The following is a 67,596-nucleotide window of genomic DNA, read 5'->3' as shown; positions in this document are numbered from 1 at the left end:
ATCCGAAAAAGAAAAAAAAAATTATTCATACTCCAAAGAAAATAAAACCTCTCTTGAACGAGCAATCCCCCAATTATATTTTTTTGACCAATTTCTCTCCCTCTCACCATCAAACCTCTCTTGAACGAGCAATCCCCCAATTATATTTTTTTGACCAATTTCTCTCCCTCTCACCATCAAACAGAATGAAGTTGGAGAATACCAATTGTGATAGTTGTTGCAAAAATGGTTTAATAGGGAAGAAGAGGAAAAGGATGGAGAAGGGAAAGATCGGCGAATTAGCGGATTCAATATTACCATGTTCACTTCGATATTCAACCAACCCAAAACTATGGCAAGATTTTATTTTTGGCTGTTAATGTCTTGAGGTTTCTTGTACCTTTTTAATTATTGGTTTCTTTTTTGTGTGCTTGTGCTCCGAACAGAGCTAATTCTCATTTGATGTGAAAAGGAAGGTGTGGGAGCAAGGAACAACACCTCTGTCCGATACTTTATTATGCTGGTTTATAAGAGGTACCATTTTAGATGATATTCTCTTCATGTTTACCCACGGTACTCTGATTGTAGTTCGTTTAGAAGTCAAACATTTGCCTGAATGAGGTCTTGGCTAACATTTAGTATTTTTTCTGTGAACTTCCCCCATGTTCCATCTGGAAATACTTTGGTCATTAATTTGTTGATCTCAGTTACAAGTTCTCTATTGTGCTTAGTTCTATATTTCCATGATAGTAATACTGAAGCCCCATATTTCTTAAATTTGCATAGTTATTTCACTGGCCTGATGCATCTTGTTACCCATATAGGGTCCTGACTACTAAAACTTGGAGCAACTTTGTGATATAGTGCGTGATTAGCAACTAGTAAAAGAGTGGCATTCTCCTCTATGAGACAAAATACAGGAAATGCCGCAGTAGCGTTACAATTATGTAATTAACAACTATGTGTAATGGATCTTTAGCTTAAATGGAAAAAGTGCTTGAGAATTGGACCATGTCTCCAATGTATCTCAAGAGATGGTGGTTCAAGTCTACCAAGATCCTTCAATGATTTGTAGAAAGATTGTCTAACTAGCAAAGGCGTGGAGCTAGGGACTGTGCTTCTTGATAGCTCGCGTTGAATTGTTAGTGGTTCTGTGTTGCTTTGGGGTCCTCGCAGTGAATCTCGGCGATTTTTGTAAAGTAGGAGTTGGTCCTTTACAGGGGGTTATGTCTGTTGGTTTGGGTTTATGAAAATCTCCCTCACTTGGCCTTTCTGTCAGACTCTGGTATAGGTAAGTTATCTTTGTCCTTCCTGGTTTAAACACTTTTATATTAGTTGATTATAGCTTATATATATGGTTCTTATCAATAAATTTTTTTTCATCAAATAAATAAAAATAAATAAAAATAGGTGTTGAGATGTGTCTGACGGAGAGCCTTGACAGAATTAAAGTGGAAATTTAATTCTTTGAGAGTTGTTCAGTAAGTTAGGGGGTGCTGAATTAAAGTGGAAATTTAATTCTTTGGAGCTTGTGCTTGCACAGTTGGACAACTGCTGCTACTCATGCCTATAAGGAAGTTAACAGGGATGTCTATGGAACTTTCTGATATGTCAATTGAGGACAAATTAGAAACTATGCAGTCCAAATAATGATGCAAACCTTTCTGAAATTCCAATTTTGGTTTTCAGTTGTAGCTGTGGGCCTGTGGCTGCCTTCTTATTTGTGTTGTAATTTTTTTAATGATGAAAACCTGCATTGCTCTTGGAATTTTCGATACTGCAATTGGAAAGCTATATGGGATTGCAGACCCTGGATTTTTTATGTGTAGCATTAGTTGTGTGCATAGATAGTGAATGAGCTAAGCTATAACTTGAAATGATTTCCTCCATAGGAGTCGTGCATTATGATAGGATTCCAAAATGTCAAATCATTAATTAGTAGTCCTTTTACTGTAGATATTCTAGTTATGTATAAGCTGCTAACCGTATAGACTTGAGGTTCATTGTAAGAAATTCGCTTCTGGTAGGTATTTAGATGAACAAGTACATATAGTGCTCTTCAACAAGGCAAATGTAATGATAATAATCATATCATTATCGAAAAAAAATGATATCTTCACAGCATTCAGTGAAGAACACTGATGGGTCATAAGCAGACTGAAAACAAAACAAAAAAAATGAAGCTCTGAAAGTTGATCGCAGATGGTAAACGCTACAAAACCCTAAGAATGTAAGAATTAACTTGAAAAAAGCTCTCAGGTGCGAACTCAGGCAGGAGTTATAAAGAAACTGAGATTATTGTCCACCAATAAGAACACTTAATAGTGAAAGTAGGGGATTACAAAGCATTTGAGAATCTGAAATACTGCCATACCGCATTCTTCTAGAAAAATTGCAACAAGTTGGATTAGTCTACTCTTCATGTAAACGTTGATCTGATATGTTTACAATTTTCCCACTCTTCACTTGGAAGAGGACACGATTGGGAAGATGCTTTCGAGAAAACCGGGCCGGCACGCTTCCTTGCGCTTCTTTGCCATCTTAAGTCTCTCACTCATCGGCAACCCTACCGCAACCTCGGTTGGAGGATGGCATCGGCATACTCATCGACATCTGAAGCAAGGAAACCCGTCTGCAGCCCATCTTCTTCCAAAGCAATGTCCATTTTAGGGCCTGCAGACTTATGAGCTGGAGAAAACACCAAATAGATACTATAAGTGGAAAAGTACGTTTGCATTTGATACTTTCGAGTTGTCCCCGCCTCCACTTTTAGGTAAAAACACTAATTAGCTAGTAGCATCCCAAGCCCGATTATAATAACATCATCGGCAAGTCATATTTGTCCAAAATACCATTGTTATAATTCAAGAACACAAGAGTTAGAGTGAAAACACTTTCGGTTTACAAGTTCATTGAATTTTAAACAAACAACAAATAAAAACAAAATGTAAGTCACGTAAGTTTTCTCATTTAACTACAAATCAAGACTTCCTACATATAAATGAAATATAAAGCAAGCACTATTTTTTTTTTTTTCCAACAACTAAAACTAATCTAGATAAACATATTGTAGCTTATGCATATTGGTGGGCCCGATCCAAATTTACCACCTTGTCCAACTTTCCTTTTAGAACAGTTTCCCACATTGTTGCTTCTGGCCATCTAACAGACTGCCAACCTGGGCAAATCGGAGGTAGAGGAGCATTATCCTTTAGCACAATTGGCACAAAATGTGTTCCTTCATTTATGTGGCAAACAACGATTATCCGGAACATTTCTTCTGGACCTGTCCTCAACGGGAAGTACGTAACACATAATTTTGGTGGCGCTATAGTGACAAAAACAACATTAAAAGCACTTGCAACTAAGGAACCCATGTCCGGAAGATCAAGCCATTCTTTCTCATTCATTGTAGAAGACTTGATACACTCTAAGTTTCTTTTGTGGTTTTCAAACCCGTCATTACCGTACAACTCTGTATAGTAATCTGCATACTGCATCAACTCTTCCAACATAAGACCCCTTATTGTCCGCCATGCTAAATCATCTGTATATCCTAACAGTGTAGCTATGGATCTATAACCACAATACCCATCTGGGGTTACCTCAGCCAAATCTTTAATCATATCGCAGATCAAAGGATTAAAGTCACGCAAAATATTTTCCCACTTATGCTCGAGGTCTTCATTTTTTAGAATTATCTCCGACCCAATATTTTTTTTTTTTTTTGTTTCTCTTCAATTTTCTTTTGGCCTCTTCTCTTTTCTTGTCGTCATTATTGCTGACAATTTGAGAGTCTTCCAAATCAAATTTTTCGTCAAGGAGTTCTTGAAAGCTAAATGAGTCAAGGTCATCAGGCGATCCACTCAACCCCAGTAATACAGATTCATTATTGTTGAAGTCCAACCTTCTACGTGGCGGTAATTGATATTCCTCAAATTTGAAAGCCTATATTAGTAAAGAGATTGATATAAGCTACATTGCTACAAAATGAAAATCTAAATATTGGCACGTAAAAGAGATATCCCAACAACAAATAAAATGATATCGGGATAAACATACCTGACTGTATTGAGTTCCAATAGTATTATCTTCAGGATGAACACATTCATTTAAATCAGGTAGTCCCCACATATTGGTTGATTGTGATTGCCCTCCAATTTGGTATAAACTACATTGCTACAAAACCAAAATATAAGTATTGGCACGTAAAACATTTCAGCAACAATAAATAAAATGATATAAAGATAACATACTTGACTGTATTGAGTTCCAATAGTATTCTCTTCAGGATGAACACTTTCATTTAAATCAGGTAGTCCTTGAGCAATATTTATATCACCTTGTTCTTAAAAAAAAAAAAAGATGAGACAAGTTAAAATGTTAGGCAAATGTTAGATAAGAAATAGATGAGACAATATATGCAATCACATGGGCAAAATAAAAATGTACGTGAATTATGACAAACCTTTCTTGTTTCTCTTTATCTTTTTTGAAGGCACTTGTGTTGTGTTCATTTGTTTCTTTTTCTTTTTAAGCTCCAATACGCCTTTCGGTCGAGTCCCGTTCATTGGTCTCCCTTTTTCAGATCCGGATGCAACAACCAATACTTCGTCATCATTTTCTTCAACATTTGTGGCAACACCAGATCTTTTGGACTTCGAACATTGTCTTGGATATATTTCTTTCGTTGGTACAACCTGCTCAACTTCTTCCAATCCCTTTTGGAGTGCATCTTTAGCTTTTAGATATCCATTTTCATTGACTGCGCCCTTTGTCACAAGCTTCATTGCCAAATGACATAACTCATTGTACCACAAAGATTGAACTGCATTGCAATTTGACAAATTTGGTTTGCTACCATTGTCTCTTACAACTCCGACTTTCACTGCTTTAGTCCACCTCTGTAGTATATATTGATTAGGAATCGTATGTATATTATTATGATAAAATACCTTCAATATGTGACGACAAATAAGGCCAAGGGACTCAAATTTTTTGCAGCTACACTCAGTCTGAAAGTTAGACATATCAATTGCGACCTTTCTCACAGACCCTTCTCTAGTAACTTCATATGTGTATGTTGTACCATCAACACTGCATTCCTTGATGATGTTATACATAAGATGTTCCTTATACTCAACTTCAAATATTTCAAAAACAGCATGTGTGTACATATCAGACGCTTGCTTTAGCATGGGTGTAGAGACAAATAACCTTTGAAATCCGCTTGGGACATCTGAGATGAATTGAAATCAGCTTCAATTTCTGCCTGTCGTCGAGACTGAAGTAGACACTCAAAACGATGAACAAACTTAGTCAAACTATACTTTCTCTTCACATAATTTTTCAAGAGACTATTGGTACTTTCTCCACGCTGAGTAGTGGTCATGTCTGAACAAAAAATGTCTTGCCTATACACTAATGCCCATTTCTTCTTTATTTTGATCAATTCAACCAACCACTTATTTTCCAAAAGATCATAATCACGCAGCATCTTGTCCCATCTTGATAAAAAAATATCCTCTGTCTCACAATTGTATACACACTTATTGAAGTCGTTTAGAAACCCAGGAACTCTGTATACATGGTGGAGGTGCTTTCCGGCATTTAGATATATATGCCACAAACAAACACGATGCTGTGTTTCGGGAAAAACAATTGGGATAGCCTTCGCCATTGCTGGACACTGGTCGGTAAGAATAGTCTTTGGTGGTTTTCCTGACATTGCTTTTAAAAAGGTTTCAAACAACCATTTAAAAGACTCGGCACTTTCATCTATCAAAAGCGCACCCCCAAATATAATAGACTGCATATGATGATTGACACCAACAAATGGCGCAAACGGTCGTCCATACTTGTTTGTTTTGTAAGTCGTATAAAAAACAACATCTCCAAAGTAATTATAATCCATCACTGACGTTGCATCTGTCCAGAACATATTTGATAGTTGATTTTCATCATCACGCAACTCATCGTAAAAGAAAGATGGATTCTCGGCTTTCTTCCTTTTAAAATATTCTATAATTGCATTCCCATCTCCGTGCTTGCCAAGTTCTTGCTCACGCTTCTTACGGAGATAATTTTTATAATCGATGATGTAAAACCAACATTTTCTAGTCCTCCAGCTTGATGCGTCATATATTTATAACCATCAATAGGCGCAATTCTGCAGCATCTAAACTACTAATTTCTGCTCCTTGTTGGCTCTTTAACACGCCTTTGAGACCTCAACAGATACGTCTTGGATGGGGTTGCCAACTCGTGGTTATGTTCATGTACCACACTACAACAAATGGCACTTTCAGCGACGAATCTTTTAGTGACGATAGAAAAACGTAGGCAATAATTACTATCAGCGACACTGTTTATCGTCAGTAATAATTTTCTGTCTAAAGGTGAACTAATGACTTTGGCCACAATTTTATCGTCGTAAATAGTACCGTGAGACATATAAAAATTGCAGCTAACTTTTCAGCGACAATAAGAGTGTAGTTAAATACTTTGTAAGCTTCCGCGTTGATAAAATCGTTGGTATTTGTCATAGCATTTTCGACGCTTGTAGAGACTGTAGCTAATTGGGTATTTTAGTGACACTTGTTTCGTCGAAAATATTCTTCCCAATTTTCTAGCGCCAATGATTTCGGTATTCCCGCAATCCCACTTATTGTTTTAACTTTTGAGTCAAAAATTCAAAACAACAATCCGTAAAATCAATAAAGAGAGAAAAAAAAAATCAAACAATATAAAAATTAGAAAAAGAAAGAAAAGAAACTCTCGTCGCCTCTTCCTCCCAACCCCCAACCTCAAAGTCTCTGAATATCCCTCCATCTCTTACCCCTCTCCCCACCTCAAAGGTAACCTTTTCAATTCCGTTTAATTTATCCTTGAAGTTTGCTTCAATTTTTTTTTTTGTCAAATTGCAAGAGATCCACTCGCCTCTAAATAGGATTGGAACAAAATGAGAGCGAAGAGGTTTTTTTCGATTTGTTCTCCCTTCAGAATTGTTCAACCAAAGCTTGGTAAGCTCCATCATTAAACTTGTTTGTAGATAGTTCAGATTGGAAAGTTGTGATTTTTTTGTTCAATTCCAGTTCATTCACGCCCAATGGCAAAAAATATAATTGTATGATATGATTTGAATCACGGGTTCGCGATTGAAGTAGAAGAAAGGCCTTAATTTTGTATGGGTTATAATTGCTTTTTAAAGGAATTCAGTGGTTTTATTCTACTTAACGAGGAGAAGAGCTTGAAGGAGGAAGATCGAATCAGTAAAACCCACTTTCAAGGTGATTTTTCTCCCCTCTAAAATTTCTAATTATTTTTTTTTTTTGGGTTTTTCAATTTGGGGCGAGGAACTTAATCTACTCCTTAAAATTACTTGGGAACTTATTCTAAATGATATATGCCTTCTAAATATTAATCCTTTTTCTGTTGTTGGCGAAGGAATTTTTAGAAGTGATATTCAAGTGTTGGTACTTGGTACTTAACTTGTTTTATGGTTAAAATTCATTTTTTACGAGTAACACTACCTGATTTAGATGTTCTGATAGGAAATCGCTCTACTGAGTTGCTTGAGGCATCAGAAATAGTAATAACCCTCCGAACTCGGCGAAGTTGTAAGTATTACTTTCCTTTAAAACTATTTTCTTTATTTATTTTTCGTTATAAATGAAAAGCTCAAGTATTTATTATTTTATATTATTAGACTACGGAGAAAGTGGTAATTAGAAAGGAGAAACACTTGGGAAATGATGACGTGGAAGGTGAAGAAGAAGAAATTATTTACAAAATTGAGATTGGTGCAAATAGGTACTATCATTTTTCCTATTTAAAAAAATCTCATTTATTTCATTAATTAATTAATTTGGGTTTTTGGTAATAGGTATGATTTGCTTTGTTTCGAAGGGTTAGTACTAGCGCTTAGAATATTCAAAGGACTTGATGAGATTTTTAATTATAGAGTTTCGAATATACCAAGAGATTCGATGCTTAAAATGCATGTCAAGCCTGAGGTATTATTTCGATTATTTGTGCATTGTCTTAATTATGTTTTTAGATGTTATTTATGAAAAGTGGGGATATCTGCAGACTTGTGAGATTCGATTTGTATGTTGTTTGTGCTGTTTTGAGAGACATTACTTTTGTTGAGGCAAGCTTCAAAAGTTTCATTGACCTTCAAGATAAGCTCCATCATAACATATGTCGGTAATGCTTGCTTTGCTTTATTAATGATACCGTATATATTAAAATCATGACCTATATAATCTTAAATTGTTCGTTAGTTGTTTAGTAAATGTTTGTCTCTATATTATATTCACAATACTAAACTTACCTCTTTATGAATGAACAACAAAGATCTACTCGAACTAATGTGGAACAGTATTGTATATTTTAGATTGGGACCCTTTCTTATTTATTTACTCACATCAAAGCTAATTATTTTATTAGCTATCTTTTGTCTGAACAACACTTGTAATATGTATGTATTATTTACCACACTGATGAAATTGACACTTATCTTAAGTACGATGCTAGTGGAATGTTGTACTCAGGTCATGAGAACTTTCAACTCTTTTTATTTATAAAATCCTGGTGGCAGGTCTGCTCTAATTCTAGCTTGGGAATTAGAAAAAAAAAAGCTAGCCTATGTACTAACCAATTATTGTTGGAATTACACCATTGTGTGCATATATTGAAGTAAATTAAATCATGAAATTTGCTTACAACATTTGCTTTTATATAAGATGATATAAATGATATCTCCAATTTCCATCAAGAGAGCGGTTGTAGGAGGAGTGGGGTTACTCGGTTTGTGACGTCCCTATATTCCAAAGATGCTATAGCAGGCCGGTCTACCTTCTAGGAAGTTATGGGCGTCACATGTTGAAGACTAGGTAGCTTGGGATTTGTTTCCTATGCTGCATTCAAATTGCAAAAAGCCGTAGAAGGTTTCCATTGTGTTTTTGATATGCATAATTCATCTTTTTTCTCTCGGATAATGTCTTGAAAAAGGGTATCATGTCAACTTTGTTGTCAAAATGGTTCTTTCTTTTGTTTTAGGCGGAGAACCCTTGTTGCTATTGGGACTCATGATAGAGGGCCCTTTCACTTATGAGGTAGATTATAATTCTTTTGTCTTATATTTTTTTTGTTCAGAACTCTCAGTTTTAGTTTGTATTTGGATGAGTATTGTTTGTTATTTTCTTCTCATTTGTATATATAGAGATCCTCAAAGTTACTCATTCAAATTATTTCCGGGATAACAATCATATATTAAAACTGGAATTATATATTTATTTCTTATCACCGGTCACAAACAAGTATAGAAACAATCGTTGCAAAAAGTGAATATGGGACTTGAGGAGACTTCTCTGCAAATCATGGCCCACACAATCTGTGGTTGATGAGTGACTATAAGCTGAAATCATTGGATGCTCTAGGTTCTTCCAAGTGGTCTTGATTTCAAGCTCTTACATGGGGGGTTCCTGGGTTAGAAATTAAGGGGAAGATCACTGAATCCATATACTAACAGTAACACGTGAACTGATAATTAGCTTATTGGTGGCTTTAAGTTCCAAGGATGCCAGATAGCTGCTTAGTCATACATGCATAAAGGGAATTTCCTTCCGCAAAGATAAATGCCTTTATACTTCTCTGACTAGATTTTATGATTAGTGGTATATGTTTGTAAGAGTATCATATTGCTTAGCACATGTCTTGATGGCTATAATTCTTCTGCATTCTACTTAAATGTTGTGTTTATTTATTTACAGGCCCTTCCACCCACAGAGATAAATTTTGTGCCAATCAAAACAGTACACATTTTGATAATATTATGAGCCCTTTCTCTTTCTTTAGAAATGATAGTTTTCAGGCCCTAAAAATGATTATTGTTTCTCGATTGCTCAAAGGTTAAACTAAGTCTCTTATCTAGCTCATGCAACTATTCTCCTAGTAATAGTTGATTTGTCTAGAACAGATTTCACAAATTTTTTAGATTTGGCGGTCTTAATCTCATTAAGAGTATGGGCTTCCATGCTTTATTGTCATTTTCCTATATGCTTACTGAAAAAGTTCAGGATTCCGTGTTTTAAATATAATAGTCTGGGATGGGAAGACAAAACAATATATGGAAACATTGTTATGTAACAGGGACTAATCATGTAAAATTCTTACCTAAAAGAAACTTGAGTACCCTTTTGGCATTCTTCTCTTTATTCATCTATATTTTACTAGGTCATGATATTGAGGAAACTGCAATTGGAAGGGGAAGGATGCATAAAAAATGACAATGGTAGTCAAAGTTTTCAAAATCGCAGTAGACGGTATGTATCCATGGGACTACCAATTATTCTTATACAATCCTTTCTTTGTTATCTGATCGAATAATGTGTTATTGTTGTGTGTGTGTGATTATTTTTGACTTCGCTCCTAATGTTTACCTGTCAAGCTTGCATGATTCATTTTTTATCTTAGACATCTAGGATATGTCATTCCGACATGAATCTGTTAAGTGCTCGGTTGGTATCATAAAGTCAATGGGAGCATGGATGGACCAACAGTTGCGAATCGGTGATTTGTATCCGCCTAAGAGTCCTGAGGATGACGTGTCAATGGATAATCAAAGTACGCCTCGTGGAGAAGGAGCCATCTTTGACTATGAGCTACATTCTGAAGCAAATTCTGAACAATCAGAAGCTGCTACTCTAGAGCAACGTCGTGCTTTCAAAATAGAATTTCAGGTATGGAATTTGTAAAAGTTTGGATGTAAAATAGAATTTGTAAAAGTTTGGACTAACAGGATTGTGATGTTATGCTATACTGACTTTCCAGTTCTAAGTATGTGATATGCTCAGTAATAGGATACTGCTGCATGAATGTCCACATTTAATGAGAAGCTTTCCTGCTACTCCACAGTTGTGATCATAGCAATTGTACAATAGTAGGACGGGAGAGAGAGAGGACCTTCCAAATAATACTTTAGTTGATTGCTTATGTGAGGTGTTGGTTCTTAATTTATGGTGGTTATTTTTTGACGTCTTTAGCACCAAACTATATTCAAGTCTGAAGGAATTTATTTTTTATTTATTTTTTTGTTTTTTTGCAGATGGACTTGTAAAAATGCTAAAGGTTGGTTCTATTACAAGAGATCGGCAATTGTTCAGTCTGGCCAGTGACATGACGTTCTTCCGTTTGATAGAAACGATTTAGACTTAACAAAAGTACTTGTAGAGGATGGTAGACTATTTTTCTATATTTTGACCATGTTAAAACTTATGTACAAAAGGATGTAAAATTTTCTTTTTATATTTAATGAATATTTTTGTCTTGTTTGATATTTGATGTTTTTTTGTGTTTTAATTGAATGTTAGCAAAAAATAAAAATGATACGTGGAAGTGGCAAAATATTTGTACAAATGGTTTACATTTGGCGACGATATTAGGGCTGAAAAAATAAAAAATTCAAATAGTTTAGACTTTTATCGACGAATTATTTTTATTTTTAGTGATACTAAAAATGTTGCTAATAACACCAATTTCAAATTATTTTTATCTTTAGTGACACTAAAATTGTTGCTAATTTTAAAAAATTGGGACTTGTAGCGATGATTATAACGTCGCTAATAACGCTAATTTTTTTTAAATTTCTTTGACCTTTAGTGACGATATAAACGTTGCTAATAAAGTCTTGATGGCGACGATTTTGAAGATGTCGCCAAAAAAACATCTTTTGCAACGTTATTGTATAGAGAATTAGAAAAATATTTAGCGACGCAATTGAAGCAATGGCGACAATTATTATCGTCGGTGAAGATATCATATTTGGCGACATTGTAAAATCGTCGCTTTGTATCTTTGCCGACTATAGCTTTAGCGACGATTAGGTGACGCTCCAAAAAACGTCGCGAAAATCTAATTAGTGACGTTTTTGTAATATTCAACGACGTTGTTTTTTGTCGCTAAAAACCCTATTTCTTGTAGTGTGGCCACCTTAATAACAACCCATTCATTTTTTACATTCGAAACAGCCATGTGAGCTTTGCAACCAATTCTTGTTTCGTTACGATCATTTTTCACATTTTCATTCCACTTATCCTTTTTACGCACACCTTCCTTGAAACATACAAAGAACCGCCTCCTCACTGTTCTATCTGCTCTATAATATATTTTGTCCTTCCTAATACTAAAACCGATTTTACGAGCGTAGGAATTATAACTTGCATATGCCTCTTCCTCAGATTGAAAAACCAATCCCTCAAATAACAAATCTTCCATTGTTAGTTAAAAAGATTTTCTTTTATTTGGAGGGAGTATGAATAAAACCTTTTTTTTTTTTTTTTTTTTTTTTTTTTTTTCGGATAGAGAGTTGAAGAAGAGGGTGAGATTGTGGAGATTTCCCTCCCCCCATTTTCCACATACAGAATCTTGCCTTATTCTTCCTTATTTGTAGAGATTTTGTTTTGATTTTTTTGGTATCTTCTATCTAACACCGTTAGACCTCTTTGTTATGGGTGTTAAACAGGTGAACAGGTGTCACTATATTTTTGTAAGGTGTAAAAGGGTCACTTTTACACCCGGGCGGAGAAGATCTGGCCTCTAAAAAAAATATTATATTCTCTTACACAAAAGCCAAGAAAAATTATTTGTTCCATGGAAGCATCAAGACAAGCACATCAAGAGCTAAAATTTCAAAGTCTATTCAAAACACAAGAAAATTCTTTTGTTGACGGCATGGTGGTTTCTCTGAATTCTAATTATTGAAGTTGCAAGATTTCTAACTTTGAGTGCATGGTCAAACATGGAAATTTGCTTTAGATCAGTTTTTATATTCTTCTTATTTGAACGTAACTGAGCACATAAAATTATGGCAAGCCAAGATTCTTCTTGTTTGTTTTAGATTGACGGTTGACGTGGACCATACCCATTATTCTGCAAACTTCATCTCTTTCATTATCTCTCTTTTTTTATTTAACTTTGATTTTGTTAAAACCGACGAAACCGAACCGAAATATCGGATCGGATAGGTTTCTAACATTTCAAAACCAAGCATGTTGGTTCGGTGGTCGGATTCCAGTCAAAATCGATCGGTAACCAAGCATGTCGGTTCGGTGGTCGGATTCCAGTCAAAATCGATTAGAACCGACCCGTGCACACCCTTACCACACATCAACCACTGCACCAATCATCACCATGCCATTAACAAAGCTATGTGTATAACCTTAATCAATTATCACCATGGATTTTCTCTCATTTTGTATGCTATATTCCATTGAAGAAGTGGTTTAAATGGGGAATCTAATGGATTTTGTTAGTAGTTTTAGTGCGCAGTTTCATATGATTTTTAACTTTTGTTGCAGGGGTTTTTTTTTACCACATTTGATATCGGATTGGTTGCGAAAATATATTGGTTTGGTTCGGATGACAATTTTTGCGAACCGAATAGGTTGGTTTAGTTGTCGGTTTGAGCCCAAATCTGACCCAAACCGACCCGTGCTAGCTAATCCATTCTATTGATTTTTCATGGTGCAACATTGATATTGCAGTGGTTTTCATAATGCAACATTGATATATCTCTAATGATATAATATAATTCTCAAACTGATCTACTAATTCTATTTTATCTATCTCTGAAAAATCGTTGGGATAAAGTCGAGCAAAATAGATCAACTTTTGTTTAGCAAAAGTAGCAAACCACTCACAAGGATCAAGACATGCCATGTAAAGAATTAATTAATTCTAGGTCAAGTTTGTTAGCTATTCATTGTGGTCGTTCACTTCACCATTCTTAAGTTAGTATTATAGCTGTCAGGAAGGAAGTAGTTTTTGTAGGAGTGAGTTACTTTTGATTGTTTTACTTTTGACTTGTTGTAAAATTAGTGAATACTTCAGAAGATTTTTTCTTCTAATGATGATAAGGGTACAGTTTAAATGTGTATGTTGCTAGAGTCCAATTTGTTTGCATGTTACTTAATTTATAGTCTAAATAATTTGCTTAGTCATACAAGTGTTTTGTCTTCTCATAGTTTTGTCGATGCGTGTTCTCTAATGGATTCATAAGCTCTAAATGGTAAGAGCACTCTTAATTGAGAGGTTGGTGGTTTGAATCCATCTAAATCCGATTTTAAGCTAAAAAAAACAAAAAAAAAAAATCGAGGCCCCATAGTGTTTTTTTCTCAAAAACTCTATAAAAATCACAATAGCATTTATGAAAATTGCTATTGAATTTCATAGCATCTATTTAGCAGCGTTATTGATTCTATAGCGTTTTATTCACAAATGCTATCGTAAAAAGGATAGCATGCTGATTAATAGTGGATGCAGAAATGCTATCAACTTGATTTCATAGCGTTTTTTTAGTGCTATCTATTGATTTTTTTTTCCAGTAGTATAATTATGTGTTTGCTTCATTAAACTTGTCATTTAACTCTTCAAATTGCAAATCAATACAGTGATAGAATAATCCAACACGATAGTAATATAAATTGGTGCTTCCTTCCGCTCTTCGTCGAGACCTCCCTCGAACCACAAACCTCTCTTCCATATTTGGAACAACCATAATAAATACCCAAAAGTGTAGTTTAAACCCCTTAATATATAGTATTACATTTAGGCCAATTATGTTTATAATAAATAAGAGTTAGTATTGTTTACATGTTTTTATGTATTTCAGGTCTTGAAGCTGATTATGTGCTTAAATATGTCATTTTGCGTGGAAAACGAATCAAGATGATTTCTAGAAGAGTTCTATGTTTAAAGCCCATGAATAAAGAAGAAAAAGCTTTTTCAAGCCCAGTCAAAGCTGAGAAGTCAAAATCAATTCGGGTAGAAAAAGAAAAGAAAAGTCAACAGAACTTTAAATAGGCATATCTTTGGACTCGGAACTCAGAATTGGGCCTATATTATGTCAAAGTGACCAGATCGGAATAAGCTTTCTAATGGACTTAGCCTTGCCCTAATCAGAGCTGTACAAGTAGACAAAAAGGGAATTGGAGTAATTTCCAGCAACTGTGGCCTCTTTAAACTTAATCTAATGGACTTTGGGCTCACATTAGAGGCCCAAAGTCCCCTTTGGCCCATGCATGAAAATGTAACTCTAACCCTCTCATATATAAAGAGGATTAAGGCTTAGCAAAACTTGGCTACTCCTACTTTAGTTTAGTTGTAATTAGGGTTCTCTCTCTCTCTCTCTCTCTCTCTCTTTTTAGTTTAGTTTAGGTTTAATTAATTAGTTTGTAGTGTAGCCTCCATTAGAGCCTATCAATAAAAAGCTTTAGTTTTATATTCAATTCTTGTATTTACATTATGTTTTTACATTATTGTCTTAGTTTAATTAATGAAATGATATTAGGCTAATCCCCCCTATTAGATGGAGTGATTATGAAACCTAATGAGGAATAAATTGTTAAGTAGAATTATTTAATTGTGTATGTGTTTCAATGAGTTAAGTTTCTTATATGACTTCCAAAATAAGCATATAGTTAATTAAACTAGGGATTGTTATGAATAAGTCGAGAGATTTGGTTGTAATAATTCTACATGCTAGTAATAATGACTATAGAGATGTAGGTTGTTACTAGGGATGATAAAGTTTGAGGCTTTAGGTTGGATCATTAGGTAAAACCCTAAAGACGATCTATTTTCAATGAATAATTCGATTCTTGCATGAAGCTAATCATTAGGTGGATTTATTACTCCTTTCTATTATCTTTCTCATAGTTTAAATCACTATTTTAGCATCTTAGTTTACTGTTTTTATCATCTCATATTACTCTCATTAGTGAATTGTTTGTTTAGCTTAAATTTGTGTCACGTACGTGCAAGCAAGAGTGGTTCGAATACGGCTACTCCTTTTATTTTATGATATTGAGAGTATTATTATATTATTGATTAGCATGATTTAGTACTGTTTTAACTACTGTTTTTACACTATCAAAATCTTAGTTATCAAATGGTGCCGCTTGCCATCTTGCTTTGTTATGTATTGCGTGTTTTGATTATAAAAACTGTTTTTGCTATTAAAAAACAACATTGAAAACATTGTTCGCAATTTTTTCAAAATTTTCTACTACTGTTTGAGTGCATATGAGTTGCGCAATCGACTCCTTTCCTTCCCGTGACTTGACCCTAAAAAATTCAAATCCTAGTTTTAACTCACGAGCGCGCGCGCCCTCAATTTGGCTTCACAGAGCTCGACCGCATTCTACTTCTGCTTAGGCGCGACCCGCACCTAATTTGCCCTATTTCTAAGCGCGCGCGCCCTATCTTAATTAGATTTTTTTTTTTTTTTTTTTTTTTTTATATTAACTACAATATTACCTCACAAGTACAGTACAGTACTCGTATGCCCAACCGCTCCAATAATTGTATATTTTTTTTTTCATACTTTACGGTGTCTAGAAAACTCTAAGAACTGGGGTTATCTAATTAAGGAACGTGCATGCACGGACAACCTCCCTCAATTCTTAAGTGGCCTAGCCGTTGGTTTGAAAAGTTTTTAGTAGACGTGCTTCAAGGCTGTTGAAGGCGCTATTTATATATGTAGCAAGGACATTCCAGGTAACACCTCTATACATCCTCGAATCTACTGTCAGAGGATTCTATTTCTAGTAATAATCAGGCTAATTTTTGTATGCTCATTAGGAATTACCTATTAGAATTAAAACTTGCATGAGATTAAGATTTAGTATGCATAAACATGCCATATTAGTTTCTCGTAGATGTATAACTAATCGCCTATCTAGAAATTTATAGTTAGAGATTTTATATATTAATTAACATAGAATATATCTTTAAAACCAATATGGCATCTCAATATTTAGACTAACAATCATGTGGTTATTATGCAAACCTTTCACCATGTTCATGCTGTGGTACTCCTTACCATTGGGATTCTTATTGCCCATCATCACAACAGTTTAGGCTTACTATAGGATATAATTATAATTATGAGCCTCAATTTTCAAACTTTCATAGTAACCCATACAATCAAGAGTTTTATAGTCATCCAAACTATTCATGGAGTTCCACTAATAACAACCAACCAACCATTCAGCCTTAACCTAACCCATCCTAGTATGAGATCAACCAGAGTTATTCAAACGCCATATTCCAAGTGGGACTCATATCGTATCCATTCGCCAATAACTATGACTATCAAACACCATACCAACCAGAACCACACCACCAAGCTTCCCTTTGCTAACAACATTTGAGGAAATCATGGCCTAAAACAAAATAATACTTCAGAACCTAGAACAGACAAGATTGATGCTAACCTTACCTACGCCAGACCTTTCCACCATGCTAGAAATCAACTACCCATCTAGTTCGCCACCCTTCCCATACCAAATTTCCCAACTAGTAACCGACTCAACAAAAATAATTAGGGAACAAAATGCCATCACCCAAACTATGTTTCAGAATCTAGCCCAGATGATTTCCATGATCCCCTCACCTAACACAAAACTTTCAACATTGCCAGAGATCGACACACAAGTAAAACAACCTATTCCCATAACTAAACCATTCGACCTAGTTGAGCCCTATAATGAATTTCATGAACCATTACCTTCCCATGACCCTCCCATTAACCATTGTATGGACTCCACACCCTACTTGGATGAGGAAATTATTGAAGATGACTCTTTAGGACTTGTTTTGGAAGACCACTAAATAAATTTGAACGATGCCATTGAGGAACCTTATATTGTTTTAGAAGATGAGAGTGAGAAAATAGAAATCAACAATTATAATCTAAGGCATGAACACGTTAATGTGCAAGAATTAAAGGAAGTAACTTCTTTAGCGCAATGTGAATCTCAATTTAGTTTGGCAAATGAGGAAATAATAGATGAATTTCTTAAGGATGAAGCCAATGACCACAACCTTGTGGATTTAGCCAAGCTAGATGTAGAGTTCTCAAGAGCGTGTGAGGATCCACCACCAACCAACCACCATCCACCATCTACTTGAGTTATAACCTCCTGAAATCCAACCATTTACCATAACGAAGCCATCTATTCCTCCACCATTTCAATGAAACCTAAAATTTGCACTTGAGCCTTTTGCCTCAGAGATCCTCTATAACTTTTTTTCAACCCTCACGGTGAAAAGTTTTTGCTTAGCACACAATCACATGAGTACACCATTCCTGTAGTTGAGAGCCAAGCTTTGACTAAGTGTAGTGAGAAACCTTGTTTGTCTTATTTTTCATCATCTGAGCCTCATGAAAGACATTAGGATCCATACTTCATTCCTTTCTCACCTAAAGTATCACTAGTTCATCTCTTGGGTTATTCTAACTCTTTAAAACAGCTACAACATGATAGTTTGCATATGTTCTTTGATAGGTTGCATAAGTTTTCATTCATTCTTCTACATGATTACTTCCAATTATACCACTTCATTCTGTTTGGGGGTGCATTTAGTATCATGTTTTTATGGTTATACCCCCAACTCTTTCGACAATTAGTTTATAGTTGACCACCCATTATCCATCTTGTGCCAACCTAGTTTCTTGCTTGTTTGGGGGTGTGCACAGTCTTAGGGAATATGACTTAAAATGACCCCACATTAAGTCTAGAAAATTTGACTTTAAAAGACCCATAAATTTTTTTGTAACATACCACCTTTTTGGAGTATAGGTCACAAACTTTTTCAATCTTAAAAACGGTTTTCAAATTTTGTTTGGGGGTGGCGTATTTTTTTCTTTCATTTCAAAACTTTTTGCCAACTTTGCCTGTCATGTTTACTCTAATAGAGTCTAGGTTAGTTAGTTAAGTAATTTAATTGTGCTATTGAAATATTTCATGAATCCCCTTCTCCCAAATTGTTTGGGGGTGATATATTTAATTTTAGCACATTGTACGTTCACGTATTAAAATTGCATGTATAAATAACAAAATATTGAAACCATGAGCCTTGTTGATTAATTGGGTTGCATAATATAATTATGTACCTTAATTTCATGATTTTGTGGAATTTCGGAAGCTAATCATATAGGAGCCATGATATGCGCATGCTTAATTTGCGAATGTATGATATTCTTTTATTTATGTTAGAGTCCGCTTATGTCCCAAGCGTTATTTATTATTTCATGTTATCCCCATAACGGGAGGAACTATATAGGAGTTGCGTATGTTTTTATTACTTTATATTAGTATAGATTAAGCTTTTTTTTAGGTGCTCTGATAAGCACCCAAAACTGTAATATTAAACCCCGAGAGACATAACATTTTGGTCGATTATGTGTTTAATAATCATGTAATAATTATATTTTCGTACTTTTGTAGGTTTCCGCAATTAAAATGAATATAGTGATAAAATATGCATTGAAGTACAGGAATACGGGAATATTTGGAGTCTCCCACTCGACCCCCGTGAAGCCGAAGTTTCCAAAAGAACAGAACCAGTGCGGAACGGGCCCGCATATAAAGAAACAGGAAACTTCCGAAGCTCAAATCGGATAAATCTAGGTGCCGACGTTGGCTAGTGAAGCTGCCAAGTACAGGAATACGGGAATATTTGGAATTCCCACTCAATCCCCGTGAAGCCCAACAAAGCCTGACTAGAGCCGAAGTTTCCAAAAGAACAGAACCAGTGCAGAACGGGCCCACATATAAAGAAGCAGGAAACTTCCGAAGCTCAAATCGGATAAATCTAGGTGCCGGCGTTGGCTATTGAAGCTTTGCCATAGCGACGAGGCGGCGAAACTCAACTGCGCAGGACAAAAAAGTCGTAAAACGCGTCAAAATCGGCGCCGCATCGACACACACTAAGTGCACCCACTCTGCGGGCCCGTAAGGCATGATGAGTCAGCATAGGCAGGTGGGCAAAGGATGGTTTCAAATTGATACCACCGGCAAGAAAAAGAAGATGATCGCACCAATTCAAACCGGTGGTTTGAATTGAAATGAGCTAACAAACAAAACATAAAATCAGCAAAAGACAAAAATTTAATACGGTTAAAACAAAACTTTGATTCTCAAAGTTTTGAACTTTTCAATTAGCTAAAACCAAACCCTGATTCGATATTAAGATTTCACGGAAGGGTCCCCAGCCTATATATATATGAGGGGGGTCTTCATATATCCTCCTTCAAAGATATTAATGCTTTAGCTACGCTTTAGTTTTTTTCTTCTTCTTCAAGAGACTTACATTCCGCTATTTCCATTTCAAAGAGACTTTTAATAATCGTAAGTTATTTTACCCTTAATAACAGTCATTTCTTTTCTAGTTTAATTTCTGTCCCCGCATTTATTTACTTAATGTATACACAGAAGTTTTATTATTCCTTCTATGATGATGAGCTAATCCCCCCCGGGAGGGTTATGCTGCTCGTGTAAAAATCCGATTGACTCGTTAATATTCTAGAATCACTACTTAGGAATTAGGCATAGAATTAACATCCGGTCCCAAAATGACTGAGACTGTACAAAGTTAGGCTCAGCGATGCTCAGATAGCTCGCTACGCGACCAAAATGTCTCGCGACTCTCCGTGTCGACAGCTCTCCAATTCGTCCAGCTGATGTGAAATCGAGCCAGGAGCGGAAATAATATACTAGAGATGCGGTATTATTAAAACTCCTTATGCTAGTGAAATGCGACCTAGAGATGTGGGCATGCACTAGGGATCAATACTCGACGTCGTCTCCGAAACGAGACGAATTAGAGATGTAGTGATTTGGTAATAAAAACTGTTAAAAAATGATTCTTGCATGAGCATGATTAACTCTCTCCCTGTTTCTCTACATTTTGTTTACCTACATATAATCGCCGTAGTAATTTATTTTATTTGCATTACCGTTATTTTAATTAAAAACCAACTAAAAAGAAACCTAAAAATCCTACTCACTTAAAGTTGTAACTCCAGTTGTGAACCTATCCGAGCCCTAAGGTTTGGACGATCCCTTACTCGACCTATCCTACCAATCCCACGTGAGTAAGGTAACTTGACTAAAACGCATTTAACTATATATGGACGTTAGGCTTTGGACTTTGGACTTGGACTGTGGACCTCGGACTTTGGACTGTGGACCTCGGACTTAAGAAAATAAGTAACTGAAAGCCAATAAACGCGTGTGTAAATCTTGTTTTATCAAATGGCGCCGCTGCACGCTGAAGGACTCTGGACTTAACGTAATAACTGGAATACATCCATAAAAACCCCTCCCTTACCTCCTCATCTTTTTAATTTCCATTTCTGTTACAATACTAACAAGTTACGAAATAGTTTACCTTAACTTTTTCTACTAACAAATATCTGTGAACCAAGTTTGTTTATTTTCATTAGCACAGTCTAAGTACTTCGTAGGCATTTGAAGTACTGAACAGACAAAAGAGTCTCGGACGAGACTGAATTAGTAGCACGCGAGACTAACCTTGAGTATCAACACTCCGGTTTTCAGGTACAGGCCACTTTACTTTTCAGTACTCTTTTGGGCTCTTTGGTCCTGTTTGCTAGTAAGCATAAGCTCGGGAGTAGTCGATCGCTATACGAGGAATCGCGGGACACCAGGTTTCAAACTCTTAAACTCCTCAAACTTTGTCGAGGATATTATTTGCTATAACCTGTTTTACCTCGTATATTTGTATGTTGGCATGAGAACTCTATGCATGTAAAGGTGGTTCGTCATCACATATTCACGTAACACAATTAATATGATTCGAATATATTTTGATATATGCGTAGTGCCAAACCACCTGCTTAGAATATTTTTGTATGTGTATGTTACATCAATTCACGTACGCGGTATTCAATTGCATGAGTTCGTTCTCGACATTCCCCTAGCTCACCTATAACTTACACATAGTTGCACGTATATGTAATATAGATTTGCATGGGTAGACTTTCTGCGTAAACTAGTATATGTTAGTTAGTTTCTATTTTGGCATCTATCGTTTTTAATTGCATATTTCGTAATCACGTCTCCATAATACACTAATTACATAAATTAAAATAATAATAAAAAAATCATAGTAATTAAAAATTTCATCTAAATCATCTTAATAACACCCCGCATAATACACCATCATAAATCATCCTATTCCATCAGTGCCTAGGAAACTTGAAAAATAAAATAAAATTGAGGCTGCCTAATTAAGGAACGTGCTAGCACGAACAACCTCCCTCAATTCTCTCAGGTGACCTGGCTGCTGGAATATTCACACGTTATCCTAGCTTCCCTGCTCGAGTTAGCAACAGCTCAGGAAGACGTGTTTCAACTCCCTCCTTCCTAACTTCTAAAAAACTCCTGTCATTATTCGTTCCTTATGAGCACTAAATTAAAATTTATATTTGTATGAGACTACGGTCTGGTAAACATAAGGAATTAGAACTTACATATCACCGTCGAAAATACAAGAAACAACTGTTTATGTTATCTCCTAGGCATAGTTCCTCCTCCGTAAATCAACCTCGTCAAACATCTCCGTTTCCATTATCTCCTTTAATTATGGCTGAAGAAAATCTCACAGTCGAGAAACCACTTTCGGATTTCTATACTGCCTTACAGGAAGGACCTGCTTCCTGCATTAAACTCTATGCGATTGTAGGTGATTTTCGTATTCCGCCAAACATTTTCGGTTTGTTACCTGTTTACCATGGGTTAGACCATGAAAAACCGTACAATCATCTTCGTCGGATGCAACAAGTAGTCACCACTTTCCGCCATCCGACCATTACCAACGAACAGGTCTTGCTTAGGTTGTTTCCCTTCACCTTAGCTGATAAAGCTTCAGTTTGGCTCGCCGGACAAGCGCCGCAATCTATTGACACATGGGCCAAACTTGTTCAAGCATTCATGATAAAGTTCTATACTCAGAAGAAAACTACAGAAATGCTTCAAAAGATTCAATTCTTTCGCCAGCACCCCCAGGAATCCTTCTCGGAAGCGTGGAGCAGATTTACTGATCTACTTCTCGAATGTCCCCATCATCAACTCAACACCGCTGTATTAGTCCGTTCATTCTTTAATGGTCTCTCTGACCATCAAAAGGAAACATTAAATATCATGAACGGCGGTTGTTTCATGGACAAGGGCGCTACTGAAGCATACACTTTTCTTGAGAAACAGGCCTCACGAAGCACCCATTGGGGAAACACTGATTTTTCTAGATCTTCTAAAGATACTCCTACCAAAGTTACGTCTATGTTTGAGGTCAAACCCGATCCGGAATTAAAAACTTTAATCGAGTCCCTAAACAAAAAGGTTGATGCTCTTTCGGTACAAGTAAATGAACAAAAACCCAAACAGGTCATGGCTGCCAACGCTTCCCCATGCCCTCTTTGTTTAAGTCCTGAGCACGCCGATTCTTATTGTCCTTTGGTATACGAGTGTCCTCCCCAACCTTCTGAAGAGGCTTGTGCTTTCAACATCCCTAATGCACCTTGACGACAACATCCGAATTTAGCTTGGGCACCCCCTGTCCAACAACAAGCTCCTTCAGGAAGCAACAACGTTCCTGTACGACCACCCGCGAACTACAATTCCTATCGTCAAGGAAATCCTCCACAATTTCAGCAAGGGCAAAGTAATTTTCCCAATAACGCAAATATGGGATACCAAAACAACCGCAACCTTGTTCCCGCTAACCAAGGATATGGCTACCAAAATCAACCCGTGAATAATAACCGTGAACTAGTTCCTGCTGCTCCCTTGGTACAATCCACAGCCGATAAAACGGCTGAAACTTTCCTGACATACATGAATCAACAGAATCAAATCCTAGCTTCTATCCAACAGTCTCTTCAGCTGTTAGCTCAGGATAAAAGTCAAAAGGGCGTGTTCCCTGGCCAAGCAGTTCCAAACCCTCACCTTGGCTTGGATTACTAGGTCCTGGTGCATTGTTGAGTAGGACCATCGACAATAATATACATATGCCAGACAAGGAATCGACGGAAGCCACGACTAACGTCCTTCCAACTCCTACCTCGCAACCTATAACGGACGAAGTTGTGCCATCAAAATCTACACCTACGTCCCTAGGAAAAGATACCATTGATCCTTGTACGCGATTCCGTCCAAAAGCTCCGTTCCCTGCCCGTTTGGTAAAGAACAAACATGACGAACATTTTGATGAGATCCGTGAAACCTTCAAAAATTTGACCATAAACTTACCTTTCCTAGATGCGCTAAAGCATTTGCCCAAGCATGCCAAGTTTTTGAAGGACATGTGCACCACCAAACGACGTACGAATGTACCTCAACAAGCGTTCCTCACTGAGCAGTTTCCCTCGATTACCACTACCAATGGTGTGGTAAAGTACAAGGACCCAGGTCGACCAACTGTACCATGCACGTTGGGCGACAAGTATACCGCTACTGCGCTTTTAGACCTAGGTGCCAGTGTTAACCTACTTCCCTACTACTTATTTAAGCAGTTAGGTCTTCATGAATTGAAACCTACCAATATGACTCTGCAACTCGGGATCGCTCCATCAAGTACCCAAAAGGCATAGTAGAGAACGTTATAATAAAGGTCCAAGATTTTTACTACCCAGTTTGATTTTGTCATTCTAGATAATCGAAGTAGCCTTTGTGACTCCATCCCTATCATCTTGGGACGTCCTTTCCTTGCAACGGCCAACGCTCTCATAAATTGTCGGGACGGTTCAATGACATTGTCTTTCGGGAACCTTTCTGTCGAACTCAACGTGTTCAAATTAATGAAACATTTTCCCGATCCTATAATGGAGGGCGAGATTAGCTTGGTTGATAGTATGGAACATGATTATTTCACAGACTCTTTTCCCCCAGACGAGATACACCAATTTCTTTCTTTTGATAATCCGGAGTTTGACGATGACTCGTACGTAAGGGATGTCCATGCATTATTAGAGTCAGTACCACTATTTGACCCTAATGCTTCGGTGCAAACTAATTCAGAAGAACCGGATTCGCTCTTTTCCATTGAAGAGATGATCCCTCACGAATCCTTGATCCCCAATCCTACAACTCCGGATTTAAAACCTCTACCTCCTGATTTGAAGTACGTGCATCTCGATCTCGATGGTAGTCACCCTATAATAATTTCTGCTCACTTGACTACAGACGAGGAGGAACGTTTGATTCATGTCATTCGTGAACACCGCTCCGCTATCGGATGGTCTTTAGATGATATCAAGGGAATAGACCCTAGCATATGCACGCATCGTATACATCTTGATGACGGCACCAAAACGTCGCGAGAACCATAATGCCGCCTTAATCCCGCAATAAAGGAAGTAGTGCGAGAGGAAGTTCTACGTTTACTTGATCCAGGTATCATATACCCTATCTCAGATAGTGACTGGGTTAGTCCTGTCCACGTTGTTCCCAAAAAGTCCGGCATTCAAGTTGTGCAAAATGAAAAGGGTGAGTGCATCTCCACTCGCATTCCTTTAAAATAGAGAATTTGCATTGACTATCGCAAACTTAATGCCAGAACCCGTAAAGATCACTTCCCTCTCCCATTCATTGACCAGATGCTAGAACTTTTAGCCGGTCATGCTTACTACTGTTTTCTTGATGGCTATTCCGGATACTTCCAAATTGTCATCGATCCCGCCGATCAAGAAAAGACAACTTTCACATGTCCCTTTGGAACCTTTGCATACGCATCGAATGCCTTTTGGTCTTTGTAATGCTCCAGGCACTTTCCAACGCCGCATGCTTCACATTTTTAGTGATATGGTGGAACGTTATATGGAAGTCTTCATGGACGACTTTTCCATTTACGGAAATTCCTTTGACGAATCGTTTATCCAACCTTTCTAAAGTATTAACGCGTTGCGAGAGAAAAATCTGGTACTCAATTGGGAGAAGTGTCATTTCATGGTTACCAAAGGACTTGTTCTAGGTCATATTGTTTCAAAAGACGGGATAGAGGTTGATAAAGCTAAAATTGTTAAAATTTCTTTGCAACCCTTCCCACGTACAGTTCGAGATATCCGTGCCTTTTTAGGCCACGCTGGGTTTTACAGGAGATTCATTCAGGATTTTTCTAAAGTTGCTCGACCCTTAACCAATCTCCCCGCTTAAGGATGCAGTGATTCGACTTCAATTTCAATTGCAAACAAGCTTTTGATACTCTAAAACCGCCTCGACTACCGCTCCTATCATTCAACCCCTGATTGGTCTCAACCATTCGAATCGATGTGTGACGCTTAGCGACTTTGCTATTGGTGCCGCTAGGCCAACGACGTGACGAGAAACCCGTTGTCATTTACTACGCTAGTAAAACTCTTAACGACGCTCAACGTAATTATACCACAACTGAGAAAGAGTTCCTAGATGTTGTCTATGCCTTGGATAAGTTTCGCCCCTACCTAGTTGGAACATCGACCATCGTATATACTGACCATGCCGCAATTCGGTACTTACTCCCGAAAAAGGACGCAAAACAACGATTGTTCCGCTGGATCCTTCTCTTACAAGAATTCACCCTGGAAATCAAAGACAAGAAAGGAACCGAAAATGTCGTAGCCGACCATTTATCAAGGTTGGTTGGTGACATCGATAGTGATTCTGAAGCTATCAGTGATTCCTTCCCAGACGAATACTTGTACTCTATTTTCTCATCTCCATGGTAATGCGGGATATCGTTAACTACCTAGTTCTTGAGGAAGTCCCTCCTTTTGGTCACGTCCCGATCATAAAAGTTCTTATCCACTATAAAATATTATTTCGGGATGAACCCTACCTATTTAAGTATTGTTCCGACCAACTCATTCGTCAGCATTCCGTGATCGGGAACACACCGACGATTATCCTTTTGCCATGAACAATCTTGCGGAGGTCATTTCAAAGGAAAGAAAACCTGCGCCAAGGTGTTACAATGTGGTTTTTACTGGCCTACCCTTTTTCGCGATGCACACGAACATTGCGTAGCTTGCATTCGTTGTCAACACCTAGGTCGAATTACCAAACGAAATATGATGCCCCTAAATCCTATCTTGATTGTAGAAATTTTTGATGTTTGGGGCATTGATTTTATGGGACCCTTCCCTATTTCTCAAGGTTTTCTATACATTTTAGTCGCTGTAGACTATGTGTCCAAATGGATTGAGGCACTCGTATGTCCCTCAAATGACCATAAGACTGTCGTGAGATTTGTAAAAGAAAACATTTTCTCTCGTTTTGGTGTTCCCAAAGCTATCATCAGTGATGGGGGTACACATTTTTGTAACAAATTTTTTGGGTTTTTAATGAAGAAATATGGAGTTACTCACAAGGTTGCTACTCCATACCACCCACAAACGAGTAGCCAAGTGGAAGTCTCCAACAGAGAGATAAAGTCTATTCTGGAGAAAACTGTCAACCCATCAAGAAAGGACTGGTCTCTCCGCTTATCGAATGCCTTGTGGGCATACCGAACAGCATTTAAGACACCTATAGGGATGTCTCCTTACCGCATTGTTTTTGGAAAACCTTGTCATCTGCCAGTTGAACTTGAGCACCGTGCCTTTTGGGCCATCAAAAGCCTCAATTACAATATCATCGAGGCAGGCGAGAAGCGAAAACTGCAATTAAATGAGCTGGAGGAGATTCGAGGATGCTTATGATCTCTCAATCCTACAAAGCTAATATGGAAAGAGTGTGCGACAAGCACATTTTGCGTAAGGATTTCAAAATTGGCCAAAAAGTTTTACTGTACAACTCCAGATTACACATCTTTCCTGGTAAATTGAAAACACGATGGTCTGGTCCTTTCATTGTGTCAGCTGTGAAACATTATGGGGCAATCTCTTTGCTTAATCCAAAAGATAACAGCGAATTTCAAGTCAATGGACAACGCCTAAAACATTACCACGAATTACGCTCACCAGATGTTGAACAAACTCTTCTTCAGAATCCAGTTTACAGTGACTAGATGTTTCATTTGGCATACTCAATCTTGTTTCTATAGAGGGTACGCCATTTTGGTAGCCGGGCCATCTTCTATCTTATGATTTCCAAAGTTCTTTGAAGTGTGTGGTTGCAAGCGCCGGAACCTTAGTCCACGAAAACTCTTTTGCAGAACTGAGTATAAATGTTTTCTGTAACACGAGCAAACGTGCTTTTCGGTAAACGATTGGTACCTAAAGTTTCACCTCCTTCCTTCTCTTCCCTTTTCTACTCTCTACCTCGCGAACTTCAGCTAATCATTTGGTGTAAGTCTCACTCATCACGAATAGGAAATGGTCGTAGTTCTTTTGCTCGTAAACGACGTGCGCGAAGGATGGGCTGGTGTATGCATTGCCAAACACCCTTCTGTCTAGGCCCGGACTTCCTATCCGATACTAGCCAGTTTAAGGTATACTTTTGTCTAACACCACCGCTAGGGATAATCTTCGCCGCCGCCGTTTCTCCCACAGTGGGGATTCGTCTTGAGGATCTGACGTTAAAAGACTCACCTTATAAATATGATTATTTTGTTACCTTTTCCCTTTGCATTAAGTTTTGCACAAGGGATTCGTGTCAAACCTCAGATGTTGCATACTTGGAACACAAACGGGCAATGGATTCCACCAGACCAACCCTAGAATTGGTTACTTTGAGTCCCTTGGGGCGGTTTGAGGATAATTTGTATGTAAAAGGGCAATTTTATTAGACCGTAGCGCGCACGGTCCAGGATGGTACCGTCCTGCCCCTAACCCCATAATACATAGAGGTGAAGCCACAGTCTAGCTGGATTGGGTTCGCTCCAGAGCCGACATGACAATTTTCTATGATTTAAGATGGTGACTCCCCTGGACATCCAGTGTTTTTCACGTATATCTCCCTTGTATATAAATAAAACCTTTACACTTTCCTTCTCTTAAAAAAAAAAAAAAAAAGTGACTTTCAAGAATGACTCACACAATTGGATAGAATTTTTTGTGCCGATCGTTTCGATATCTCATTCGTCCAATTTGGAGTCCAAACGAGTCGTGGGTACGCATTTAGATTTTTAGGTTTAAATCAGGCTTTAGGCTTGATTTGGGCTTCGAGAAAATTTTAGGCCCAACCAAAATATCGATTTCTCGGTCCATTTAAACCCAAACAACCCGATAACACGCGTCACAAATCCACGATTCGTCTTCCTAAAAAACCGGATCTTGCCCCCTCTCGAATCTGTCTCGCACGAGACAGGCCCACACTAAAACCAGGTCTCGCGCGAGACCCTCACAACTCCGAACAAGAATCCCTTCCGTCAGATCATCCCAATTCTCCCCCTCATCAGTAATCAATATCCATCCTCTCTATACAACTAGAAATGGCCGAAAACAGACGGATTTGTGTTGAAAAAAGTTTTGGGAATTTGTTCGAAAACGGGATGTTTGCACCATTCTTTGATCACGAAATTCACTCTAGAGGATGGGAGAGTTTGTTATATGCCAATGGAGGGCTTTATTCCAAGGATTTGGTGATGAAATTCTATGACAATGGAAGCTTTAATGGCGACCATTTTTGGGTCACCGTCGAGGGTGTGCGCCACGAAGTCACACCGGTGTTGCTCTCCGGGATCACGGGCATTCCACTGGTCGACCACGTACTGACTCAACAGCAGTCCGTGTACCCATAGACTTACGACCTAATGCTCGACATGCTTATCGAGGGAGAGTACAACATCGACGGAAAATGCGCGTATCAGCGCTCGGTGCGATGGAACCAGCAAGCAGTGACTCAATGGCTGGGACTGAACGTCATTGGCACCTCGAAGCCTTCCGACATCAACAAGACCTTCCTCTACCTTCTCTGGATCCTCCAGGAGCGAAAGGGTCACAATTTTTTTCACACAATGGAAGCTCCAAAGATGATTCCAGAACAATCTTTCCATTCTTTGCTAAATTCTCCGGCATATGGACATCTTTTCAGAGACTACATCACTCAAGTTGGATGGAACCCTCTCATTCTACACCCTGAGCGGACATACCCCCGTGTTTGGCAACTTATTTTTATAATAACATGGAAGATCTACCACCGTCCGGGTTTCCTTTGAATGGGTTTACACTACGTATTGGTAACACCCGACACGCCTTTTATGAGCCAACAAAGGTGGCTATGGCTCTAGACCTTCCTCCTCTTCACCGGATCTCCCCATCCAATACATGATAGAGAATGACCTTAATGACTACTCTAGGGAAGATTTTGCTGCCCGCTATGGCGATGGCCTTGCCCACGCCAAAGAATGTCTTTGAAGGGGCCGATGGCCGTAATTCACTATTCCACTAGCCGATATGACCATGAATGTTGAACCGCCATGTTATTTATTCTTCTCAACATCATGGGAGATTGGCATTTTTCCACGCATCAAAGGCAACGTGTAAGACATTCCATGCATTGGCCCAAAGAACGCACTCACACCTTCGACATTCTGAGAACTAGTAATTGAGAATCTTAAGAAGGCTCGGTCTTTTCGGCAACACTATATCACCCTGCCAGTTACAGCATGCAGGATAGTGAGGACATACTTCCCTGAGTTTGCAGCCACCTTTCAGGACTGGGTAAAGGTCGACTCTATGTGTCCAACAAACAAGATAATTCGTTCCTTGCGATTTCGGACATGGACACGCCCTGCAAGGTATCTTAAGAAAGTTCGTTCTTTCCCTAATGATGAAAAAATGATAGCTCATCTAGACAATGCAAAGAAGAGGAAATGGAGTGAAGTCTGGAAAGCTATGATAGATTGGCGGGATGTGAAGGAATGGCATTTCTACAGGGACGAGGCAAGGAGGGACTACCCCCCAGTTCAAGGTTGGGGCAATGTGAGTTGATGCATGTACATATTTGTTTTATGTTTTGATGTGAAATAAATAAATGACCTAACAGTGTGCTACTCTAACAGTGTGCTTCTACTTTTATGATGTATAATATATAGTGTGTTACAATAAATTTCTGTGGAAGATGTCAGCTTTATTTTTGCTCAAAGCCTCTCAGGTATACTTTTTCTTCCTCTTAACACTTTGAGGACACAGTGTCCGACTGTTTGGGGGTGGTGAGAACCTTTGCAAAAATTAGGCATGCATAGTTGTATATAGTTTACTTAATGTCTAAATAAACGTATTTAGTGACAAATTCTCGTTTCCCTTTCTATGATGAAAAATATTTAGAAATCTCCCCCTAGCATCAAAATCAGGACTTGTCCTTAGAAACTTAATTTAATACATATGCAATAGTTTTTATATCTTTTATGAGCATTCATGCAATTGACTATCATTAAATGTACACAACAGTAAGTTTCTGGGACCCACGGTTAGACAACTTAGTTTCCATATCCTGTAAGAATCTAACCAAAAGCTTCAAATATATGATATATGAGTAATGACACAGAGGAGTAGTTCTTCCGAATAGAGAAGTTCACATGTCTACTTACTTGATCACTACCCAAATCATAGGCGAGAATTTAGGCCTTCTTTGGATCGATATAGCCAAATATTCGCACCTGTAAAAAAAATTTTACCGCTAGTCGCCCCACTGAACCTTTCATTAATCCTTTCTACTTCACCAAAAAATCATTACCCATCTAGTAACCACAAATAAATAAGCCTACCTAGATGATGAGTATGAGAAATAGGATGAAGTGCAGAAAAATGAAGAGAAAAACCTTGTCACAAATCAAAATCAGTTACCTGTTTCAGAAGAAAAGAAAAAGAAAATAGAAATATGTTTCCAAAAATCAAAAGGCCAAAAATCAAATCAAAAGGGAATACAAAAGCTTGGAAAATCCAAGTATGGAAACCCATGATTAGAAGCAGGAAAGAAAAGAAGGATTCTCTAGTATAAATATCTCGAAGACCTTATTATCTCATACTTATCATTTTTTTGAACTTTCCATTCCATTTTCTTCTACACTACTACCTAAGCCCCATAACACCTAATAAAGACCTCTAGCTCAATTAGGAATAGGATAGTGTGATAATAAGTAGTAGTTGTGACTTCTCGACCTCGGCTCCTCCTCATTGAGTATGTGTGGAAACGTGTGCACGCATACATTGGAGATAGCAAAGCTTGAGTGGAAAAATAAGAGAGAAATTGTGTTTCACACATACCTGTGAGAACCTAATTAAGGACGCTATCCAAGGGATCCAGAAACGGCCCTGCTCGTACATTTCATTATTAGATTACTGCATGCATGCTCATACGTAGATGTTTCAATTATTGTATGTATATTAACTTGAATTTCGAAAGAATAAAATCCTTGTTTCCCCTACTAGTGGGATGTCTAGATACCTGAGATTAATTAAGGAAACAAGCCTTTGTTACTGAGTCGTTGTAGTATAAATGAAGTTTGTGAGTATCTTCTCTGAAAAACTCTCACGAGGCTATAACTCGTCCACTAGGGAATTCCTAGTGGTTCAAGGCCTTGTTGCATACGGTCAATGCAACCGCATTCTCTGCTAAAATGAGATTTAGCTTAGGACAACACATTTCGACCACTTATCGTTTTAATGTCTCTTCTTTGCTTGAGGACAAGCAAAGTGCTGTTTGGGGGTGGTGTGATAAGCACCCAAAACTGTAATATTAAACCCCGAGAGACATAGCATTTTGGTCGATTATGTGTTTAATAATTATGTAATAATTATATTTTTGTACTTTTGCAGGTTTCCGCAATTAAAATGAATATAGTGATAAAACATGCATCGGGTACAGAATACGGAATATTTGAGTCTCCCACTCGACCCCGTGAAGCCGAAGTTTCCAAAAGAACAGAACCAGTGCGGAACGGGCCCACATATAAAGAAGCATGAAACTTCCGAAGCTCAAATCGGATAAATCTAGGTGCCGACGTTGGCTAGTGAAGCTGCCAAGTACAGAATACGGGAATATTTGGAATTCCCACTCAATCCCCGTGAAGCCCAACAAAGCCTGACTAGAGCCGAAGTTTCCAAAAGAACGTAACCCGGTCGCGAACGGGCCCACATATAAAGAAGCGAGAAACTTCCGCTTAAATCGGATAAATCTAGGTGCCGATGTTAGCTAGTGAAGCTGCCATAGCGACGGGGCGGCGAATTTAACTCTGCCGAAGGACAAAAGTCGTAAAATGCCAAAATCGGCACCGCCATCGGACACACTAAGTGGACCCACTCTGCGGGCCTAGAAGGCATGATGAGTCAAAGATAGGTAGGTGGCAAAGGATGGTTTCAAATTGATACCACTTGGCAAGAAAGAAGACATCGCACAATTCAAACCGGTGGTTTGAATTGAAATGAAACTAACAAACAAAACATAAAATCAAAAAAAAGACAAAAATTTAATACGGTTAAAACAAAACTTTGATTCTCAAAGTTTTGAACTTTTCAATTAGCTAAAAACCAAACCTGATTCGATATTAAGATTTCACGTGAAGGGTCCCCAGCTATATATATATGTGGGGGTCTTCATATATCCTCCTTCAAAGATATTAATGCTTTAGCTACGCTTTAGTTTTTTTTTTCTTCTTCTTCAGTACTTACATTCCGCCATTTCCATTTCAGCAGCTTAATACTGTAAGTTATTTTACCCTTAATAACAGTCATTTCTTTTCTAGTTTAATTTCTATCCTGCATTTATTTACTTAATGTATACAACAAGTTTTATTATTCCTTCTATGATGATGAGCTAATCCCCCCCCTCAGGGGGAGGGTTATGTTGCTCGTGTAAAATTCCGGATTGACTCGTTAATATTCTAGAATCACTACTTAGGAATTAGGCATAGAATTAACATCCGGTCCCAAAATGACCGAGACTGCATAAAAGTTAGGCTCGGCGATGCTCCAGATAGTCTCGCCACGACCAAATGTCTCAGCGACTCTGCAGTGCCGAACGACTCTCCAATTCGTCCAGCTGATGTGAAATCGAGTCAGGATCGGAAATAATATACCAGAGATGCGGTATTATTAAAATTCCTCATGCTAGTGAAATGCGACCTAGAGATGTGGGCATGCACTAGGGATCAATACTCGACGTCGTCTCCGAAACGAGACGAATTAGAGATGTAGTGATTTGGTAATAAAAACTGTTAAAAAATGATTCTTGCATGAGCATGATTAACTCTCTCCCTGTTTCTCTACATATAATCGCCGTAGTAATTTATTTTATTTGCATTACCGTTATTTTAATTAAAAACCAACTAAAAAGAAACCTAAAAATCCTACTCACTTAAAGTTGTAACTCCAGTTGTGAACCTATCCGAGCCCTAAGGTTTGGACGATCCCTTACTCAACCTATCCTACCAATCCCACGTGAGTAAGGTAACTTGACTAAAATGTACGACTATACGGACGTTGGACTTTGGACTTTGGACTTGGACTGTGGACCTCGGACTTTGGACTGTGGACCTCGGACTGAAGAAAATAAGTAACTGAAAGCCAATAAACGCGTGTGTAAATCTTGTTTTATCATGCTCCCATTTACAAGCACATTTTTATGGTACTCTCTTCTTTTATTTTCATTCCATACTTTGGGGACAATGCATGATTCTGTTTGGGGGTGGTATAGAAACATGTTGTAAATATTTAAGCACATATTAGGTTGTATATTACGTATTAATTGTAGTATAAAAATGAGAAAAATATAAAAAATCATAAAAATAGTTTATACTATGCATTTAGTGATAATGGTATTGTTCCCTTCTCCATGATGATATTAGTTTAGAAATCTCACGTAGTACTTGAATTAGAATTTAATTTTTGAAACTTAGATTAATATGTAGGTAATAGTCATTGCATCTTTTCACGAACAACTTGCATGAGCACAGTTGCATCTATGATTGTACTTGGTATTATTTTTTTGAGACCTAGGTTAAAGTACTTAATACATATCCTTTGAACATCTAGCCTAAAAGCTTCATAAGAGTGAAATATCTAAGTGATGATACAAGGGAGAAGTAAAATCCAAGTAGAGAAATCACACATCCACTTGCTTGATCACCATACCATATCCTAAGCGATAATTTTGGCCATTTTTTTTTATTGATATAGCTAAAAATTATGACCTAAGTATATTTTCCGCTAGTCACCCCACTGAGCCTTTTCATTAGCCTTTTCACAAACCACAAATCCTTTACCCAATAAAAAATAAAAAATAAAAATAAAATCAGCTTACCTATCTGGATAAGTCTGAGAAATAGGATTAATGAAGAAAAGAGAGGAGAAAAACCTGTGTAAACAAAAATTAGTTAGTTGCTTCAGAGAAGAAAAAGAAAAGAAGTTTCTATCCAAAGAAAAGAAAAGAAAAGAAAAGAAAAAGTTAGAGTTCCAAAAACATAATCAAATGAGTCAAAAGCCAAAACAAAAGGGCTAAGGATGGAAACAAAGTGTAGAAGCAAAGTAAGAACAAGGTTTTATCTTGTTACATATTTTGAAGACCCTATTATCTGAGACTTGTCTTTTTGAATATCCATTTCCTTCCTTCTTTAGCCAACACCTACGCCCCGTATCACATAATAAAGACCTCTAGCTCAATTAGGAATAGGTTGGTGTGATAGTCAGTGGTAGATGTGTTTGATCGACCTCAGCTTTATTGAGATTGTAAGGAAACGTGTGTCCACTGCACATTGGAGTTAGCAAACTTTAGTGGAAAAATCAGAGTGTTATGTGTCTTGACACATTCTTTGTGAGAACCTACTTAAGGCATGGTACCCAAAAGTTTTAGAAATGGACCTGTCATTGCATTTCATAGCATAGTTCATTGTATAGTTGTTTATCTTAAGATGATTTGATTATTACGCATGTATTAATTTAGGAGTTAGATTGATAATCCTTGTTTAAATACTAGTGAGATGTATAGATTCTGAGATAAAATTTGGGGACAATTACTTTTATTTCTTAGTCATTGTAGTATAAATGAAGTTTGTGAGTATCTTCTCTGGAAAACTCTCACGAGGCTATAACTTGTCCAGTAGAGAATTCCTAGGGGTTTATGGCCTTATTACATATTGTCAATGCAATCGCACTTTGCGAAACGAGATTAGTTAGGACCACATTTTTGGCCACTTATCTATTTTTATTTCTCATCTTTGCTTGAGGACAAGCAAAATACTATTTGGGGTCGGTTGATAAGCACCTAAAAGTGTAGTTTAAGCCCCTTAATAGTATTATATTTAGGCCAATTATGTTTATAATAAATAAGAGTTAGTATTGTTTACGTGTTTTTGTGTATTTAAGGTATTGAAGTTGATTATGTGCTTAAAGATGCCATTTTGCATGGAAAACCAGTCAAGATGATTGCTAGAAGAGTTTTATGTTTAAAGCCTAAGAATCAAGAAGAAAAAGCCTTTTCAAGCCCAGTTAAAGTTAGGAAGTCAAAGTCAATTCGGGTAGAAAAAGAATAGAGAAGTCAATAAAACTTCAAATGGGCGTATCTTTGGACTCGGGCCTTGGCATTGGGCCTACTTTATGTCAAAACGACCGACTCGGAATAAACTTTCCAATGGATCCAACTTTACCCTAATCAAAGCTGTAAAAGTAGACAAAAAGGGCACTGAAGTAGTTTTCAACAGCTGTGGCCTCTTTAGACTTAACCTAATGGACTTTGGGCTCACATTAGAGGCCCAAAGTCCCCCTTTTTGGCCCATGCACGAAAATGTAACCCTAACCCTCTCATATATAAAGAGGGTTAAGGCTTAACAAAACTTAGCTACTCCCACTTTAGTTTAGTTGTAATTAGGGTTCTCTTTCTCTCCCCCTCTTTAATTAGTTTAGTTTAGGTTTAATTAATTAGTTTGTAGTGTAGCCTCCATTAGAACCTATCAATAAAAAGCTTTAGTTTTATATTCAATTCTTGTATTTACATTATGTCTATACATTATTGTCTTAGTTTAATTAATCAAATGATATTAGGCTAATCCCCCCCTATTAGAGGGAGTGATTATGAGGCCTAATAAGGAATAAATTATTAAGTAGAATTATTTAATTGTGTACGTGTTTCATTGAGTTAAGTTTATTATATGACTTCCAAAATAAGCATATAGTTAATTAAACTAGGGATTGTTATGAATAAGTCGAGAGATTTGGTTGTAATAATTCTACATGCTAGTAATAATGACTATAGAGATGTAGGTTGTTACTAGGGATGATAAAGTTTGAGGCTTTAGGTTAGATCATTAGGTGAAACCCTAAAGACGATCTATTTTCAATGAATAATTCGATTCTTGCATGAAGCTAATCATTAGGTGGATTTATTACTCCTCTCTATTATCTTTCTCATATTTTAAATCATTATTTTAGCATCTTAGTTTACTGTTTTTATCATCTCATATTACTCTCATTAGTGAATTGTTTGTTTAGCTTAAATTCGTGTCAAGTACGTGCAAGCAAGAGTGGTTCGAATACGACTACTCTCTTTATTCTATGATATTGAGAGTATTATTATATTATTGATTAGCATGATTTAGTACTGTTTTAACTACTGATTTTACACTATCAAAATCTTAGTTATCAAACCACATCATGTTTGGCACATAGTGAAGAAACTTCAATCAGGAGACTATCCCATCCATCATCTCTCATCGTCTATAAGCGTACCTTTGTTATTTTAATAAGAGCCATGGCATTGACAATGTTTTGGTCTTCACACTGCAAAGCCTTTGACAAATCATTGCTAATTCCTAGTATCGCTTTCATCAAATGCAAATTTAAGATAAATTCAAAACATTGTACACTGAACTCAATAATCCATAAGCCTCATCTCTTTGTTTCGAGCTTGAACTATCGTCCGCTACATTATCAAGCACATCGATCAAGTACTGAACCATAAATATTTATCATGCCAATTAAGAAGTGTATAATATTGTGAGCCCCATCGAGTGTCACGAGGTAGTTTAAGACTAGTCTCTTGATTCAACCATTTACCACTTGAAATTTGTCCTCTTAGTAAGGCTACAACAACTCTAGCCTTCATTGCTTCGTGTAACATATCATGTCGCTTACATGATGCTCCAACAATATTTACCACATTAGAGAGAACAATTAAAAGGATAGCAATTGACTCATGGTTATTTGCAACTGATACAAGGGCTAACTGAAGTTAATGAACAAAACAATGAGATAAGATGCAGACTCATTCTCTTTTATTATAAGTGTTTTTATGCCATTCAAATCACCCTACATATTGTTGGTCCCATCATACCCTTGTCCATGCAGTCTAGATATGCTTAACCCATGCTTAGAGAATAACTCATCAATTGCCTTTTTAAGTGTTACTACATGAAGTAGACTAGTTTAGAGTATCTCAAAGTTTGTTTTTAATGTGGTTCATCCTAGATTGTTTAGAGTTTGAATGTTGGGAGTTGAAGAAGAAGGAAGGTAGACTTTTAGTTTAGAAGTTGTTTAGTTTTTAGTTAATGAAGAACATTTAAAACTTAAGTGGTTTAGGATTTAAATGACATAAACATTGAAAGAAAGTATTGAAATGAAAGATTGAACAAAGAACAACAAAGGAAGATTGATTGATTGATAGAAATAAAGCAAAATAACAAGATTAAAATGAAGAACAATAAAGTAAAATGACTTGAAAATGTAAAGGACTAGAAATTAAATCCTACATGACACTTGATTAAGTCTAGGTGCATTCTCTCTCCTTAACTTTTGGATTATATACCTCTACTTTATGCCTTTTACTGATTTGCCCTTCTCCATTGTAATTGAGACACCTCACACTTTACTTTATGCTTTTGCTTTTGCCTTTTGATTTCTTCTTGATCAAGATAGGTTTTAGAGAATGCCATATTTTGAGATAATGACCTCCATCTCTGGTTTTCTGAGTTGACGGCTTTGACTTTGACCTTTGACTTTTACTGTTGACTTTGACTTTTTCATAGCAGATTCTGGTCTTCATAATTAGCGTGATGAAGGCTTCTTTTGGTGCTAAGATGCAACTTTTATGATAAGTGGTATGAAATTCTCTGTAACCTAAAAAAAGCAATAAAAGCTATGAGTTGTCTTTTCGTTAAACGTAAGAAGGGCTGTAATGCAGTAATATAAGGGTAATAAAACACACATTTCGGAGCTAATCACCATCCCCAAATAACATCTTGCTTGTCCTCAAGCAAGGATGAGAGAAAAAACTAAGATCACAAATGAGTGATTTATTATAAGTTATACTAATCTCGTTCCGCAGAGTGCGATTGCATTGACCATATGCAACAAGGCCTTAAACCACTAGGAATTCCCTAGTGGACGAGCTTTAAGCCTCGTGAGAGATTTCCAGTGAAGGTACTTACAAACTTCTTCTATTTAGTACACATGGTCTTGTTTCCTTATTTATTCTCAGAAGTTCATATATCACATTAGTGGGGAATAAGGACAAACTCCTTTGAACAGAGAATAATATGTGTATAGTAATTTAATCATCTAGAGATAAATATGCAAAACATGAGCAATGATATGCAAAAGCAGAGTCGTCTCCGAGACTTTTGGAGAGCGTCATTAAGGTGGGTTCTCACATGGGTGTGTTGCAACCACAACTCTCTGATAGATTCACTCAAGGTTCATTCTCTCAAGTGCAGCAGGCACTTATATTACTCGCATACTCAAATGATGTCCAAAGAAATCGGGGTCGATTGATCATGCTTGCCACTTACTATCATACCATCCTATTTCTAATTGAGCTAGAGGTCTTTTAGTAGGAGTTACGGGGCTAGGGTGATGGTTTATAAAGAAAAATGAAGGGAAAACAAAATCTGATAAGTTGAGAAACTGGGTCTTCAAGATATTTGTAACCAGAAAAGAACCTCGTTTTGTTTTTTTTTCTTTTGAATTGTGATACATTCTTTTAGCACTTTGGCTTTGTGACTCCATATGATTTTGAATTTTGGGAGTTCTAACTTTGCTTTTGTTTCTGTTTATGATATCGTCTCCTTTTGATTTTGAACTTTTGGGAGATTCGATTTTTGACTCCTTTGATTTTTTGAAGTTTTGATTTTTGATGGGTATTTCTTTCTTCTATTTCTTTTCTTTTCTTTTCTTTTCGAAGCAAATAACTGATCTATTTTTGTAGAATGTCTTCTCTTCTATTTTTCTGATATCCATCAAGTTCTCAACTCATCAGCTGGGTAAGCTTTTTATTGTGTGTTGTAACGGGTTAGAAATTTTTGGTGAAGAATAAAATGACTTTTAGAAAAGGTTGAAGGCTCAAGAGAGGTAACTAGAGGAAAACTATATTTTTGGGTTTTTAACGTTTATTTGGCTATATCGATCCAAAAAGGGCCTAAATTCTCTCTTAAGATAAGACATGGTGAGCATGCAAGTGGACGTGCGGTCTTTCTATCCAGACATCCTTTATGTCATCTTTCAATAATAATTTAGATGAGGCTTTTGGTTAGATTCTCACAGGATATGGAACTTAATTGTTCTAACCTTGGTCTCGGAAACTCACTGCTATATACAAACAAATGCTAATACATGCCATTAATGAAAAAATGCAAAAACTATTGTGGGTATATTAGTCTAAGTACGAAGAACATATCCGTACTCTATTACTATATAATGAGACTTCTAAACTTTTTATTCATCATAGAAAAAGGAAACAAGACTTTTTAATACTAAACAGAAAAATATTTTTGGTCTTTTTCAAAAATATTTTTTAGAAAGGAAGAAATATACTATTATATCTACTATATAGAAAATGCATAGTTTTTGCAAAATGTTACTATACCACCCCTAAATAGAAATATGCTTTGTCCTCAAAGTATGAAGAGATAAGGAAAGAGATTACCATAGAAAATGGTGATACACCTGTATTTTGTTCTTCACGATGAAAATACGCCACCCCTAAAGAAGTTTGGGGCGTAGGTTGCTTGATATTGAACAAGAAATACATGGTTTATTATACTAGGGATAATTATTATACTATGAAATCTTTTTGAAAACATATATGAAATGCATGAAAAAGAAATATGGAAAAATATTGAAAAATTTGGCATGATGTATCTGTATTATTTTCTACTAATATACCAAATTCCACAAGAAAACAAATAACACAAGCATATATAATATTAAACATATAATTAAACGTCATAATAAAGAAAAATAAAACAACAATAAAATATTATAAACTATAAACTTTCTATACGGACACTAGGGAGCTGCCTAGTCAGAATTCGTGCGTGACTCGTCACGATGTCGAGAGTATCCTTCTCCTTGATGACGTCGGGTCCTAGCGTGTCTATCATTATGCGGGAGCACGTCTCTAATGCTCTGCAGTGTTCTAGTGACACTGTGCTAAAAAAGTTGCTGCTCCAGCTGGAAGGACCGCTGCTCCTATCCGAGTATCTTTCGTCGCTCGATGTTCTCATTGCTCGCTCGATGTTACGATGTTCCGCTATGATGTTTCCTTATGTTTGCCTGAGTTGGTAGAGGTACGAATGTAGAATCCTCTGGACTCCATGGTGGAAGTGAATTCCGTTCATGGGCTGAGTGAACTGGCAAATGGCATCTTCAATGAAGTAATCAACTTTCTCAGTCTGGCGAGCTTGCTCGACGGCAAGTGGAAGCCAAAATTTCTGGATGCAGTGGGCATAGATAGGACTTGTGCTAGTGTCTTTGACCTCTACTAGGGCATCTATGGCTTTGAACCCTTAGTGTTGCATGATCCTGGTGACCAGCACTGGTAGAGGAGTAGTGGACTTCTTGGGTTTGTAGAGTTGCTCCCAAATGAAGGTGACAATGCAGAAGTTGTTCTTCTACTCTTGAAGAATCCATAGAATATGGAGCATCGCCTTACCGATATTAGAAGGCTTGGCTGAGCCTAGTAGGTTATAGGCTCTCCACTGAACATAAGCCTTCAGAGGAATCCCCAAAACTTCACTCACTACCTCCTTGGTGAGCTCAAGTGAGCGACCATCCTTGACAATCGTGATGCGGTCATCCTCCCCTCTAAGCATACAATTATAAAATGAAAGAGTGAGAGAGGGAGAATAAACCGCACCTTCCAACAAAACCAAGGGTTCCCATCCTCTTCTTCTAATCTCAACCTTGAAGTGTACTACAAATAGATCGTAATTGAAAATTTTGCTCCGACACGATTTTAAGAACTCGAGCCATTTAGAGTAGAGATTGATAAAATTAGGGTTTTTAGTTGGAATAAGGGTTGAAAATGGAGCAGGCTGTGAAAAAATTAGGTGGTGGTGTGTATGGGTTACGGGCGGTCGCGAGATAGAAGGTGGCGGTCGCGAGCTGGCATGGGTGGCCAGGGTTGGGGATTTTTGTGAGGAAGAAGATGAATGTGGGCGGTCGCATGGGCTAAGTAGGTTTGATGGCACGTGCCTTTTAAGTAAAAATGAAAATTTTGCCCAAGCCCAAATGAACTATATGGAAATATGTACATACAAAAGAAGGAAAATTTTAATTAATTTTTTTGGGTTTTGAATAAGTTTGACTGAAATTTTAAAAAGGTGGGTCATTTTAAGTCAGATCCCCAAGACTTAGAAGTTTTTGAAAGCTTGAGTCAATCCCAGCCAGATGGTTGGATTACTCTCTTAGACCGAGCGTAATGCACTTGAGGATAATAGGTGTAAACTTTATAAATAGAATTATTATGAGGTTGAAGACCGGGGAAAGTTGGTATTTGACAATTCAAGCACCAGCCTTCTCTCATAGCTCATCTCTTATGTGCATATGAACTCTTACCTAAACTAGGAATGATTTTCGGTATATGTGTCCATATCTTTAGCTGCAATTCTCTAAGAAGTGCTTGCACACGATCATTGAAACTTATCCATCTAGTTTTGCTAGGTAGAGGGTTTTTGTTCGTTACAGAAGACATTTTTGAAAGGTTTTTTAGAAAGAGACAGATTGAGAAGGGGAAAAGATTTAAACGAAAGGGAAAGATTTTTAAGAAATGAAATTTTTTAAAAGAGTTTATGACTATTTAGTACCACGTACTTTCATTTGTTTTCCCTAAATGGTACCCATACTTTTTTTCTCACCTATTAGTACCCCGAACTCTTAATTTGTTTCAATTTAGTACCTCAGTCGCTTTTCCATCTCATTCTGTCCAATTTCGCTAACGGATTTACTATTCAAATTGACTATTCTTTTTTTTTTAAGCAGAATGTTGAAAATATCCATAAAATGATTATGTATCAACCATACTTCTTCCAATTACCTTCAGTGAAGCTAGTAATAGAAGAATATGGAGTAACAAATCCATTAGTGCCAACATCATAGAAGAATATGGCTCTATTATTCTCATCCTCCATTAACACAACTTTTTTTTATTTGTAAGAAGCGTGAATGTTTTAATGGAGTCGAAAGGTGGTAAAAAGTCTAGTAGTAGTAGTTCGTTGCAATACGAAGCACCCCTCGGTTACAACATTGAAGATGTTCGCCCCAACGGTGGAATAGAAAAGTTCCGATCTGTTGCTTACTCCAACTGCGTCAGGAAGCCATCCCGATCGCCTTCAATAAATGCCATTTTCAGTAGAGTAGGATTTCCCATTGTTTTCAAGTCGTGTCTTTAATTTACCAAAAAAACTTTCTGGCTAGCTGTTTTTCAGTAATCTCTCAACCTCATTTCTTCATTAATACTCCAATATTCAATCTTTCATTCAAAACAATGACCATGTTGACTGATTCCATGGCTTTAACTTGTAACACCAACAACAACAACCCAACTCCACAATCTGCTATTGGGTTCAAAGGATTTGAAAAATGCCTTGAAATTAATTTATCTGAAGCACCCATTTTTGTTGATCCACAAGGACTTGGCCTCCGAGCTTTGACTCGTCCTCAAATAGATTCAATTCTTGGCACTGCTCGGTGCACTATTGTGTCTCAGCTTTCAAATGACGAGTTCAACTCGTATGTTTTATCCGAGTCTAGTTTGTTTATTTACTCTTTGAAGATAGTCATCAAGACTTGTGGAACTACAAAGCTTCTTCTAGCCATTCCACCGATTCTAGAACTCGCTAGCTCGCTATCTCTCCCTGTTGAATCAGTCAAGTATTCGCAAGGAAGTTTCATATTTCCTGATGCCTAACCTGCTCCTCACCGTACTTTTGCGGAGGAACTCACTGTTCTTAATGGTTATTTCGGTGACCTTGCATCTGGTGGAGTAGCGTATGTTATTTTATGTAGTGAAAAAAGAAAAAAGAAAAATATTTGTCAATTTGGATAGTAAATCCGTTAGCGAAATTGGACGGAATGAGATGGAAAAGCGACTGAGGTACTTAACTGAAACAAATTGAGAGTTCAGGGTACTAATAGGCGAGAAAAAAAGTACGGGTACCATTTAGGAAAAAAAATGAAAGTATGTGGTACTAAATACTCATAAACTCTTTTTAAAATTTGTACAAGTTTAAGTCTTTTAATGTCACATTCTCAAGACAAAATAGAGAGGTGGAGGCAAAAGATAGAATTAAACGGAGAATAGTATCACTTTGGGTTACTCTATTTGTTTAATTCTCGTTTGGAGACGCCTCGTCTTTTTTTTTTAGTTGATTTTCTCAAGCAAAATATATCTCTAACCATATAGAGGTTTTGACAAGAAGATAAAATTATACCTGAATCCGGTATGATTTTGGTTACTCCGGGGTGTATAACTTTCATTTTTATATCCTCTAGTTTTGAAAAACTATGGAGAGATATTTTAAGAAACTCGTACTCAGAAAGCTGTGATGAAAAACAAACCATAATAGAAAATCTCAGGCAACTTTCATTCGGCTCTATGGCGAACCCAATATAGACAGACAGAGCTTCAGCTACATGCGTTGGGAGATTTACTACGCAAGACATGAAATGTCCTAACTTGGGCAAATGGCTCGATTATATAAGTGACCCTTAGTAAGCAAAGCTAATCTTAAACTGCCCCTAGATTGCGTTGTTATAGGGGTTGGTCTGTGTAAAATCCATTGCCCTTTTTGTTTTTGAAAAATCACTTAACTATTGATGTATCGAGAATCTATCATTAACATAACAAAGAAAACAACTATTTTTAAAAAAGAAATGTAAAATAATGAAAAGAAAAATTGTATACTCACTCCACATGTTCACACTTACTCAAACGATGAGTTAAAAGTGTTTTACAAAGAATATGCGAGATATACGTGGACTAAGGCTCCGACACTGACAACCACACACTCTAAATGGAGGGTATGGTTACCTTATTGATGTATTCCTTTTAAAGCAAAAGATGAAATGGAATGGGAAAGAAATACATTAGAAAAGAGGATTTAATTCTCGTAGATATGATGATTAAGAAAGAGTTTTCAGCGCTCCAGCTTCGTTCACGTCACTTGTTGCTCTAAAGGCTGTGCTTGTTGGTTTAGGGTTTGGATTAGCTTGTCTTGGGAACATGATCAGCTCCCAAATGTGCATTTTATTACCTGTATATTGCTACATTATAGCCTTTCTTACGCTTAACAAAAAGAAAACTAATAGCTTTTATTGCCTTTTTCAGGTTATGGAGTATTTCATACCACTTATCATTAAAGTTGCGTCTTAATACCAAAAGGAGCCTTAATCACACTTATTATGAAGACCAGAAGCTGCTATGGAAAAGTGCTAAAAAAGTCAAAGTCAAACGGTCAAAGTCAACGGTAAACGTCAAAGGTCAAGGTCAAAGGTCAAAGCCTTCAAATAAGAAGACCAGAGATGGATGCCCTTATCTCAAAATATGACATTCTCCTAAAATCTACCTTGGTCAAGAAGAAATCAAAAAGCAAAAGCAAAAGTGAAGTGTGAGGTGTCTAATTTGTAATGGAGAAGGGCAAATCTATAAAAGACAAAAGTAGGGGTATATAACCCAAAAGTAAGGGAGAGAGAACCCATCTATTATCTTAGTTATCAAACCATTTGGTTTGTTTAATTTCTTGTCTAGTTTTTCAATTCAAGTTTTTACTTTATTGTTTGTTTTATTTCCTTTCAATCAAAACTTGTTATTTACTTGTTCTTATTTAAATCTTCAATCTTATCTTGTTGTTCTTATTCCAAGTTTTAATCAGTCTTTCTTTCAATGTTTTCAAGTCATTTCAATACCAACAACTAAAGCTTTCAATGTTTTCATTATCTTAAAACCAATCTAATCAATACAAGAGTCGACCTTTCTTCTTCACAAATCCCACACTCAAACTCAATTTAGGATGAACCTCACCTCTAAAACAAACTCTTTTGAAGTTACCACCACTATCTAAAGCTTTAAATGGCGCCACCGTCATAGAATAAAGGAGTGAGAGTGATTAGTTGAGAATCTAAGAATGGAGCATCATTCTCATCTCTCCATTTCTAATTTTTTGTCATTTATTTTATTGTTTCTCAGTACTAATCTACTTTCTTACAAATCAAGTTGCGAGACAACAAAGATAGAGAGGAGCTGATGACACAGCCAAAAGACGAAAGATCTTCACCGGCGCCGGCAGGCGACTGTGCGGCTAAATAAAGGGAGACCACCCAGTCACCTCCAAAGATGTGTGTCCAGTTTGTGGTAGCTCAGTTGGTTTTTGATGAATAGTTATACTCCGAGGCCAAATTTTGTAATAGAGTAGGAGAAGTTAGTAGAACTTGTTTGTAATAGTTAGAGATAAAAAGAAAAACAATTTTTTTTGGAAAAATTGGTTTTTGATTGATTCCTTATGATGAACATGAGTTAAACTTAGTTTAAGTTATATAGTTGCCAATAGATTAAAGTTTTAATTGCCTTGGGAAGTTCAAGTATGTGAGGCAAGTTGTGGATCATAGGTCACACACTATGAATCAACTTGGTAATCAACACTCTGAGTTCATTTGACTCTAGTTAATATAGGTTATCAATCTAAAACTAGTTAATCTATTAGATTAGTATAATATTAGTTTAGTTTTAAGTTTAGGCCTTTGAAGGCAAAGTTGTATAAATTATCAAAAACCCAACTTGTGGGCTTTTTAAGTGGGCCTTTATTGTAACTTAAAATAGGGTAAAGCTCGAAAGGTTGGGCCTAATTCTCAGATCAAGCGTCAACCAACGTCGCCTTCTCCTTAAGTAGCTTGTAAGCAAATCTTGAGAGGTAAATTTTAAACCTCCTCGAAGCCTAAGTAAGAGGATACCTTATATGTTCAAGCATGCTTACGTGATTATTTGAAATTTAATTTCCGCACTACAATTTACATTCGCGTATAAGGCTAAACCTGAGCCACATAACAACCATTAGGAAGTCATTACCTAATGTAGGTAAATTGAACATTGCTTGATTCTTGAAAGCCCTAGACAAAAAAAAAATGAATTAAAATCAATCAACTAGAGCCCAAAGTAGTCACGCTCCTCCAGAAAAAGACGAAAATATAGCCACGAGGATTTAGAGTAACCAGTTAGTAGATTCCGGTGGACCAACTACCTTCCTCACTCCCCTCCCCCAGATTCATCGTGAGTGAGATTCTTGGTAGCACACCACTTGGTGAAGTGATAAGAGTCCAAAACTGTAGTTTTAACCCCTTAACCATCATACTTTTAGACCAATTATGTGAGTAATAATTAAGAGTTAATACTGATTACGTGTTTTTATGCATTTCAGGCTTCAAAGTCCATTATGTGCAAAAATGTGTCCACTTTAGCGAGATAAAGGAGCAAAGGTCGGTTGCTAAGGAGTTCTGTGAATAAAGGCCAAGATTCAAGGAGACAAAGCCTTTGTAAAGCCCGGTCAAAAGCTGAAAAGTCAACACGGGCAGAAACAGTGCACAAGTCAGCAGAACTTCCGAAGACCGTATCTTTGGACTCAGACCTCGGAATTGGGAGTATCTTATGTCAAAACAACCGTCTTGGAAAGAGCTTTCCAATGGTCTAAGCCTTGACCCAATCAGAGGAGCAAAAGTGGACGAAATATCTGTCGAAGCCAACTGCAGCTGAAGAGCCCATTTTGGACTAAAGAAATTGGGTTTTGGGCCGGAATTTCCGGCCCAAAACATGGCTCCAAGCCCATGAACGATTTTTGGATCTGAAAGTATAAAAACAAAAGTTTGACTCTTTGTTAAAAAAAAAAAAAAGGAGGTTAGGTAGTTAAATTAGGTTAGGTAGAAAGTAGCCATTAGAGATTAGTTTTTAGATCCATATCTAGTTTTACATTATTTAGTTTTACATTAATTGATTAGTTTATTTCTTGAGTAATGAATCATTGTTTTTATTGTTCATTAGATTAATAAGTAGTTGTTATTCATTCAATCATATCTTGTTCTTATTGTTCTATTAGATTTATAAAGTTAATTACTTATTCCATAATGACATGTTCTTATTATTGTTCTTGTGTTGGGAATGGTAGTATAGAAATTTAACATCAAATCATTACTCTCACCATTGTTCCTTTTGGGTTTGATTGGTTGAATTCAATTTAAGTCTAGACAGTTAAGAGTGGAACGAATCCTTACTCATTATATTGCATGATTATGTTTTGAGAGTAAGAAGAATTGATTTAAACGTAAGAACAGTAGGATTACGTATTAGTGTTGTTAACATTAATATTTAGGATTCTACTATTTTTACGAATATCATGAAGTGACTGTCTACTCTTCTGAGACGTGTAGTAGAGCCATCCTAGTCTCGCGCCCAATTGTTCCTCTAAACAGGGCATAGTAAAATATAGACCAAAAGCAAAGTTTTCAAAACTCCATACTTGCAAAATCGAATTTCGAATTCTTGAGCATACATTGCACCGTTTGCGCATGTTAGGATAGTTTTGGGGTCTTGCTAAAATTGTATGATACTGCGTTTAGGCACTTATAGTATTAGCAAGAATAAAACTTACTCACGTAGGAGAGCTCGATGCCCTAGACAATCTCCTATTTCTAGTCCTCCATCTCATAAGATGGCTGACGAAGTAGTGCAAGCTATTGAGCCTCTCTCCAACTTCTACACACTGTTGCAAGATGGGCCTCCATCTTGTATATGCTCACACCGCTCACGAGCAATTTTTGAAATCTACCAAATGTGTTTAATCTTCTACCCATCTTCCACGGGTTAGAACACGAGTTACCATACGAGTATCTACGCTGGATACATGAAGTATGTAAAACTTTTCATCATCCGGGCGTCATCGACGATCAGGTTAAGCTAAGAATGTTTCCTTTCTCTCTAGCTAGTAAGAGTCACGCTTGGCTTCTTTCATAGAAAGATGACTCTTTCGATACGTGGGAAAAAGGTTGTGTTCACTTTCATGAAGAAGTACTTTCCGCCGAAGAAAACAGAAGAGATAAGAAGTAAGATATAGTTCTTCAGACAGAGTCAAAGTGAGACATTTTCTGAAGCATGGGATAGATTCTCTGACGTACTCTATTCATGTCCTCACCATAAACTAGAAAAATCTACTCTTGTCCAATGTTTCTTCAAAGGCCTTCTCCCAGAACACAAAGTAACCCTCGACATCATGAGTAATGGTAATTTTTTGGATAGAGGTGCAACTGAAGCCTTAGCCTTTCTTGAAAACTAAACTGAAAAGGGTACCCATTGGGGTGACATAAACAATTCCAGAATAGCCTAACCCAGTACATCTAAGGCTAGTGGTATTTTTGAGGTGAAATCAGATCCCGAAATCAAAACCTTAATTGAAACCCTTACAGGAAAGATAGATGCCCTCACAACCAAACAAAAAGACCAAACCCCTCATCCTGCCATGAACGTAAATACCTCACCATGCAATTTCTGTCTAAACTTAAATCATATAGATGCCACCTGTCCTTTGATCACAAACCTATTATCACTTCAGCTAGAAGAAGTATGTTATTTCAATATACCAAATGCACCATAGAGACAACATCCAAAATTCACATTGACTAACATTCCGCAAAACCAAACACCACCAGGTTTCAACAAACCAACAAATACATTCAGAAAAGGACAAGGACAAGGTACCTATAACAATTAGAATAGAGCATTGGTTCCATTCCAGTTTAACCAGAACTATCAAAACCCACCTATCAACAACTAAAGAGACCTAGTTCCCATTACACTATCAACTAGTGTCCAAACAGATAAGCCCATTAAAATAATACTATCTATCATGCAACAACAAACCCAAATCCTAGCGTCCATGCAACAATATCTGAACTTGTTATCCCAAGATAAAACCCAGAAAGGTGTGTTCCCAGGTCATGCTATTTTTAATCCTAAACCGAGAAACACAACCTTTGAAGCAACAAGTGATATGAATGAAGCTAGAGCGCTAAAAACTCTTTCTTAATCATCCCATCTATAAGGATTGACTAATCTTTTATGATGTATTCCTTTCCCATACCATTCCATCTTTTCCTTTAAAGGGGATACATGAATAAGGTAACCGGACCTCTCCACTTTGAGGGAGTGGTTGTTAGTACCAGAGCCTTAGTCCGCAGTATATCTCACATATTCTTTGTAAACACTTTTTACTCATCGTTGGAGTAAGTTTGAACCTATGAAGCTAGTATACAATTTTTCTTTTCTTTATTTTACACTTTTTTGTTTCAAAAATGTTTGTTTTTTCTTTGTGCTATTAATGATAGATTCTCGATACATCAATAGTTAAGTAATTTTTCAAAATGGGCAATAGATTTTACACAGACTAACCCCTAGAACAACGCAATGTTAGGGCGGTTTGAGATCAGCTTTGCTTACTAAGAGTCGCCTATATCACCGAGCTATTCGCCCGAGTTAGGACATTCCATGCCTTGTGCAGTAAATCCCCCAACTCGCATAGTTGAAGCTATGTCTGTCTATTTGGGTTCGCCGCATAGAGCCGACACAAAAGTTGCCTATGATTATATGTTATGATTTGTTTAAAAATATTAACATTTAGAATCACAGCTTTTGAGTACGAGTTTATTAAAACATCTCTCCTTAGTTTTCAAAACCAAATGATATAAAAATGAAAGTTATATGATAAGAGCCCAAAACTAAAGTTTCATCCCCTTAATAGTATTATATTAGGCCAATTATGTTTATGATAAATAAGAGTTAGTAATGTTTACTTGTTTTTGTGTATTTTAGGTCTTAGAAGAAATTATGTGAAGAAATATGTCTTAGATTGGACGTTGATCTTTTGTTGTATTCTTTTAGAATAGATTGGACGTTGTGTGGACAACAATCTACCAATCCCCTTCTTTCTCACAAAGCTAGATCCAATTTTGGATCTATCTTTCCTTGCCTCTTTTTCTAATACAGTGGATAGTGAATTTCGGCCAGAGAGAGAGTATTCTATTTATAGGCTACAACAGGGACCATGAGGAGAAATTAGGGTTGGGCCTCCTGACGGGCTTAGGCTTCCCATGTTCGCCCAGAACACACGGCCCAAGTCCGTCAACAAATGGCTTATTCCACTAAAGGCCATTGTTGCACTACCGTCCTAATCCCAAATTACATGTCAGCGTTTATGGGCTCCATATTATATGCTCGTTGATCTCCCCGTGTTAAAGATATCGAATGTCCATTGATTAAGTCAAGTTACTGACAACTACATTAATCAACTTCTTATGTCTTTGAGTAGTACCACTCAACCTTATTGTCATGTTGGAATAAATCCAACCTGCAGGGTTTACATGACAATCATTTTAAGCTCCTCAAGGGGACATCATCAACCCCACTTCTTGCGTGACACGGATTCCATCTATAATCAACAGCACACCTTACATACAATGTCATTATCTAATCCATCGAGTTTGTTGATTCACAAATGAATCTCACTCATTGATGATTTAAAGCAATGTACAATGCATGTAAATGCCCATTATTATATTCGGATTAGGAGGACAAGCATCCATAATAACAGAGGCGTTTGTTCTCTTATATAGTCAGTATAATGAGAAACAACCTCACTTGGTCCTATTCAATATACACAAAGTACTAGTGTAATCCTATAGTCAAGATAGACTAACACCAGATTATACTACAACTGTACTAATGGTTTGTCAAAATCCATCTAGGTTGTGAACGATTACTTATACTTTACAAGGTACTGATGATATGATCTTCTGTGTGTTCACACCATATCATCTACAACATAAAGTATTAGACACATGCATATAACTAATAACATATATAATATGCATAACATCTGCCCATATGATTCTCATTCAAAATATAAAGAATTAGAGTTAATACAAAAGTAATGCTTTTAGTACATAACCCTATCAGAGAAATGAGTCAAATTTCTTGCTAGAGAAATTATATGATTAAAGCCCAAGTTTCAAGAAGAACAAGCCTTTTTAAAGCCTAGTCAAAGATGAAAAGTCAAAGTCAACACAGGTAGAAAAAGAGTAGAAAAGTCAATATAACTTCCGCTGGCCGTATCTTTGGACTCAGACCTCGAAATTGGGCCTGTTATATGTCAAAACTACCAGCTCAGAAAGAACTTTCTAATGGTCCAATCATTGACCCAATCAGAGTAGTAAAAGTAGATGAAAAGGGTATTGTAGTAAATTTCCGCAAAGAAACTCTTTTTAGACTTGAGTAATTAGGTTTTGGGCTTGATTTTGTGGCTTAAAACACAGCTGCGAAGCCCATGCATGAAATAGTAAACTTAATCCTCTACTATATAAAGAGGGTTAAGGCTAAATAAAACTTGGCTACTCCCCTTTTTAGTTTAGTTGTAAATAAGGGTTATATATATATATATATATATATATATATATATATATATATATATATATATATATATATATATATATAATTTAGCTCTCTCTCTCTCCCCTTTATTTAGTTTAGTATAGTTTAAGTAATTAGGGTTTATAATTGTAGCTTCCATAAAACCTCCATTAAAATACCTTAAAATTATTATTATTATTGAATTTAATTACTTCTCTTTCTATTATGTCTTCTTTTCATTCTTTTATTCATGATAGTCCCATGAATCAAAGCTAAACTCCTATTAGAGGGAGTTTGAATGAAATTTTGAGGGGTTTCAAGTTTAGGTTTTTATTGACTTAGAGATGAAAAGAGTTTATCCTAAACTAGAGAATAGTGAGTTTGCCATGAGAATGGGATCAAGCTTTCTCTCATGCTAATTAGTTTATGACTAGAGATCTTTAAAGGTCTAGTCTTTATATTTTAACCTTGTGTAAGAATATCTAGACTAGGGTTTTCTATACAAATCTATGCTAGCATGTTAAGAAATTAAAAAGTGGATTTCAATCTCTCTTTATTCTTCTCCATATTTTCTTCAAGTCATATTCCACTGCTTTAATTAAATTAATATAAGGTAAATTCATATATTTAGTTTCGTAGTATAAATTCACATCCGTAAATATTGCTCTCACCATTGTTTCCTGTTTGATTAGTTGAATTCGTTTAAGTCTAGAAAGTTAAGAGTGGAACGATTCTGTATTCTATATATTGTATGAATATATATATGTGAGTAGGAAATAAATAATTGATAATGTAAGAATAAGTTAGAGAAATCTATTGTGTTTTTTACGGTATATCATTATACGCCCGGAGTAACCAAAATGATATCGGATTAATGTATAATTTTAACTTCTTGGCAAAACCTCTATATGGATAAAGATATATTTTGAATGAGAAACCCAACTAAAAAAAAATAAACAAAAAAAGTTGAGGCGTCTCCAAATGAGAATTAAACAAATATAGTAACCCAAAGTGATACTATTCTCTGTTTAATTCTATCTTTTGCCTCCACCGCCTTATTTTGTCTCGAGAATCTGACGTTAAAAGACTCAAAAAAATTTAAATTTCCAAAATTTTCCTTTTTTAAAAATCTTTTCCCTCTCGTTTAAATCTTTTCCCCTTCTAAATCTCTCTCATTTCTAAAAAACTTTTCAAAAATGTCTTCTGTAGCAAACAAAAACCCTTCACCTATCAAGACTAGATGGATCAATTTCAATGATCATGTGCAAGCACTTTCTAGAGAATTGGAGCTTAAGATATGGACACATATACCGAAAATCATTTCTAGTTTAGTTAAGAGTTCATATGCACGTAAGAGACGAGCTATGAGAGAAGGCTGGTGCTTAAATTGTCAAACATCAACTTGCCCCAGTCTTCAGCCTCATAATAATTCTGTTTATAAAGTCTACATGTGTTATCCCTTAGTACATTACGCACGGTCTAAGAGAGTAATCCAGCCATCTGCTTGGGATTGACTCATGTTTTCAAAAACTTCCAAGTCTTGGGGATCGAACTTAAAATGACCCACCTTTTTAAAATTTCAGTCAAACTTATTCAAAACCCAAAAAAATTAACTAAAATTTACTTTCTGTTATCTGTACATATTTCCCTACAGTTCTTTCCATCATCTATTTTTCATCCAGTGTTGGATCTGAGTGTACCCTATACCGTTACGTTGCATTTTCGATGTTGATCGTTTCGGTACCTCACGAGTCAATATCGGACAATTAATGAAGTGCGGATCGGCTCTTGAAGTTGGCAAGGCACTAAGGACAAAATTGGAATTTCCTGATTCACTTTGGGCTTGGGCCAAAATTTCAATTTCTTTAAAGAGGCACGCACCATCAAACTATTTAGCCCATGTGACCACTCACATTCCATCTTTTCCATCACGAAAATCCCCAACCCTAGCCACCCAATTCAACTCACGCCTGCACTTTTCTAGCTCGCGACCGCCCCTACTCCCATACACACCTCCACCCAATTTTTTTTATAGCCTGCTCCATTTTCAACCCCCATTCCAACTCCAAACCCCAATTTTATCAATCCCTACATACTCTAAATGGCTCGAGTTCTTACGATCGTGCAGGAGCAAAATTTTCAAGACCTCTTCTATTCCGTTCTGTTTGAAGTGCACTTCAGATCTGAGATTAGAAGAAGAGGATGTGAACCCTTGGTTTTATTGGAAGGTGTGACTTATCTCCCTTTCTTACTTTTTCGTTTTATAACTGCATGCTTAGAGAGGAGGATGATCACATCATAGTTGTCAAGGATGGGCACTCGTTGGAGCTCACCAAGGAGGTGGTGAGTGGAGTTCTAGGGATTTCTCTGAAGGCTTATGTTCAGATGGAACAATCCCCAGACGGAAAGACCATTGATGTGATGATGGTAGAGACACTTCTTGAGGGAGTTAAAAACCCAAAGTCTCACTGCGCGTTTCAGAGTTCTTTACGAAGAAACCAGCTAGCAGTATCTCAGTGGACAGCCTACAACCTGCTAGGCTTGGCCAATCCCTCGGATTTAGGTAAGGCGATGCTTCATCTTTTATGGATTCTTCAAGTGCAGAAGAATAGCTTCTGCATCGTCTCCTTTATGTTTGAGCAGCTCTGCAAACTGAAGATGTCATACGCCCTTCTACCAGTGCTAGTCACCAAGATCATGCAACACTGGGGGTTCGAAGCCACAGACGCCCTAATGGAGGTCAAGGACACTACCGTAGGTCCTATCTATGCCCACTACGTCCAGAAGTCATGGCTTCCACCTGAAGTCAGAGCCGCTGAGCAACCACGCCTAACCCAGAAGGTGGATTACTTCGCTAAAGATGCCACTCGATAGTTCACTCAGCCCATGGACGGAATTCACTTCCTCTATGGAGGCTAGAGGATTTTACATTCATACCTCCACCAACTCATTATGAAAACTTAAGGGAATATTATAGCGGAACAGAGGACCATAAGAGAGGAGCAGGGACATTTTCAGCATCAGTGTCACTAGAACATGCCAGGTTCCGACGTCAACAGGGAGAAGGATATTCTAGACGTCGAGACAAGTCACACACAGAGTCTGACTAGGATTCCTAGTGTCCGTATAGTTGGATTTATTTATTTTTCTATTTCTTTCTTACGTGTATGACGTAGTATAAGTTTAATTATATACTTAATATTATTTACTTGTTTTATTTTGTTTTGTTTTTGTTGTGGAATTTGGTATATGAGTAGAAGGTAAAACTGATACATCATGACAAAAATTTTCATTTTTTTTTTCTTTTATGCATTTCATATATGTTTTCAAAAATACAAAAACCCAAAAAGATTTTAAAGTAGAATAAATGTCCCTAGTATTATAAACCATGTATTTCTCGTTTTATATCAAACAACCCATGCCCCAAACTTATTTGGGGGTGTATTTTCATCATGAAGAACAAAATACAGGTGTATCGCTGTTTTTGGTCATGTTTCTATGGTAATCTTTTTCATTATCTCTTCATAGTTTGATGACAAAGCATAGTTCTATTTGGGGGTGGTATAGTAACATTTTGCAAAACTAGATATTTTCTATATAGTAGATATAATAGTATATTTCTTCCTTTCTAAATTTTTTTTCGAAAAAGACCAAAAATATTTTTTCATTTAGTATTGAAAAGTCTTGTTTCCTTTTGCTATGATGAATAAAAAGTTTAGAAGTCTCATTATAGCAATAGAGTAAGGACTTGTTCTTCCTATTTAGACTAATATACGTACAATAGTTTCTACATCTTTTCATGAATGGCATGCATCAGCATTTGTTTATATATAGCAGTGAGTTTCTAAAGCCAAGGTTAGAACAATTAAGTTCCATATCCTGTGAGAATCTAGCCAAAAGCATCATCTGAATGATTATTAAGTGATGACACAAATGATGCACGGATAGAAAGACCACACGTCCACTTGCTTGATCACCACGCCATATCCTAAGAAAGAATTTAGGCCCTTTTTAGATCGATACAGAAAAATAAACGTTAAAACCCCAAAAAGATAGTTTTCCTCTAGTTACCCCTCTTGAGCCTTCACCCTTTCTAAAAGCCTTCTTATTCTTCACAAAAAATTCCTCACCTGTTACAACACACAATAAAAAGCTTACCTAGCTGACAACTTGAGAACTGGATGGATATTAGAAAAAAGAGAAGAGAAGATCTTGTACAAAAACAGAACAGTTATTTGCTTCAAAAAGAAAAGAAATAGAAGAAAAGAAAAGAAAGACCCATCAAACACCAAAACTCTAAAAAAATCGAATTTCCCAAAAGTTCAAAATCAAAAGGAGATGATATCAGAAACAAAAAGAAACAAAAGCAAAGTTAGAATTCCCAAAATTCAAAATTATATGGAGTCACAAAGCCAAAGGGCTAAAAGAATGTATCACAATTCGGAAGCAAAAGAACAAAACAAGGTTCTTCTCTGGTTACAAGTATCTTGAAGACCCAGTTTCTCGACTTATCATATTTTGTTTTTCCCTTCCTTTTTCTTTCTAAACCATCACCCTAGCCCCGTAACTCCTAATAAAAGATGTCTTGCTCGATTAGGAATAGGATGGTGTGATAGTAAGTGGCAAGCGTGATCCTTTGGACGTCATTTGAGTATGTGAGGAATATAACTGCCCGCTGCACTTGAGAGAACGAACCTTGAGTGAATCTATTAGAGAGTTGTGATTGCAACACACCCCTGTGAAAACCCACCTTAAGGAAACTTTCCAAAAGCCTCGGAAACAACTCAGCTTTTGCATTTCATTGCTCATGTTTTGTGCATTTATCTTTAGATGATTAAATTACTGTATATATGTTATTCTAAGTTCAACGGAGCTTGTACTAAATAGAAGAAGTTTGAGAGTACCTTCACTGGGAAAACTTTCACGAGGGTTAGAGATCGTCCACTAGGGAATTCCTACTGGTTTAAGGCCTTGTTGCATACGGTCAATGTAATTGCACTCTGCGAAACGAGATTAATATAACTTATAATAAAACACTCATTTGTGATCTTAGTTTTTTCTCTCATCCTTGCTTGAGGTAAAGCAAGATGCTATTTAGGGGTGGTGATCAGCTCCCAAATGTACATTTTATTACCCGTATATTGCTGCATTACAACCTTTCTTACGCTTAACAAAATGACAACTCATGGCTTTTATTGCCTTTTTTAGGTTATGGAGTATTTCAGACCACTTATCATAAAAGTTGCGTCTTAATACCAAAAGGAGCCTTAATCACACTTATTATGAAGACCAGGCCAGAAGCTGCTATGGAAAAGTGCTGAAAAATTCAAGTCAAACAGTAAAAGTCAACGGCTAAAGTCAACGATCAAAGTCAAAGGTCAAGTTCAAAAGTCAAAGCCCTCAAATCAAAAGACCAGAGATGGATGCCCTTATCTCAAAATATGACATTCTTCTAAAACCTACCTTGGTCAAGAAGAAATCAAAAAGCAAAAGAAAAAGCAAAAGTGAAGTGTGAGGTGTTTAATTTGTAATAGAGAAGGGCAAATCTGTAAAAGGCAAAAGTAGGGGGTATATAACCCAAAAGTAAGGGAGAGAGAAACCATCCATTGTCTTAGGATCAAAACCATTTGGTTTGTTTAATTTATTGTCTAGTTTTTCAATTCAAGTTTTTACTTTATTATTTGTTTTATTTCCTTTCAATCAAAACTTGTTATTTACTTGTTCTTATTTCAATATTCAATCTTATCTTGTTGTTCTTATTTCAAGTTTTAATCAATCTTTCTTTCAATGTTTTCAAGTAATTTTAATACCAACAACTAAAGCTTTCAATGTTTTAATTAGCTTAAAATCAATCTAATCCATACAAGAGTCTACCTTTATTCTTCACAACTCCCACACTCAAACTCTAAACAATTTAGGATGAACCTCACTTTTAAAACAAACTCTTTTGAAGTTACCACCACTATCTAAAGCTTCAGAAGACACCTTTCTGGGTTTTGTCTTGGGCTAACAAGTTCAGAAATTGTTGCATTGATGCTAGGATTTGGGTATGTTATTGCATGACAGATAACATTATTTCGGTGGGCTTATCTATTTGGACACTAGTTGATGTTATAATGGGAACTAGGTCTATTTGGTTGTTGATAGGTGGGTTTTGGTAGTTCTAGTTAAAATGGGATGCAACCAATGCTCTATTCTGATTGTTATAGGTAACTTGTCCTTGTCCTTGTCTGAATGTATTTGGTGGTTTGTTGAAACCTGGAGGTGGTTGGTTTTATGGAATGTTCGTCCATGCAAAATTTGGATGTTGTCTCCATGGTGCATTTGGTACATTGAAAGCACATACTTCTTCTGGTTGAAGTGATGATAGGTTTGTGATCAAGGAACAGGTGCCATCTTTATGATTTAAGCTTAGACAGAAATTGCATGGTGAGGTATTTATGTTCATGACAAGATGAGGGGTTTGGTCTTTTTGTTTGGTTGTGAGGGCATCTATCTTTTTTGTGAGGTTTTCGATTAAAGTTTTGATTTCAGGATTGGATTTTACCTAAAAAATACCACTAACCTTAGATGTACTGGGTTGGGCTGTTCTGGAATTATTTATGTCGCCATAATGGGTACTCTTTTCAGATTGGTTTTCAAGAAAGGTTAAGGTTTCGGTTGCACCTCTATCCAAAAAATTACCATTACTCATGATGTCGAGGATTACTTTGTGTTATGGGAGAAGACCTTTGAAGAAACATTAGACAAGAGTGGATTTTTCTAGTTTATGGTGAGGATATGAATGGAGTAGGTCAGAGAATCTATCCCATGCTTCGGAAAATCTCTCACTCGGACTCTGTCTGAAGAACTGTATCTTGCTTTTTATCTCTTCTATTTTCTTTGGTGGAAAGTACTTCTTCATGAAGGAGAACACAACCTTTAACCATGTATCGAAAGAATCAGGCTTCTGCAAAAGAAGCCAAGCATGACTCTTACCAGCTAGAGTGAAAAGAAACATTCGTAGCTTCACCTGATTGTCGGTGACACCCGGATGGTGGAAAATATTACATACTTCATGTATCCAGCGTAGATGCTCATATAGTAACTCGTGTTCTAACCCGTGGAAGATGGGTAGAAAATTTGAACACGTTCGGTGGAATATGAAAATTGCTCGTGAGCGGTGTGAGTCATATACAAGATGGAGGTCCATCTTGCAATGGAGTGTAGAAGTTGGAGAGAGGCTTTTTAGGTTGCACTACTTTGTCTTCCATCTTAGTAGATGGAAGACTAGAAACAGGAGATTGTCGATGACGACGTGCTTTCCTATGTGAGTAAGTTTTATTCTTGCTAATACTAGTAGTGCCTGAACGTAGTATCATGCATTTTTAGCAAGAATCCAAAACTATCCTAACATGCGCAAACTGTGCAATGTATGCTCAAGCAATCGAAATTCGTTTTTGTAAGTATGGAGTTTTGAAAACTTTGCTTTGGTATATATTTTACTATGCCCTGTTAAAGGGAACAATTAGGCGCGAGACTAGGATGGCTCTACTACACGTCTCAGAAGAGTAGGAAGTCACTTCACCAAGTGGTGTGCTACCAAAAATCTCACTCATGATGAATCTGAGGGAGGGGAGTGAGGAAGGTAGTTGGTACACTGGGGTCTGGTAACTGATTACTCAAAATCATTGTGGCTATATTTTTGTCCTTTTTTTAGAGGAGCGTGACTACTTTGGGCTCTAGTTGATTGATTTTAATTCATTTTTTTTGGTCAAGGGCTTCAAGAATCAAACAATATCCAATTTACCTACATTGGGGAATGGCTTCCCAATGGTTGTTATGTGGCTCAGGTTCAGCCTTATGCGCGAATGTAAATTGCAGTGTGGAAATTAAATTTTAAACAATCACGTAAGCATGCATGAACATACAAGGTATCCTCTTACGTGGGCTTTGAGGAGGTTTAGAATTTACCTCTCAAGCCATGCTTACACGCTGCTTGAGGAGAAGGCGACGTCGGTTGGCGTGTGATCTGAGAATCAGGCCCAACCTTTTGAGCTTTACCCTGTTTTAGGTTACAATAAAGGTGTCTTTTAAAAGCCCACAAGTTAGGTTTTTGATAATTATACAATTTTGCCTTCAAAGGTCCTAAACTTACAACTAAACTAATACTATACTAATCTAATAGACTAACTAGTTTAGATTGATTATCTAGATTAACTTGCGTTAAACTTAGTTAGAGTGTTGATTACCAAGTTGATTCAAAGTGTGTGAGTGATGATTCACGACTTATCTCACACCCTTGAACTTCCCAAGGCAATGAGAACTTTAATATCTTTGTAAGTTTAGAACTTTAACCAAGTGTTCACCCAAGTTAATCCATACAATCAATCAAAACTCATATTTTCTTTTTTTTTTTTCGTTTTTCTTATATCTCTATCTTACAAACAAGTTCCATTGATTTATCCTACTTTATTACAAAATATGGGTCTGGAGTTCAACTAATCATCTTAGAACAACTAGACTGCCAAAAAACTGGACCCCGGTATGCTGACGTGGCCTTGTGGTTGCCCGCGCGATCGCGCATCGGATTCCGTATGTTGATCTTGAACCTGGATTTGCAGAAAAGTAAGTTAGTAATTAAAAACAACGAAATATAGGAAAAGTTTTATGCTCAACAATGGGGACAGTTTTAGAAGCGACTGGTAGTGAGATAACTTAAGTCGCTTTTTGATCTTTTGCCATCTTCGTCAAGTTTTCTTATCCATAGTTTTTACCTTTTATAGTATCTTTATGCTTAAGCAACTTGTGGAGAAAGAGATTGCAACTAGACTCTTGAGTGAACGGTTGTAATCTTAATCAAAGCATGTTGCTTGCTCACTCATACTCCTTGTAGAGATAGTTTATACTTGAAATCTTCTCTCTTCTTTTAGCAAAGTTGAGGTTTTTTCCATATATAAATTGTCCTCGTTAGGTAAGGAATGAGATAATGATAACTGAGTAACTGTTCGTCTTATACAAGGTTTGATATTCATTTTTGGTAAAATCCTCCACTGGTTATAGTGAGAGTTCATTAATGGTATTAAACTTGGTTACTTTGTTTCTTCTTAAGTCATTTGTTACAAAGTTTTGCTGGGTGCTATATGTTTCCATGGCTGCGGTTCCTCTGGGGTTTGGTAATGGAAGACACCAAAGATGTGGGGTGGAGGTTTTGAGATAGGGAGAAATTAGAAATAATGCCTCTACAAGTTCAAATAAGGAATCTTATGCGAATATAGCAAAAGGTAAGATGAAACAAACAGTTGATGTTTCTACTTTACCCATACCGACTAAAAAGGATAATAAACCAGCTATGAAACTTTCTCGTGAATCGGTGGAAAAGGGAATAGAAGCCTGCAAGTGTGCCTTAATAGCGAGGATGGAGGTTACCACTCTGAACATTAGCACTATCAGAAAGGCAGTCGACAGTGAATAGGCGCTTATAGGACCATTAAAACTATCACCTTTGGGGAAAGGTTATGTGGTTTTCAGGTTTGATAATGAAATAGATTTCAACAAAATTTTCTATGGAGGTCCTTGGCCTCTTCAAGAACAGTTGATGATATTTTTCAGATAGACCCCTAACTTTAATATTGAGACTCATAGACAAACTTCTGGCTATGTGTGGGTCAAGTTTTCGAGACTTCCATTTGAATACTGGGAAGTAGATATTCTGATGAGCTTGGGCAGAGGTTTTGGATGCCCAATAAGCTGGAACGTACGAATGGATAGTATGCGTGTGTTGGTAGATATTGATCTGTTGAAACCTATACCAGATCAGATATTTGTTGAAGTGCCTGAGTTAGGGGTTGAATTTTGGCAGAAGGTGCAACTTGGAACTTTACCCAAGTTTTGTACACTGGAAGATAGTAGGGCATCTAGTTGCAGAATGTAGAAGAGTGAATAGAGGTGAGAATGCGGAGACTCAGCAGGGGATACAACAAACTTCACAAAGGCTGGATAAAGGAAAGGAACTAATAGTACCAGAATCACAAGGCTCAAAAGATAAAAATGGCAGGATATCTAAGAGTCAGAAGAGAAGAAATAAGAAGAGAAATAAAGCTGCAGAATGGAGGCAGAAAAACTCTGAGAAAACTGAAAATATTAGAACTAGCTTGTCTCAAGTGCAAGATAGGAATAGTCAAACTGAAAGGAATGGAGGCATAGAGACAGCATAAGATGTGATAATTGGAGGCCAACTTGACAGAAATGTAGAAGCCCAACAAGATGCATAGAGTTCTGGGTGTCTGGCTAGTAATAGTAATAGTATTCAAAAATGGCATGAAGCTCGAGTGAATACTGATCCTGTAGTAGAGCAAGCTCTTGTTTCACATGAAAAGGAGTTGAGTGGAAATTTAGAGCAGATGATTGAAGAGGAATTGTTGCAAGCTTTTAATATGGAAGCAAGTAGATTTCACATGCTGGCTGACATTAATGAGACGGAAGAGTATCTAGATAATGAGGTTCTTGATGGGGAAATGGAATACGTTCATGACCAAATAGTTGAACCTGTCAGCGAGATAATGCAAAACACCCCAACTTCAACGAAAACCAGTGGGATGGTGACAAAGCCAGGTAGAGTGTGCGGTGAGAATTCGATTCAGGAATCTACACCCAAGGTTCAGAGGAGAGGTAAGAAGGGAAGGGGCAGACCTAAAAGCTCCAAGAACAAAAATCATAGCTGATAACATCCATGTGCTTTTGGAATGTCAGAGGTATGACTGACATAGAGAAGGAGAAGGATATTAATAATGTCAGAGTAAATAAGAAGCTGAGTGTTTTTTGGTTACTGGAAACAAAAGTGCGACAAGAGAAGTATGAGCTGATTAAGAATATTTGTTGTCCACTCTGGGCTCACACAAATAATTATAATGAGGATCCGGCAGGTAGAATATGGGTGTGTTGGGATCCTTTCAAGATAGATATTTTGAAGTTGCAAGAATCTGACCAGTTCTTACATTGTCAGGTTAGATTCAAGCCAACCAATGAAGCATTTTTACTTACTGTGGTGTATGCAAGAAATTCTAAGATGCTCAGGCTACGACTATGGAGGGATACTATTACTATACACAGTACAGTAACTGTGCCTTGGACTGTTGTTGGAGATTTCAATAACATTTCTAAAGCTGAAGAAAGAGTGGGGGGAAGTCCGATGCATCCTAGAGAAGTTGTGGAGTTTGTTGAGTGTATCCAAAGAGTAGGTTTATCGGATCTGAGCTTTAATGGGTTTTTCTACACTTGGAATAATAAAATGGTGGGAAGAGGAAGGATTATGACCAAAATTGATAGATGTTTGGTTAACAGTCTCTGGAATGATATCAACCTTACTTCAAGGGTTGAATTTTTGCCTCATGTAATTTTAGATTACTCACTAGTGTTGCTTTACTAGTATGATTATGACAGTAAAGCATTGCCATTTAGATTCAAGAATCATTGGGTGGAGCACAAAGAATTTCAGAAAATGCTGATGGAAATATGGGCAACTCAGTTATATACCAAACCTATGTACATATTAATATAAAAGCTTAAACTCTTGAAGGACAGAATCAAGCCATGGGCTAGAAAGAATTTTTCTGATATTCATACAAGAGTGGAGCAGGCAAGGGAATTCATATACGATTTGCAAAGGCAATTGCAAAACAAACCTTGGGATTTGTTCTTAGGGCAAAATGAAAAAAAATTGCTCTAGAGAAATACAGTGAGTTAGCAAGAATAGAGGCTACAGAGATTAAGGATAAATATGACGAATCTTGGTAAAGGGAAGGAGATAAGTGTACGACATTTTTCTTTAAAGCTTTAGAGGAAAAGAAGGCCAAGAGTGGCATTTGGTGTCTGCAGAACTCTAATGGTGGTACTGTGACTTGTCAAGCTGAGGTTATTAAAGCCTTTGTGGAATATTATGGTGAGATGCTGGGGTCTAGATCAGAAGAGATAAGTGGATTAGACTTCTTTAATAACTTACAAGTCAAATCAGTTTTGTCACCAAGCATGCAAGCAAAGTTGGGAAGTGATATTTCTCCGGAAGAAGTTAAAGAAGCATTATTTGGCATGAATAAGAAGGCAGCTCCGGGACCAGATGGATTCACCCCTTTCTTTTTCATGAGTTGTTGGGCTGTTGTTGGGAATGATTTTACTCAGGCCATACTCAATGCTTTAAATTTTTTAATTTCCAAGAGGTGTTAATGCCACGTTCATTTGTCTTATTCCTAAGGTTCATAACCCCGCAAAGGTTGAAGACTTTAGACCTATTGCACTATGTAACACTATATACAAATGCATATCTAAAATCATAGCAAATAGGATTAAGATGGTGATCAATGATATTGTACATTATAACCAGTCGGCGTTCATTCCTGATAGATCTATACAGGATAATATCCTTCTATCTCATGAACTTCTCAGAGGCTATGACAGGAAGTATGGTATGCCCAGATGCTCTATAAAGCTAGATATAAGGAAAGCTTACGACACTGTGACTTGGGAGTCTATCTTAGCGATGATCAGAGTTTTCAAATTTTCGGAAACTATGTTTAAATGGATAGAGATGTGCATTGCGACTCCCTCATACTCTATCCTTATCAATGGATCTCCTGAAGGATTCTTTGCTGGCAAAAAAGGCATTCGTCAAGGTGATCCGTTATCACCTTATCTCTTTGTGATGGTGTTGGAAATTCTGAGTGGTATTCTCATGCAATGTATCAACAACAAGGACATCTTATTCCATTCCAAATGTAGCAAGGTGAGATTGTCACACCTAGCATTTGCAGATGATGTTCTTATGTTTTGCAAAGGTGATAGTGCATCAGTGAAAGCGATTAAAGATGGATTTAAAAAGCTTTGGAGATGCAACTAGGTTAAGATCAATACTCACAAGATGTCTTTACTAGCTGGAGGCCTTAGTCAACAGGATGCAATAGCTTTAGTGGAGATTATGGGTATTAAATTGGTTAAACCGCTAGTGAGATATGTTGGGCTACCACTCATCTCTGCAAGGTTGGGGATTAGAGAATGTCAGCCTTTAATAAAGAAGGTTACTAGTAAGATTTCGAATTGGAAGTCAAAGCTGTTGTCTCATGCAGGAAGATTACAAGTTATAAACTCTGTTCTTATTTCTTTCCATACATATTAGTCCAGAACTTTCATTCTACCTTCTACGGTTCTGGAACAAGTGCAACAGATATGTGAAAAATTTTTGTGGATTAGTTCTACAGAGAAGAAAGGGCATCACCAAGCTAGCTGGAGTATTGTTTGTCTATCTAAGGAGGAAGGGGGTTTGGGAGTCATGAACCTACAAAGGTGGAACACTGGAGCCTACTGCGGGTTGATTTATAAGGTGCTCACAAGAGAAGAAACTGTTTGAGTCGACTGGGCATGGCAACAACACATTAAAGAAAAGTTTTTCTAGTCCATGAGTATCCCAAAAGACTGCTCATGGACGTGGAGAAACATTTTGGATACTAGGGATGAAGCCAAAAGATTTATCAGATATGAAATTGCTAATGGTGAAGACACTCTCTTATGGCATGATATTTAGTGTTCAAGATCTCCTTTGACCGAAGATGTAGAGGCGAAAGCAGCATAGGATTTTCAACTGAATTCTACAGTAAATATCCTTATTTCCGATGGCACATGGAACTCAGAAGTTCAAAATTTGCAGGCGGTAGGATTGAAGAAGGAAATCAACGAAGTGCAAATCAGGTCGTACCTAGACAAAGACTTCATCGTCTAGATTCCTCATCAAAGTGGTAAGTTTACTTCCAAGAGTGCATACGAAGCTTTGACCAGAGTACAAGAGAAGAAAACTTGGTGCAGTATGGTATGGGGAAAATGGGTTTTGCCACACCACTCTTTTTCCACATGGTAGTTATTTTCTAATAGCATACCTACACAGGATAGGTTAGTGCATAAGAAGATTCTCAACAGTTCGGTGTGTTGCCTGTGTAATGAAAGTAGGGAATACTCAGCACATTTATTCTTTGAGTGTCAGTACTCAAGGAATTTCTTTGGAAGAGTGAAACATTTATTGGGAATTTGCACTGATGACTCCAATGCGAATAAGGAATGGTTTTCGATAATTCGACAGTGTAAAAATGTAGAGGTGGGGGAAATCTATAAGGTGTTCATATGTGCTTCGGTGGATTACATATGGAAAGAATGTAATGCAAGACGATTTTGACACAATGGAAAACCTCCTGAGGTAGTGTTTAACAAGATGGTAAGGGATTTGAGAAACTATCTACAAGTGCTAAGACTAGAACTCAAAGATAGTGAAAGTGGAAGAGGGTTGTTTCTCAGAATCGGTATTACAAGTGATTTCAAGCAACAGATGTACACAAACTGTTCTTGGATTCCTCCGATGGGTATGAGAATGAAAGCAAACACAGATGGTGCCTTAGATAATTATGGTCCAGGTCATGGAGGAGTGATAAGAAATTATGAAGGCAAGGTTATGGCTGCATTTAGTGGAAGTTGTGGTATGGCGTCAGTTATATTCTAAGAACTGAAAGCTATACAGGTCTGTCTTGGTCGATGTCTGGTAGAAGTCTACCTAGAGGTAGAAGTAGAAGCTGATTCACTAAGAGCCATCAATGCGATCAACAAAATTGAGGAACCTCCATGGTATTGTAGAGATGTAGTGGCGGCTATTGAAAGAAAGAAGGAAGGCTTCAGTTTCATATCTTTTTCACATACTTTTTGAGAAGTGAATAGGGTAGCTTATTATTTTGCTAGTTTACATAGAAATGTTGAAAATGTTGAATTTTCTAATGTACACTTTGCTCATCCTCTAGATTTTGTTGTGCAGAACATTGTAAACGAGGATGAGAGTAGAACTATATATGTAAGGAAAAGTTAAATTAATACAGGTGGGGTTCTGCCGAACCCTAGCTTATTTGGAAAAAAAAAAAAACGAAATAAAACAACTAAATTAAAAAAATTAAGAAATGGAAAGGTGAGAATGGTGCTTCCTCCTTAAATGCTCAACCAAGCACTCTTGCTCCTTCAATCCATGACGACAGTGCCATTTGAAGTAGACTAGTTTAGAGTATCTCAAAGTTTGTTTTTGATGTGGTTCATCCTAGATTGTTTAGAGTTTGAATGTTGGGAGTTGAAGAAGAAGGAAGGTAGACTCTTAGTTTAGAACTTGTTTAGTTTTTAGTTAATG

The 67,596-nt window shown here is 37.0% G+C and overlaps 1 protein-coding gene and 1 non-coding gene across 2 annotated transcripts; one reads left to right on the top strand and one right to left on the bottom strand.

Moving 5' to 3' along the window:
* Nucleotides 1-43,460: 43,460 nt before the first annotated feature.
* On the top strand, nucleotides 43,461-43,883 carry LOC147496997 (S-adenosylmethionine decarboxylase proenzyme-like). Its single transcript, XM_086562723.1, has one exon. The coding sequence runs from the start codon at nucleotides 43,461-43,463 to the stop codon at nucleotides 43,881-43,883; it is 423 nt and encodes a 140-aa protein (XP_086418849.1).
* A 5,168-nt stretch (nucleotides 43,884-49,051) lies between these two features.
* Nucleotides 49,052-49,157, bottom strand: LOC147496996 (small nucleolar RNA R71). The gene has a single exon (XR_015197292.1). It is a non-coding gene; the product is annotated as a small nucleolar RNA R71 (small nucleolar RNA).
* Between the last annotated feature and the right edge of the window lie 18,439 nt (nucleotides 49,158-67,596).

The sequence above is a fragment of the Coptis chinensis genome, chromosome 5 (genome assembly GCF_015680905.1).
Source record: "Coptis chinensis isolate HL-2020 chromosome 5, ASM1568090v1, whole genome shotgun sequence".
NCBI classification, from domain to species: Eukaryota; Viridiplantae; Streptophyta; class Magnoliopsida; order Ranunculales; family Ranunculaceae; genus Coptis; species Coptis chinensis.
Note: the sequence above shows the minus strand (reverse complement) of the source record. Positions and strands in the feature narration are given on the sequence as shown.

Excerpts from the sequence above, each read along its gene's own strand:
- LOC147496997 (XM_086562723.1), top strand. The coding sequence starts at position 43,461 with ATGACCATGTTGACTGATTCCATGGCTTTAACTTGTAACACCAACAAC.